Below are 72,089 nucleotides of genomic sequence, written 5' to 3' on the forward strand. Positions count from 1 at the left end.
CAGGGTCACAAAATGAACACCAGGTTTTGGTCAGGAAGTAGAAGCAGGTGCAAGGGGAGAGCTTGTTCAGGAAACTTTACTAGGGTCTCCTGGGAAAGACAAGGCAGGGCAGGGTGAACAGTTAAGGACTGACTACTGTGAATCATTTCAGAGGATTTGGGCTATAGGGGTGATCCCTAGTTGTCTGGTACTTGATTAAAGCAGAGAAAACATCATCTCATGGGGTTTAAGGCCAGATGGAGGAGGTATGCTCTGGACTGGTTAGTTTCCATATTCATATGCTCCTGGCTGGGCCCTTTGCCATCTCTAAGAAGTGGCTAGCCCTGGGAAGGGTCATCTTTCCCTAGTCAAAAAGGTGGTTTTGTTTTTTGTTTTGTTTTATTTTGTTTTTTAAGATACCAAAACATAATATACTTAAAATAAAATCATGATTGATACAATTTGCTGAATGAATGAATAAATTACCAAAGGAAACACTATATCTACCCAGTCCACATGTGTGTTTGAGGGATTGCTTATGCAAGTTGCAAACCCTGGAGCTTTCTACTGATAAGCAAAATACATTCAGACAGAGGAAGGGGGGAGGTGTGCAAATGTGGGGCTGTCCTTTGCCCTCCTTTTGTAGGTAGGGGGTGTCAATAGTTCTCTTCCGTTTGGCTTGCCTGGTCACTTGTGTGAAATGAGTTGGGGGAGAGAAATCAGGAGGCTGGGAGGACAGCTTACCATGAAGCATGGGGGGTCAGGCTTCCTCTACCCAACTTTTGGGATCAGCCCAATTACATGGTGAAGATATCTATCAAAATGCCCTAAAGATTTCCACATTTGTATATCAAACACAGCTATACTGTCAGTGCTAGTGCAATAGCTGATAAGACTTTAATACCTATAATTATTCATATCATTCTGAAAGTAGACACAAGATTTCTAAGACAGGAAAGATTAATTATTACTAAGATAAGAATCACATCATTTTTCCTTGCCCTAAATTGTCCAGGTCTGAGGTGATGTAATGAAAGGCCAGATGGACAACTTTGCACACAAGTGGGTCACACTACAGAAGGGGAACCCTGAAACTCTGAGTCTGAAAGTATATAAGGATCTAGCTGCCAACTCCACTTCCACTCCCGAGACAGAAGCCTTTGCCTGCTAATACGAACATATTCTCCTCTGAAAGAAAAAGGAACAGAATCCTGATACATTACCCTTTGGAATGCAAATAAATGTCCTCAAATGGAAGTTAAGAGGAGCATCTCAAGAGTTTACAATCCCTAGAACAACATGTCTATGCATCTGAATCTCACCCCTGAGTGAAATAAAAAGAAATACCTCCGGATAAAGACATTTCTTCAGATGATCTCTATCTTTTCACATGTTCAAGGATTGTGCTTGGGCCCAGGTTCCAGTAAAAGAGATAGAGAGCCCTAACTATGGAGAAACATACAAACATAATATTCACTACCTGGCCATAGTGTCTCTGTGTCAGGTATCCTGATTTTTTTCAGATATCATTTGGCAAAGGAAGAGGCAATGACCAATGTTCTCATGATGTTTCTCATGCCAGGAAATCTTCACACGTTCATAAAAGAAATAGTCATAATCTAGTTTCTGACTTAGTTTGGAGCCTTGATCCTCAGGCTTGCTATGATGCAATGTGATATAACGTTCCATCCATAAATTCAGCTGATATTTAGGGAGCATCACTCAGCATCAGATGCTATTTTAGGTGCTAGAGAGGCAGGAGTATCACTCAGCATCAGATGCTATTTTAGGTGCTAGAGAGGCAGGAGTCAACAAAACATACCCCTCTCCCCCCAAATTTTGCCTTCATGAAGCTTGCAATATGATATGATATAGCATATGCCAGTAATTTATTTCTAATAAGAAAGGAAAAGTAACATTTTTTGTGTGTATATATTTTTTGATATGGACTTGTGGCTATCCTTAAAAGGGGACTACTCTGACTTTATATTCTAACATATTTTTGGAATGGTAGATAGAAGGTAGTATTAAGCCCAGTTTGCCAGAAAATACATATAACCAGAGTGATTTGTGTGTAGGCTAGAAATATTTTGAGGGCTGCTGGCTTCATAAACTCAGACCTGGGAAGTGGGCACTCCTTTGCTCTTTTTCACGAACTATACTTTTTAAAGCAATGTGGACTAGATGATTTAACAGTTTTTGCTTAATAGCAACAGTTTAATTTATTAAATATCTTTATAATTTTTCTCATTTATAATGTTCCCTTTTGATTCCTACACTGTTTAAATTTTAAGTTATCATCTATTTATGATTAGTAATTATATTTCTATTTTTTCTCTAGTTAGAGAAATAGGAAAACAGAGGTTTAGAAGATTATTCTAACTCTGAGGTGAATATGTTTTTACTTTTTACAGGAATAGTTATTAAAATTATATATCTATATTATGCTCAAAATTGTTTGAATGTATAGACATTTTTGAAATAAGCAAAACCTCTTTGTTTCATTAAGTGGGAATCTAAGACAAGTTAAATGTTTTATACATTTTAAATTGTTTTCAATGAATGTAATTACCCAGATTTCTCCAAATATCTTGGACATAAAACATGCTTTTTTAAAGCAAGTCAATCAATAATTTCCATTTTATCACATTTAAGAACAGGTTTTAGGAGTTCCTGTTACAGTGCAGCGGAAACGAATCCTACTAGTATCCATGAGGATGTGGGTTCAATTACTGGCCTTACTCAGTGGGTCAGGGATCTGGCATTGCTATGAGTTGTGGTGTAGGTGGCACACATGGCTCAGATCCTGTGTTGCTGTGGCTGTGGCATAGGCCATCAGCTATAGCTCCAATTCAACCACTAGCCTGGTAACTTCCATATGTAACGGGTGTGGTGCTAGAAAGCTAAATACAATAAAGTAAAATTAAAACAGTTTTTATGGAAACAGTAGAATATTTTCAAACAAATTCAGTTAATTTTTGATGCCCCAAAGCAATCTAAAAAAAAAATACAGTGGTTTCGCAACAAGAGTTATCCATTTTGAACCACCTAAACATAGGCAGATAAATGTTAAGGCCTTCAAGAATAAAGTTCTTTTTCCTAGTTCTCTCACTGTCAAAACTATGTAGCATTCGGCATATAAAAATTAGAAGTAAGATATTGTTATGAAATCTTAAATTCAGTGAGGCTCATTAGTATTTTTTTTTTTTTTGGTCTTTTTGCCTTTTCTAGGGCCATACCCGCGGCATATGGAGGTTCCCAGGCTAGGGGTCTAATCGAAGCTGTAGCTGCCAGCAACAGCCACAGCCACAGCAACGCGGGATCCGAGCCGCGTCTGCAACCTAAACCACAGCTCATGGCAACGCCGGATCCTTAACCCACTGAGCAAGGCCAGGGCTCAAACCCAAAACCTCATGGTTCCTAGTGGGATTCACTAGCCACTGAGCCATGACAGGAACTCCCTCGTATTTTTAAATTATTTGTAATCATATTAATATTTTTAGTTGTATATCACTATTTACAGAATTTAATAGTAAGAACAAAAGTCATAATCTAAAGAAGAAATAACCTATCAACACTGATCTACACATAAACAGCCACTCCAGTGGAGCTAAAGGAAGCTGCTGTAAAGTGAAGGTCTCTAGTAGTAATTAATGACCTGGAGGTATTGCTGGGAAGTTTTCCTGTCAGGTTTATGTTCTGTGATCAAATTCATCTAAATGAGCACACGGGATGCAGAATGCTTTCTTTGTTTTGATACAACCTGAGTGATTATGAAGTTATTCTCAAAGGTTGTCAAAAGCAAATTTAGTAGGCCACCTTTCTTGGAAAAGGAATCAAAGCAGAATTAACAGCAAGAGGAAATCTGTCTTTTGAACAATATGAACCTGTGTGCAATTTACTTAGTAGTTCTGAATTCAGCTGAAACCCAGTAGAATATAAAGAAAATAATACCTAGTACTTGTGAAAAATGATAAACATTGGATTGGCCATTAAACTTTCTGATAAAAAATAAGAGAATGCAATATTGTAGAAGAAGTGGGGGCAAAGGAGGGAAAAGTTAAATACAATCTAAAATCATCACCAAAGTTTGTCTTAGTCACAAAGCCAAAGAACCTAAGCCAATGTTGTCACACAAGTGTCAGCACACAGGCACCGATCCAGGATAGCAGGTTTCCTCTCTTTTCTGGGGACTGGAATCTGACTGTGCTCATTAAGATGGAAAGAAACATAGTATTCTGGTTTGATCCTCTTTCACTGAATGAGTCACAGATGTGTACCAGAAACCTCTATACCCAAATGTGATACAGGTAATGCCTAACATTTCCATGTGCTTGCCACCTTTCTAAAAAAATAATTTGAATCATTTTGATAAGAATAAAACTAAAACTGTTCTAAGTATCTCATAATGGGTTTTTTGAAACAGCATATCTGAACTCACATTCAAGACATATTTTGAGATTCATAATTTTCCTATTTAGGCAGTAAAAATTGCAAGAATTTTATTTGAGTTGTAAGAATTTTATTTACAGCATGCAATGAGAAGCTAAAATATTTTATTTTTCTGTGCAATTTACTGTTGTATTCTACCTCTATAATGTTCCTGTGTGATGTGATGAGACTCACAGAAGTAGAAATACAAAGTACCCATTTTTATTTTTTTTAAATTGTAAAGAAAATATGTTTCTTTACAATTTATTTTCATTTTTCATCTAACATATACACCATGTGATACATATACTCATACATACATAATGAATTGCTCATTTATCTAGGTATATACCTAATATTTATAACTCTTCGTTAAGTGGTTTTAGTAACAAAGACCACCCCCCCCCCAGTTATAGCATTCTTTTTTCTTTAAAAAAATGAGGTATGATTATATAAATCCCAGGTCATCTAAGAGATTGCTAAAGATTACATACTTACACTTCTAATTCATGGCCTGCCCTGCCCTTACCAGATGATAAAGTTCCTGTGGGTGTGTGCACCATTTGAAAAGGATGACTTCTCCAGGATAATGGCCCTGACTTGATAACCCTCAATGAGGAAGAGGACTAGACAACTGCAGAGCTGTGAAAGGTACATCTATCGCTACCTCTGCATAAAGAAGGCACATGCCCTCCTGTTGAGGAGAAAGAAGTAGCATGCTGAAAGAGCCAATGCAAAAGTTAACAGTGCAACCTTCCAAGGTCATGAGCTTTTCTGTCACTGCTCTATCATGGCAGAGGCCTGGCTCCCTTGCATTTCAAACCTTCTTAACAACCACAATAGTAGCAGGAGAACTAGAAGAAGATAACATGGCATTTTCCCTTTTTCTTCTTAAGGAAATGCTCTTTTTTGGCCAAGGGAGTAACAAAGAGTTATAACAAAAATAAGAAAAGCTACAGTTGGCTAAGTCTAATACCATGCCTAAATGTAGCATTGAGCAAATATAAATTTATTTAGAGGCATACATAAATTACTCCGTAGGCTAATCACATGGAATAGTCTTCATTTTATTTCATTGATTCATAATGTGACTTTTTTTTTCTTTTTTGGTTGGGAGGGGGCTGATCTGACAACATCAGATCCTTAACACCAAGGCCACCAGGGAACTCCACAGCGTGACTTTTGACATTCTAATATCTCAGAATTGGGGATGTGTCTTTGTGTGTGTGTGTGTGTGTGTGTGTGTGTGTGTGTGTGTGTGTGTGTGTGTGTGTAGGACTGTGCCCATAGCATATGGAAGTTTCTCAGGCTAGGGGTTGAATCAAAGCTGCAGCTGCCAGCCTATGCCATAGTCACAGCAACTCCAGATGCAAGCCACATCTGCAACCTACACCACAGCTCACAGCAACACTGGATCCTTAACCCACTGAGCAAGGCCAGGGATCAAACTCACATCCTCATGGATATTAGTCAGGTTCGTTTCCACTGAGCCACAACGGGAATTCCAGGATGCACCTTAAATTGTATGGGATGACATAAGTTTAACCAATGTTTTTGTTTTTGTTTTTATTTTTCATTTGTTTTGTTTTTTAGCGGTAAAACAAATGCTGTAATTTTAGATTTAATAAAAGACAGTATTTTTCCACTTTAAAGACTAAGGAACCTGAGCCACAGAGGCTTACCCACTATCACACGGTCAGGATTCAAACTCAGGACTGAATGACTATAAATCTCATTTACTTGATACAATATACTACTTCCCATATTCCCAACTCTCTTGGAAGCAAGTTCACAGCACAGAATCTGATCCCATTAAACAAATTATGAGTCAGAATAAGAGAGGTTAAAAGAATGCGAGGGCTTCAACCTGAGGGGATTATCAATTGCTGGTTTTGAAGATGGAGAGGAATGTGGAACGCTTTTAGGAGCTGAAACAGTGAGGACTTTTGCCTTAAAGCTTCAAGTAGTTAAATGAACTAAATAATAAAATAATAAAGCTTGTTGGATGCTAACAATATGATTAAGCTGCTAGGAGATTCTTTCCCAGAGCTTCCAGATAAGAATGCTGTCTGGCTTAAGGACACAAGGAGTGGGAGACAGAGTATGAGACCCAGAAAACTCAGGTGATTCATGCCTGGACTTCTGATCTACAAGGACAAACAGAGAGATATTGCTAATTAAGCCACGAAGTTTGTGGCAATTTATTACACAGCAATAGAAAAATAATATAGATTTTGGTGAAAGAGAAAGATAAGGAGGGAGAAAGGAAAATACATAAGGGAAAATTATAGGAGATTTGTTAATTTTCATAGACAATCCATGATAAAACATTCTTTTGCTTATTACTATAACATTCTACATGATGCTGAAACATGGGATCTCCCGGTTTCTCAAATTATCACTTTTTTTTCTTTCTTCTTCTGGAAGAAATGATAAAAAGAGGACCTTAATGTATGATAACCAAAAATGGCAGTGTGTTTCTCATCATTATCTCAAAGTAAGATTAAAAGCTTCTCTGATGTGGCCCTACACTTCATTCATTCTTTGAACTATAAGAATGGGGCTCCTTTTGTGGATGACAGATTCAGTACTATAGCCTGGGGTAGGGAATGGGTTGTACAGGCCTTAAATCAACAAGAGTATCCATATGCTGAGCATATCATATACATCAGTTATCATGCCATGTTCTTTATAGAGATACACTCAGTAACTCCTCTAAACAGCTCTGTGGCACGTATTATTTTTTATTTTCAAAGCATGGTTAAAAAGTGTGAAGGATGTGCTGTTCAATATTTAAAGCCATGCTCCCTCTCTCTTTTATTTAAATATCTCTCAATCATGGTCTATTTCACGGTGGTCCTGATTATGTGTCTCTCAAGAAATAAACATATGGTAAACATCAACACAATCAAGTGCTGTGACTTGGATGTATCTACCCTTGATAGTACAAATATTGGACATTTGGGGAAATAAACAAGTGTTTTTAAAATGCTCAAACTGAGTTATGAATTTCTTTAAATACTCTCTAAAGTATTTGTAAAATAACACATAAAACACCTTTCAAAGACCCATTAAAATTAGGATTTATTCGTGAAAAAGATTCAGAATCTGTTGACTTGAACCACTGAAGGTCACTAGGAGATGTACTCTCTGCCAGCATCAAGATAATACAACTGAGTGGGTTGGATTAGTATTATTTTGTAAGTTATTTGTAAGGAATAAGCAACATATTTTCCTTTAGAATCAAATGTTAAAATCATGGTTAAGCAACTGTCAACTAACAGAAAAGTTTATAACAAATTAAGAAATATTGATTAGTATTATTATAAAAACTTGCAATTCAATAATACTTACTAGTTTACAAAACTTGTCAAATAGATTATATAACTGTTCTTTAAATGAATTATTATAGCCCTAGATCAATTTTATTTAAAAATAATTAAAATGTTATTTCCATACACAAGTATATGATAAATTTCCACTTGGAATACAGGAGGTCAACTCCTATTCTGTAAGAGATCACTGGGGAATGAAAATCTATTTTTATTACATTATTATTATTATTTTGTCTTTTTAGGGCCACACCCATGGCATATGGAGGTTTCCAGGCTAGCGGTCAAATGGGAGCTACAGCTGCCAGGCCTACTCCAGAGCACAGCAATGTGGATCCAAGCTGCGTCTGCGACCTACACCACAGCTCACAGCAGCGCCGGATCCTCAACCCACTCAGTGTGTCCAGAGATTGAACCCGCATACTCATGGATACTGGTTGGGTTCATTACCTCTGAGCCATGATGGGAACTCCTATTTTTATCTTATTATGTCTTCTTAATCCAACACCCAACTCACCAACACTACCATTCTCACCTAAGTTTTGGTTCACCTTTTCTTTCAACTGCTCTCAACTGAAAGCTCTTTTTTGAGGACTACCTTTGAGGCACCAGGATTACTTTAACACACTAAAGAGACAAAATTGTCTCGTAGTTTTTGTCTCCCCGGGCAGGCAATAGATTTTGGAGTAGAAAAGTCCAAAATCCTTGACACAGTATGGGGAAACTCTTGAGTTATACTTATATTCCAGAGTCAGGGAGCATTTCTTAATGTAGCATTTGCACATGGATATCTGTCTTAGGTCAGCTGCTAGAAAACTTAACATGGATAAATACCAGTCAAAGTCTAAGAAAGCAGACCCTAATGATGAGACCCTGAAGTGGGATCATTCACAGGCTAGATGGCAACAGGAATAATGTTGATTAGAATTTCACCTGTGGTAAATCTGGATGGGATGGAGGTAGGAATGGATGCACTGACTCATATAATATCTCTAGCATTTGAAATTATGTGGAGGTGAATGAGAGTTATTATAAAAACTAAAAAATTTATATTGTCTAAATTCTATTGCTGCATTAAAGAAAGAAAATGGCAACCTCAGGTTAGCAATTTAAAGCATGCTATGTTGCTAGCAGGTAACAGTACCTTCCTCAGGAAGTCTCAGCATGGCCTAGCTGAAGGGATGTTCTTCCAGTTAAAAATGAAAAGACATCTGGAGTTCCCGTCGTGGCGCAGTGGTTAATGAATTCGACTAGGAACCATGAGGTTGCGGATTTAATCCCTGGCCTTGCTCAGTGGTTTAAGGATCCGGCATTGCCGTGAGCTGTGGTGTACGTCATAGACACGGCTCGGATCCCATGTTGCTGTGGCTCTGGAGTAGGCCAGCAGCAACAGCTCCAATTGGACCCCTAGCCTGGGAACCTCCATATGCCGCAGGAAGCAGCCCTAGAAAAGGCAAAAAGACAAAAATAAAATAAAATAAAATAAAATAAAAAATGAAAAGACACCAATTGCCAAAGGGGTTGCAGGACTAGCTAATAAGTACCAGTAAGAACTGTGGAATCCTGCCTGGGATAGAAAGGGACCTAGCCCAATAGAAGCAAACTTTGAAGTTGAACAATGGAGAGGTTTTGATATGGGAACACTTTCCCATGATTTAGGATTTGGCACCTAGATCTGGTTCTAATATGCTCCGAGAATGATTCCATGAATCTCAGAAAAGAAATGATGTTTTATACTAAATAAAAATGAAGGTGTTAAATGTCAGATTTTCTTTTACAAAATGTTAAGAGGTTCCGAAGACATACCAAAGTAAGCTTGATAGAGTGAATCTATTGTGTATGACCCCAATCACCATTACTCCCTCTTCTGATGATCATGATCCTTGAGAGAGCCAGAGGGCACTATTTTCAATGATGATAAGGAATGCAATCTAGAAGCCTCATAGTAGCTATTATTTTTCAGTCTGGTTCTGTTATCCAGCTGTGCCCCTTAGTGTCAAAACACATCTTAGGATGCCAGACATGCAGACACCATGTAGCAGTGTCTAAAGTCAAAAGTAAGACAGATTTAATTACTAGAATCTGCAACAAATGCAAAGTGGCCAGTGGAAAAACCTTCCTACAAAGATCTTGGCAATGCTTAAGGGACCAGGGTATTCCTAAGGAAATTTAAGGATGGTTTTGCTCACACTGCATTGGTCACATCAACTGATTTATCAACAAGAGATCATGCAAATCTTTACTTGGATAAACAGGACCAATTTAATACAAAGGAAGAGCAACAATGGGCACATTATCATAGGATTCACTGGTTTTAGCATTAATAGCATCACAGAGGACATGCAACCTCTTAAGAGTGCTGAAATGGGCGGCTAATAGGGTAGTGAAGACACAGCCTTGAGACAATTTTGTGTGTGAACAAGATTCTATCATTCACAATGTGGCATGTACCCTGAACCAACAACTACAGGGCCTCTATTATCAACAGGTGGGCCATATACTCCTGGGAACCAAGGAGTGTAAGGAGTAGTCTTCTTCCTCATCACACACAGTGACCCATGTGGTGAATTTCTGCTTCTGATTTTCCCATCTATAGTTTAAAGATTTAGGTTTAAAGATTTTGATTCCCAGAGGGAAGATGTCTTCACCAGGAGATGCTATAAAGGTTACATTAAGCCAAAAGCTATAGCTACTACCTTCTCATACTTTGTCCCGAACTTGTAGAAATCAATAAGCTAGGAAAAGAGCTGCCATATTAACAGGAATAACTGACATTGATCCTTATGAGGAGACAGGTTTAATGCTACATAATGGGAGAAGGGTGAGGTATCTGCATTAAGTGAGAGACCTCTATCCATACTGGCATGCCCTATTTTAACTATGAATGAGCAATTGCAAGAACCAGAGCCTGACTAAAGAAATTAAGAGCTCAGATCCCTTAGAACTATAATGGTCTAGATCATTCCACTAAACAAGTTAGATATGTAGAAGGGCTAGCTGAGACAAAGGGTGGTAGACTAGGTTGTAGAGAAAACAGATGCTGAACATAAGCTATGCAAAGGACCATTTGTGGGACTTATCCCAATAATTCTTCCTTTCCATTCTTTCCCAGAAAACCATCATCTCAAAGACTCCATGTCAACTAATCCATGAACTAATCAAAATTATTGAAGCTGAGCAATAGGAGATACTGTATCAGACAATGCTGGTGCACATTAAGATCCTGCAGATACCTTTTTGCTTTCTGTGCCCCTGCCTATTTCGCTCCTCTGATAGCCCTCTCTAGAGGCATCTAATGCATGTTTCCACTTACAAGAGTCCCCATCTGGAGGACCACTTTGCAGTATTAGAAGACAGCTTTTAAGGACTTCAGAGATATCCCCCTAGGCCAATGCTTAACCAACAAAAAACTGAAAGCCCAGTTCCCTTGCATCAGGATGGGACAACTTCGATTTATAGCTTACATTTCAGTGTTCTCCTTTAGCTTTGCGTTCTTGGCTTGTGATTCTACCTGTGGTAGATTGCTAAAATAAAGTCCCACAGTGATTTGTTTGTCTCTGCATCCATGCCCTTGGATAATTCCTACATACACTGCTTATGTAACTTGTTTTTACCAGTGGGACATTAACAGATATGAAAGGACTTGTGTTTTGTGGCTGCACTCTTTTGTTCCTCATGAGGACCTTACAAACATTACCATGTGAATAAAGCTGAAGCCGTCTGCTGGAGACACATGCCCAAAGCACCCTACCCAAGAGTCAGGACCAACTGTCAGACATGTGAGTAAAGTCATCTTAGTCCAATGAGACCACAGCTAACCAGTCAGTTGATGGAACCCAACAAAACCACCACGTAGCTAGGCCAACCCAAACTGCCAACCCCCAAAATGATAGATCAATACATGAATTTTTTTTTTTTTGTCTTTTTTTGCTATTTCTTTGGGCCACTCTCACGGCATATGGAGGTTCCCAGGCTAGGGGTCGAATCAGAGCTGTAGCCACTGGCCTACGCCAGAGCCACAGCAATGCAGGATCCGAGCCGCATCTGCAACCTACACCACAGCTCACAGCAACGCCGGATCGTTAACCCACTGAGCCAGGGCAGGGACCGAACCCACAACCTCATGGTTCCTAGTCGGATTCGTTAACCACTGCGCCACAATGGGAACTCCCGATACATGAATTTTGAATGAAACTTGTACAGTTTGGTACGGTTTGTTTTATAGAAAGTGTTAACCAATATACTACTTTTGTTTCAATCAGCCTACCCTGTGTCTTGCATTCCTTTAAGGTTTTCCGGGAAGTACTTCCTACATAAATCACTTACACAGGAATCTTCATTTTATGGACAATAATAATTTGTTTACCTCCTATATCTTATGAGAGAAGTTAATATTAAACTTATGCTTTTACATTGCAAAATCATCACATATTCCATATATTCTGAATTTGAAATGGGAAGTTATTCAGAACAGAGTATAAGTAGGAATTAGGTTGATTTTCCAGACCTAGATTCTTCTTACTCTTTTGTTTACTGTGCCATCTAACTTCCTTTTACCAACTTTGTCTATGAGTAGAGTGTAAATCAGGGATTACATCCTGTATAGAGACTTTAAAATACACTAATAATTCTAGAAATTTAAAGTGCATTTTAATTACACAACAGTCTTTCTACCGCATTCCCAAGTGCTATATTTTACAACAGAAAAAGTAATCAGGAAAACAGACGATAAGATATTTGCTGTCACTTACATGACACACAACAGCCAAGTGTGTGTTCCTGCCATTTGTTGCTTGACAGAAGTATTCTCAGAAATCAAGAAGGGGTGAAAGGGCACACACTGAGGAGACATCAAGGCAGTCTGTGGGGGAGGTTTCAGTCACTTTAGTGAGTTAAACACCACTGGGAAATCTCTTGCATTATGACAGAAGTCCATCAACATTTTTGAAAAAAAAATATATCAGCATTTTTAATATAATCTTATTTGGGGGTGGCAGAAGACAGTGTTGCAAAGCTTTTTACAATGAAACATTATATCAAAAGATGATTGATATTTAAATTCTCATTCATCTGTTCTGTTCCTAGGTGCACTTTTTCTAGAAGAGAAAAAACTATTTTTTTTTCAAAATTTATGTTAAAGTTTGATTGTTCATCTAATAAAATATATAAAAATAACACTGGTTTTTATACATTATTGGTTTTTGTATGATTATTATAAATTGTAACCTTCATATGGTGAATCACTATTTAAACATATACATTCTAACCATTCTGTGGACTATTTCTGGGAGATGATATATGTTTAAGTGTACTGTTAATAATCAAGCTTTATGTAAAATTATAAAATGAAAAAACTACTTCTAATAGTTAATACTAATGGAGTGAAACACTGTGAAAAATGGAGTGTATTTGCTTTATTAAAAATAGCAGTACAAGAAAAAAGACTACAGGTATACATAAAATAGAGCATTTAATTTAAGCTTTATCAACCCTTTTGTTCAACAAATATTGTGATTTAGAATATAAAGTAAAAGTGGATTATGCACTAATAAAATGGCTCTCTCTCATATTTTGAATATCTAAATCATATGGAATAATTTCATGCTAGAAAAATATTGCGTCATTTCTGATAGGAAGTTTTCATGTTCAAACCTTTTGAGTGACTCTAAAAATTCTAGTATTTCCATCTAAAATATTATTTTTTAATTAAATTATAGTTGATTTATAATGTTGTGTCAATTTTTGCTGTACAGCAAAGTGGACCCAGTCATATATATATATATATATATACACATTCTTTTCATATATTATTGTTCATGATGTTCTATCCCAAGACTGGATATAGTTCCCTGTGCTATTCAATAGGAACTCATTGCATATCCATTCTAAATATAATATAGTTTGCATCTACTAACCCTAAACTCCTAGTCCATCCCAATCCCTGTTCCCCTCCCCCTTGGTAATCATAAATCTGTTCTCTATGTCTGTGAGTCTGTTTTGGTTCTATAGATAGGTTCATTTGTGCCATACTTTAGATTCTACATATAAGTGATGTCATACAGCATTTTTCTTTCTTTTCCTGGCTTACTTCATTTAATATGAGAATCTCTAGCTGCATCTATATCACTGCAAATGACATTAATTCATTCTTTTTTCTGGTTGAGTAGTATTCCATCATATATATGTACCACATCTTCTTAATCCATTCATCTGTCAATGGACATTGAAGTTGCTTCCATGTCTTGGCTATTGTGAATAGTGCTTCTATGAACATAGTGTGCTTGTGTCTTTGTGAATTAAAGTTTCGTCGGGATATATGCCCAGGAATGTGATTGCTGGATCATATGGTAGTTCTGTACTTAGTTTTCTGAGGAACCTCCATACTATTTTCCATAGTGGCTGTACCAATTTACATTGCCACCAACAGTGTGGGAGGGTTCTCTTTTCTCCACATCCTCTCCAGAATTTGTTATTTGTAGACTTATTAATGATGGGCATTCTAGCTGGTATGAGGTGGAGTTTTGAGTTACATGTGTTATTTCTTAATGAAAGAAAAATCACGTTTAAAAAAATCATGTAGGGAGTTCCCGTCATGGCTCACTGGTTAACGAATCCAACTAGGAACCATGAGGTTGCGGGTTCGATCCCTGGCCTTGCTCAGTGGGTTAAGGATCCGGCGTTGCTGTGAGCTGTGATGTAGGTCGCAGACGTGGCTCGGATCTGGCATTGCTGTGGCTCTGGTGTAGGCTGATGGCTACAGCTCTGATTGGACCCCTAGCCTGGGAACCTCCATATGCTGTGGGAGCAGCCCTAGAAATGGCAAAAAGACAAAATAATAATAATAATAATAAAATAAAATAAAATGAACATGTAAAGTTTTGTCCAAATAAACAGTATAGAGTTATTGTAGAGATAATTTATATTTCTCTGGATATTCTGATTTATACATGGAGGTTGAAGTTCTTGGCATCTGTTAGTTTTGAGAGTTCTGGGCATGGTAGGGAAATTTTTTTCAGGGGAAAAGAAACTTACTGTCTCAAATTATGGAGCTAATTCCACCTGTCATTAGCCCTGTTTGCTTCTAGCCCTATATGGTCAGACACTGACAATAAAACAGGTATGCTCCACCTGAGAGACTCCTGGAATCACTTCTAGACTTTGTAGCCAATCAGAGGACCCAAAATTATCCATGCCAATATTTAACTTGGAGTAGATTTCATTTCCAGAAAGGGCCAAACTGTAGCTGCACCTAAGATGGTTTTAAATAATGCAGGAGGGCCCTCAGAACTTCCATCAGCTGAGTTTTGAAATCTTTTCCCAAACTAGCAGTAACGCAAAGTTGTATTTCCTGTGATTAATTTTTTTATGTGTTATCATATTATAGTGGGGTTGTGGTGTATAAAATTAGTTTGCTGAAAATCTAGAGCAAACATTAAACTTAGACATGGATATTTGGAAGAATATTTGAACTACAAAAACAATTTGAGGGTGTTTAAAATAGATAAGGTGATCTGATGAGTTTTGCAAGCAATAATTGGGCATGTTTACTAATTTTCAGGATGACTGTGTGTTGTAAGAGAATTTTCTATGAATATTTCATGGTTGCATGGCCCAAGACTTCTAATCAAGGGAAATGTTTGAATAGCAAAGGCGTGGGAAGCTAGAGGTTTAAAGATGTCTACCCAGACACATTTGCTTCCATTCCAGTGGAATAAATAAGGACAAAAAATTCTCCCTCCCCTTCCTGGAGAAGATCTGTTTACATAATGAGGAATTAATTCTTTTTCTGAAGAGGTTTGGGGGGAGCAGATGTGCCAGTAAAACCTATATAAGCTTATAGACTTATAATTTTTGAGTTTCTCTTGTGTAATATAAACCAAATGCTATATGCCAATGAAACATGATCCTTGTTTATGTCACTTTATGGGGATTTGGAATATGGCTATTAACACAAACTCTACTCTACAAGTAACAAACTGTTTCTCCAATCCAGAACCTTCACACTATGTCCTCTCTCTCTAAAATACACACACACACACACACACACACACAGACACACACGCACACACAAATACATACACACATATAATATGTAATATACATATATAAATGATATTTTACAATAACTTATTGAAAAAACATGGTTAGGATGTTTGAGTATTTGTTATACTGACTCTCTGCAAAAGTGAATCAAGAACATTTTTAAACAAATATTTGCATATATTGAGTCTGAAAATTTAATGCCACAGATCATAAAGTTTTGAATGTGTTCCCTTTTCCATTAAATTGTTTTCATTTTCAAAATAAAGATAAAATTATATAAACTAATAATTTCAGTAAAGAATATGCTAAATGCCATTCATTAATAAGGCCACATGAGTGCCATGATATAGTGAAACATACTTCAAATCTGACTTCTTTTTCTGTTTCACCTCTCCTGCCTCCAACTAACAAACAATTTTTTCTTTTTTGCTTTCATCAGTTGATATCATTAGATTATGCCTACCAGGATGATTCAAGACAATTTCCATATTTTAAAGTCTGTAACCTTAATTACATCTGCAACTCCCTTTTACCAAGTAACATAGCATATTAAGGTTTCAAGGATTAGTGCATGGACCTCTTTGGAAGCCATGCTGCCCATCAGAGCCCACATGCTGTGGATAAGTTTTTAAGTAAATCTCATTTCTAAAATGGGCATACCAACGCCTAACTCAAAGGACCATTCTGGAAGTCAATCCGATAATTGCAAAGCCCAGACCACCTCTCCTTCCTACTTTTCTCTTCTCAGGAGTCACTCAGTTTTTAACCTGATTTGCAATATAGTAGAGTGGAGATGATGAAATAATTTCTCAAAGAACTGAAATGAAATGATTCCTTCACATTACTCACTGTTTGCAGTCAATATAGAGCCTAAAGAACTGTATACTTAACATGTATGGCAGAGCAACACATCAAGTAACTCTCTTAAGCCTTTGGCAAATGCTGATTCAAAGTCAATCCAACAGTGAATTCTATGACAGATGACTAAACTACTGACATTTTGTTTTGCTGACTAAAGAGTGATTCAAATGTTTTAGAGACAAACCTGTAGGATAGTTCTGTTAATAAAGTCACTGATAAAAGGACCTTTGTTTATCTGTTGCAGCACTGCCTTAAATGTAGATTAATCCTTGGAACACACTTAGTAAAGTCAAAAACTTTCTTTGCACTGTTAGGAAAACACGCTCTAGTAAGATACTGTAAATTTCTTACATATGCAAAATAAATATATAAATGGAAAAAACTTCCTAGTAGAACAAGAAATGGTACCAACTCCACTGAAAAGAGAAAACTACAACCAAAAATTTTAGCTTGAATATGCATATACCTTTAGATTTTGCAATATACTTCAACAATTATCTGTGAAGTATGAATTATTATCCCAAATTTACACATTCTCAGGAAACTGTATTTATGAATCTAGAATGTCCCAGGTATAGCATCTACAGTCATATTTTTTCCTTTGAAAAGAACTATTTTACTTACTTAACTAGTATGGCATATAGAAAGGGAAAAGTAGTTTTATTATGTAACAGTTTAAAGTTTTTTTGAGATTTTCATTACTTTCACACCATTTTATAATATTTAAAGGCAAGCAAAAAACTGCACAGCAGTGGAAGTGTTAGTAAATTTACAATATATACCAAACCTTCTTACTAAGTATATACAGCCTATCCTTAACTACAGAGCAAAGGATAGAGACCAGATAAAATAATTTAGAATGGGAAGACTAAAAACTCCCTGATAGGATAAATAACAGATCAGTAAGCTCCTGTCCCTTAATATTGAGAAAGCAAGATTTTTTTGTTTTGTTTTGGGTTTTGTTTCCATAATTTTGAAAAATCTACTAAAAAAACTGACTATAGAAAAAAGCATGAGTGCTAAAGATTCAAGGAAGGAATTCCAGTTGTGCTCAGTGGGTTAAGGACCTGATGTCTCTGTGAAGATGCGGTTCAGTCCCTGGTATTGCTCAGTGGGTTAAGGATCCCGAGTTGCTGCAAGGTGCAACTTACCTCACAGATGTGGCTGGGATCTGGTGTTATCTTGCCTGTGACCTGCAACTCCTATTCTCCCCCAGCCCAGGAACTGAACAGGTGCGGCCATAAAAAAGAAAAAAAAAAAATGTAAGAAAGTGGAAAAGTAAATATATTATGGAATGACAATTGCCAAGGGGAAGATATAGAATGACAGAGTCAAACTCTCTGCAGTTAATCCAGTTCTTTAAATTTTATTGAAAACTAGTATTTTATTTTCTGATACCATTACATAGAACATGAAAGTTAATGTTTCTAATGTTATTTAATATAGCTTTTTTTTAACAATATAAGTCAAAGTAGAGGATGTTTTCTCATATTGGGCAACCGGGCCACTTCCTTAGGCTTTAAATAATAACAGGATCATTACTGGAGAAAGAGTATTTAAATTGATATAAACCAATTCTAAATTCAATGCCCTCTTTGACCAGTATGTAGTAGTTATAAGCATAAATCACTACTGAATTGTAAGAAAATATTTTTTTTAAATATCTATTAAGGTAAACAGAGTTAACTGGATTCTCCAGGCAAAGTTCAAAAGGGACAACTAGGCAATGATAATGATGTAAAGTAATACCTGTCTCTCGCTGGGTGAAGGGAGAAGTACAGAACCTTAACAGCATCCTGACTGAACATGAAGGAATACTGTGCACATCCAAAAATGCATACTGTCAATATGAACTCTCATTATAGGGAAAACATAAAATGTTGTATTCAAAAATTATGAAAACCACAAGTCTATTCTCCAAGTCCATGGGTTTCTTTTCTGTGGAAAGGTTCATTTGTGCTGTATATTACATTCCAGATATAAGTGATATCATATGGTATTTGTCTTTCTCTTTCTGACTTATTTCACTCAGGATAAGAGTCTGTAGTTCCATCCATGTTGCTACAAATGACATTATTTTGTTCCTTTTTATGGTTGAGTAGTATTCCATTGTGTATATATACCACATCTTCCTAATCCAGTCATCCATCAATGGACATTTGCCTTGTTTCTATGTCTTGGCTATTGTGAAGAGTGCTGCAATGAACATGTGGATGCATGTGTCTTTTTCAAGGAAAGTGTGGTTGCCAAGGGGGAGGGGGAGGGAGTGGGATGGATTGGGAGTTTGGCGTTAATAGATGCAGACTATTGCCTTTGGAATGGATTACAATGAAATCCTGCTGTGTAGTACTGGGAATGATGTCTGGTCACTTATGATGACGCATGATAATGTGAGAAAAAAGAATGTATACATGTATGTGTAACTGGGTCACCATGCTGTACAGTAGAAAATTGATAGAACAATGTATACCAGCAATAATAGAAAAAAATAAAAATCATTATATAAAAAAAATTAGGTGAAATGAAAAATTATGAAACCCAAGTATAGCAGAAGGACTACAAATAAAAATAGATAATAATAATTTAACATTTAAAACAACACACATGTATATTTGTGGTCATTAGCAGCTCAAGTTAGGTGACAAATGGGGCTCAACAAGCAGATGCCTCAAAAAGCTTAAGGAAAATATGATTTTTTATATGAGTAAAATCATGGCATATCTGCAGCTACTGTCATTTAAAAAAAAAAAAAAGTACTACCAGAGCAACAAGAATTTAGAGAAACTTGATTAATGATTAATTAATCATTGTTTGCCTCAGACTGAAACAAAACATTTTTTCTCCAAAGTTTCAATTTTATTATAACCTGGATGTATTTTAAAATTAGAACATATATATCATGTTTCTCTTCCTTTTCTTTTTCCTTTTTAATTTATTTTACCGTTAAAAATATTACTAAGTTTTGTTATTTCTTATAATCCTAGTAGCTCAGAACTAAAAACAGACAAGGTCGGTAATATGGAGGCTCATTCAACAATAGCAGCCCATAAAAAGGACACCACAGCCATGTGTGCTGAATTCTCTCTAGGGTAGAAGATTCCACAAGGAACAGTCAAGTACCTGATCTATCCAATGTATTTATTTCCAATACAAAATAGTCATTTGAATTCTAGTTCATATATCCCTGTCTCTTGTCAGTTCAGTCACAGTAAATCTATCAACTGAATTCTAGTTGAATCTTAAATCTAAAAAAATTGAGCTTCTACCCAAACTGAAGTCTTAAGGCTGGACTATGGCTAAATTCTCCCACCAAACAAGCCTTTTTCACACATTCTGAACTTAATGATTTTCCTATATTTGAATAACTTTTTTTTTTTTTCTTTTTAGGGCTGCGCTTACAGCATATGGAAATTCCCAGGCTAGGGATTGATTGAATTGGAGTTGCAGTTGCCAACCTCCACCACAGCCACAGCAACACCAGATCCAGATCTGTGCTGTATCTGCAACTTACACCACAGCTTGTGGCAACATCAGATCCTTAACCCACTGAGTGAGGCCAGGGATAGAACCCACATCCTCATGGATGCTAGTCAGGTTCTTAACCCATTAGGCCACAATGAGAACTCTGCAAATCACTACCTTTTTCTAACTTAAAAAAAATGAGGAAAATCAGTTAATAAATATTTACTAAGAGTTCATATGCACAAGCCAGATATCTTCAGGGGGAATAAACTGAAATAAAAGCTATAGGCACTAACAAACAAACAAATAAAAACATACTTGAAATTTAGTAGAAAAAATAATGTATAAATATAAGGAGAACACTAAATCATGGAGTTAACCTATAAACATAAGAAATGCCACTGAACAGGCAAATAGGATATTAAATTATGTGATTGTTAAGCCATGGACATGGCTTAAACGGCTTCAGGGGAAAAAATGAGGTTAGAAAGAGGAAAACATAGAGTTCCCATTGTGGCTCAGTGGGTTAAGAATCCAACTAGTATCCATGAGGATGTAGGTTGGATCTCTGGCCTTGCTCAGTTGGTTAAGGATCTTGCATCGCCACAAGCTGTGGTGTAGGTCACAGATACAGCTCAGATCTGGATATGGAGTTGCTGTGGCTGTAGTGTAGGCCAGCAGTTTTGACTCCAATTCAACCCCTAGCCCAGGAACTTGCATATGCCACAGGAGTGGCCCTAAAAAAAGAGGGGGGAGAAAAGGAAAACAGGAATGGGAATGGGCATACTGAGTGAGGAAAACAGTATGCATAAAAGGGTAAAATTTCAGTTTCAGAATTAAATTGGTACATACCAGATGACAAAACATAATTTCAAATATATACATTTTAACCCCTTAAGAGAATATAATAGGAGTAGTAGACACAGTCAAACGAACTCTCCAAAGATATTGTCCACTGACATGAGGACTGTGGCCATGTTTATGGAATTTCCCCTGAAATAACCCTGTATTCTTGGTAAATGTGTTTCATCTACTGTATTTAATCCTATTAAGAAAAACGTCCATGAAAAATGAACCACTATTTGACTCACCTAGCCTAAAAATAAGAGGCAACATTCACTCCAGAATTGAGAATTAGAGTAAATGAACTCTAATCCACTTGTCCCCTGAGAAAACACAGTACCTAATTTTGAACATCACACTGCTCCAAATCCAAAAAGATTTTTACTTTTTAATCTCTTGTAAACAAGAGAAGATATGAAAGTATATTATAGAACCAGGTCTTATATTATCACTTATCTTTGTCTGACTCTTAAGCAATGTTTATTCATAAATCATTTCCTGAGAATGAATGTAGTTAGAGGTATAGGTCTCATTTTGAAATGCATCTAGAAAATGAGAACAACTTCCTGAACAGAATCATTCTCCCCCAAATTATATACATGTAAATGTTTGATACATACTGAATTTTGTGTTAAAATTCTCAAAGGAAGTAAACATTAGAAGTTGTTATTGAAGATAAGTCTTGAGTTCACCACACGACAGGGACATAATAGGAGAAATTTGGCTGAAGATAGCTATTAAAAGATTATTTCTTATCTAACTTAGCATTTCAGTAATGTTTGTTCATCTTCACTAAGTTATAATTGACAAAATTATAATGTTTAATGTGTACAAAATGATGATTTGATAAAAGTATACATTATAAAAGGATTTCTGTCACTGAGCTAACACATATATCACCTCATGTAATTATCCTTTTTTTCTTGATAAGAACACTTAAATTCTAATCTCTTAGAAAATTCAAATTATACAATAATATCAACTACATTCACCATGTTATATATTAAATTCTTAGAGTTTATTAATCTTATAGTTAAAAGTAAGTAACCTCTTTTTAAAGTCTCACTATTTCCAATACCCCTCAACCTCTGGTAACCACATTTTTTTTTCCTTGTTAGGGCCACACCAATAGCATATGGAAGTTCCCAATCTAAGCTACAGCTTCTAGCCTATGCCACAGCCACAGCAAAGCTGATCCAAGCTGCGTCTTCAACCTAAGCCACAGCTCATGGCAACACCGGATCTTTAACTCACTGAGCAAGGCCAGGGATCGAACCCACATCCTTATGGAACCCAGTTGGGTTCATTAATTGCTGAGCCACAAAGGGAACTCTAGGGTAACCACCATTCTATTCAATATTCTTTTTTAGATACTACATGTAAGTGATACCATGAAGTATTTGTCCTTCTCTGTCTGGCTTATTTCACTTAGCATAATGCCCTGCAACTTCATCTCTGTTTTCGCAAATTGATGGATTTCCTTCTCTTTTTTAAGGCTGAGTAGCATTTCATTATATATATATATATATATATATATATATATATATATTCACTATATATATATATTCACTATATATATATATTCACTATATATATATATTCACTATATATATATATTCACTATATATATATATATTCACTATATATATATTCACTATATATATATTCACTATATATATATTCATTATATATATATTCATTATACATATATTCATTATATATATATATATATATATATATATATATATATCATATGAAAATTCCCAGGCTAGAGGTAGAATTGGAGCTGCAGCTGCTGGCCTCACCATAGCCACAGCAACATCAGATCTGCACCGAATCTGCACCCTATGTCGCAGCTTGCAGCAATTCTAGATCTTAACTCACTGAGCAGGGCCAGGGATTGAACCTGTGTCCTCATGGATACTAGTTGGGTTCATTTCCACTGGGCCACAATGGGAATTCCTCTGAATAATTATAGAGAATATCTTCTTTTATTCTCAAAAAAGTCCTAGTTTGAATGATAAGTATTATGTTTATACATATATAACTTGGAGTAGGCAATGGAATTTTTAAGTCAAATGCATTTGGGCAGAATTGAAAGGTAGAGGACACAATAAGGAAATCATTATGATAAATGTCAGATCTATATCTGGCCACTAAACCAGAAGAGGCTATTACACACCCTCTCAGTTTAGTCCATGGATTCTCAATATCAATTATCATGGTTAATTCGATTATGCAACAAGCATCCCACATCATTAAAATTGTTCAGATGGCTGTGCTGAAATCTTGTAAAGATCTGATATAAGCTGTATTCTAAGTCAATTTGATATGTGAAGTAGAGAGCTGTGTCATTTCCCATAGGTTTAAGACCCTAAAAAGAGTCAGAATTATAAAGGAAATGAGGGGAACAATAAAGAAAGTAGTTACAGCACAGAAATCCTATTCTCTGGAATATAGAAACCAAACTTTACTAAGATATTACCCTCAGTGTGAACTTATGGCCAACATATAAAAAGCATGTCCACTTGCCTTAGCCTCACTGTCTTCAAGGTCCGTGGCCACATTCCATACCCTTTACTAAAGGCAGCACAATTGGTATGGGCTCTCTGTGCAAATACTACCACACAGCACTTTGCCTTATGTCTGTTCCTTCTAACTTTTATTACTAGCCCACAACTTACCCAAGGCAGTAAGACATGAGAGATCTGTGGGACCTGCCTTGTACCTATGTACACAGAACGCTGTACTCTGAAGAAACTAATGCCAGCTATGATAAGGCTCCAAAAGAGTGTTTGTAACTTGGAGAAGGAGGACAGAATGGTTTAGAGGGCTTTACCCACAGGGGCTAAAGCAAGACTTTAGAATAAAGGAAATGTGCTTGTGGATATATAGGCAATTTGGAGGCAATCTCAATTTTATCAAGACGAAGTGGTTAAAGTCATATTCAAGAGAGGATGGGAAGAAAATCTATGGAGAAAAGGACATATGACAGGGCTTGTGCTCTTATCTGGAGGCTCCATGGGAGAACTCACTTCCCAGACTCTTCAAGTTGTTGACAGAGTTCAATTCCATATACTTATAGTACCCAACTGTCTCTTTCCTTACTGAATTTAGGCCAGTGATTATCTTAGCTACTAGATGCCACCCTCAATTCTTGGCTCCTCTTTTCCATCTTCAAAGCCAACCATGGTTCATCAAGCCCTTCTCACACATCTAATCTCTCTGACCTCCTCCTCTCTCTCATCTCTCCTGCTTATCTTTTCTGTTGCATCTCTTCTGACTCCAACTGTAGACATTTGTCTGCTTTTAAGGGCTTAATCGATTATAATGGACCCACTCATATAATCCATAATGAACACTGATTTTAGGTCTGCGACATTAATTACATATGAAAAGTTCCTTTTGTTATATATTATATAACATATTCACAGGATCCTGTGATTAGGGTGTGAACATTTTATCATTTATTTATTACTTTTTAGGACCATGACGGTGGCATATGGAAGTTTCCAGGCTAGGGGTCCAATCAGAGCTACAGCTGCCAGCTTACACCACAGCCACAACAACACCAGATCCAAACCACATTTGCAACCTACACCAGAGCTCACGGCAAACGCCAGATCCTTAGCCCACTGATCGAGGCCAGGGATTCTCATGGATACTAGTCAGATTCACTTCCACTGCACCACAATGGGAATTCCAGGGTATAAACATTTTTGGAGAAGTTATTTTTTCTATTATAGTCTGAATATTTAATGTCTTATAATGCTTTTTCTATGCTAAATCTTATTCATAAATGTAATTCAATGTTCCTGCAAATTTAAGATTGTGGATAATAAGCAGAACTTGTTTTTGTAAAGACCGTAGAATGGGAAAGCTGATGACAAAGTATAATATCCCTAAAGTATGGCCTTTTCATATCAAAAATCAAGCTAACTCTCTGTTAAATAGACAATACATACCTATCTGAACTTCTGTGTTACCCAGGATCTTTTTCTAAATGTTTCTGAGTTACCTCCCTCTCACTCCTCACACTGGCTCTTCCAAACCTTTATCATTCTCCTAAGTCTTTTACTGTTTTTATTATTCTGGATCATCAGCAGAATGGCATTGCCCTCTACCTCACAAAAAAGTGAAAGGCCTGTACTGCCTAGAACAATTTAAATATGCATGTATTTAATATATTCATTGGTATTATATCTTTACAACTCTCTATGGTAGGCAATGGCCATACCCACTGAAGACTTGATGGCCCAATAAAAAAGACAAAGCAAGAACTGCTTTGTATCTTAGATCAATACTGACCAATAGGACTCCCTGTGACGATGGAAATGTCCTGTCTGTCCAAATGGCTCACTAACCATTCACAGGCAGCAAGTGCTTGGAATGTAGTTAGTGAAACAGAGGAACTGAATCTTAGTTTTATTTCATTTTAATATGCTTGAATTTAATTAGCCACGCCTGGTTTGCAGTTGAAGTCTACTCTGTCAGCCACTGTTGTTTGAGAATATGGAAGCTTCAGCCTCAGCTTCCTTTCTCCTCCTCCCTGGTGGGCCCTGAATTCCTCTAAACTGGAAAGTGTTTCACCCTTTTTACTTTGCAATGACCACCAACTGCAGTGTACTACCACAAAGAGATTTAGGGAAGCTATGTCAATCCATGTTTGGCTACATCCTTTACTCTGTTTCATGCTCTGCTAGTAAACTAACTAGAAAGTAATCACAAGAGTTGGAATCTTTAATATGCTCAGTTTTTGAATCAAAGGTGTTTTTGGTTGGCTTCACCTACTCTCTCATAAGCAAACAATTAAAATATAGATTCATTTCTATTTGGGTATCTGTATTTAAATCCAATTTATCTGAATGTATTTAAAATTTTATAGCTTCTAAAGTTTCCTAGATACAACTTTTCTGCTGAGTTTATTGGTTAGAGCTGACTTAGAAGTTCCAGAACAACAAAGTTGATAATGGAAACGTCAGCCAAGTTTTTAACTCTAGCCACCTAGCTATAAAGATCAGTATATATTACATTACACTCCTCTTCAAAAGGTTCTTTATTCTGTGTGGAGTAATTTCACCTCTCTAATAGATGGATGCATGATGCATCTCCGTGCATTACCTATTTCTAAGAATGAATCATGGTAATGTTACCCTTCACTTCTCCCCAGCACTGAGATGCTACTTTGGGTTATGATGCTATTCTATATGGGATTTGACAAACTTCAAATAATTTAATGAAGCAATAATCCCACTCTGGGAATGTAGGACTCATGAGGAAAAATCTGTCTTGCATTAATGTTATATACAATGTATATGAGCAAGCATTCCTAATATAAGTCATCTTAAATATGTCTGACTTTATTTTGGTACTGTTATTCATATTCTGAAACTTAATCTCCAGTCTGCATTTCTTCTCTCCTTTGAAAAAATTAAAATAACAGATCTTCCCTCTGAGAAAACAAGAAGGTGTGCAACAAATGTAGACATCTCTGACTCGGTGTATGCCTTTGAATTTCCTGAGGGTACCATTTTTTCTGATATGATGAAATGAAACTTTTGTACTTTATCTAATCTTTTGTAACTTTTTGATTTTTCTCTCTCAATTACTCTACACCTAGTGTGTTAATGTTTGTGATGGGCATTATGGAAGATCATCCTTAAAAATTTATGGTGAAAATATAAACCATAGAGGCTGCACAGCTACTATAACAGAAGAATAAAAAAATTTTCACCTAACTTGCCTAGCTTAAAGTCATCCTATTGAATTGCCTCTAATATAATTGGCATAAAGAAAGAGCAGACAAAAGGAGTGCAGGGAGAGGTATTGTTAAAGAAGAGCAATATAGGGAAATACATGACAATAGAAATATTCCTTTCATAATCTTACCTTTCACAATTTCTTTGTTGCTTTGGAGTTGAAAAAAAAAAAAGAAAATGTCTATAGAAAATCTAAATGAAAGTCATACATTTCTCTTTTTAAGATAATGGAACCAAATGCTTAGCTTTTTGAACCTGATGTCAAGAGAATTTCTGAAATTAAGGGCCTGGCAACATTATGTGAAACTGAAGGGTAAAGAAAAGTATCCAAAATTAAAAGACTGAAAAATAAAATTATCAAAGGGATTTTCATTTTATTAAGTATGTCATCAAATTCTCTTAGCTATGAGTCTGAAACCTTAGCAACTGCATTACAAATAGCACTGTACAGATTTAAGTTCTCAATTTACTTATAGAGAGATTAAAGAAGTAGTTAAATTCCCCTTTCTTTAGTTTTTATATTTTATATTGACTTCAACTGAATTGATAATAGCCTGAGAGAACATCAGAGATTCTGCTTGGCTACAACCCATTCAGAATTTCAATAGCAAAAAAAATATACATAAATTATTTTCAAATAAGAATTAATTGAAATCAAGAAAATGAGACTGCAGGAGTTCCTGTCGTGGCGCAGTGGTTAACTAATCCGACTAGGAACCATGAGGTTGCGCATTCGGTTCCTGCCCTTGCTCAGTGGGTTAACCATCCAGCGTTGCCGTGAGCTGCTGTGTAGGTTGCAGACGTGGCTGGGACCCCGTGTTGCTGTGGCTCTGGCGTAGGCCGGTGGCTACAGCTCTGATTCGACCCCTAGCCTGGGAACCTCCATATGCCGCGGGAGCCGCCCAAGAAATGGCACAAAAGACAAAAAAAAAAAAAAAAGAAAAGAAAAGAAAAAAGAAAATGAGTCTGCGATGCTGATTTTGTGGCTAAGTAACAGTCCACATTGAAATACTGCTTCTTGATTTTTGTGTCTCGGATTCACTCTCTTAAATGTCATCCCCTCAGAGAATTGCTCTGTTCACACCCTAGCTAAGGTAACAACCATTGTTTTCTATCTCAATTTCTTGTTTGTTTTCATTATAACTCTCAATATACACTCATAATTATCTTATTAATGGTCCAGTTGATAGTTTCTCTTGGTTTCCTCCTCTGTATTGCAGTCAAGGAATGCAAGAACCTGTCTTGTTAACCTTTGAAGCTTTAGATCTTAACCAAACCCCTGACATAGAGTAGGTACTAGATAAAAAGGGGATTAATTATTACATATATGTTAATTATTAATAATTTAATCACTACATATAATTTATTCTAGATATATTTAAAGGCTATTGGAAATTATGCCTAAGTTCCCTTTCAATTAAAAAATGTATTATTATAAAATAATAACTAAAAACTCTTAAGTATTTATCGAAATAGTATCCAATAAGTCAATTTTTGTGTACTTTTTCCTTAAAACCATCATCTATGTACACATGTATATTATATATATATTAAATACAAGTTATTTGATATTAAAATAGATAAAATGAAATTTAAATAAATCAATCTCACTTATCTCCAAGAAGCTCATGAAGCTATGCACAAAGGAGTCCTTTGCCTACTGATTAATTATCTGGGAAATATTTTGGAAAAAATAAGCTACTTGTTAATAGCCAACCTTATATGCAAGCTTATTAAGTAGAACTATACGAGACAAACATTTTTTTCACAAGCTTTTCTTAAGATAATATTTGGCTTGAAATAGTAATAGTATATTCACTTCATAAACTTAAAACTACTGAAAATACAATGAATAAAGGAAAATATTCTGATTCTACCTATGGAGAAAATCACTAAGAGCATTTCTGGTGCATTTCCTTGCAGTTTTTCTTATCTATATATTAAAGGGAACTATGAACAGCTGCCAATATATATACTTTTCAAGAATGGTAATTCTATGTTTCTACCAGGTATTTTACAATTATTTCCATATATAAAATTCTGTGATTTACATTTTAATATAAAAATTTAATATGTTATTAAAGTTATTTGTAATCATTTTGTGATTGACCACATAATTACACTACGGCACATTTAACGAACCCTTTATCATAATGCATTTGCCTTTGTTTTTTGTTATATATAATACACTGAAGAATCTTTTTTTGTACATAAGTCTTCAACTGAGTTATTGGTGACAACTTTAGTTCATTTTGGAAGTCTGTTACTGTTTCAAATAAAGTGGGATAAGTATTTTTAAGGCTCTTGACATATATATATCCTCAAAATGTTTTCCAGAAATACTAAAGTATTCACCTCTTTGAAGTACAAATTTGAGGTTGCCTACTGCCTATATTAAAAATAGAAAATGTGGGAGTTCCCGTCGTGGCGCACTGGTTAACGAATCCGACTAGGAACCATGAGGTTGCAGGTTCGGTCCCTGCACTTGCTCAGTGGGTTAACGATCCGGCGTTGCCGTGAGCTGTGGTGTAGGTTGCAGATGCGGCTCGGATCCCGCGTTGCTGTGGCTCTGGCGTAGGCCAGTGGCTACAGCTCTGATTCGACCCCTAGCCTGGGAACCTCCATATGCCGTGAGAGCGGCCCAAAGGAATAGCAAAAAAAAAAAAAGACAAAAAAAAAATAGAAAATGTGTATTAATTTTATAGATGAATAGTTAAATATAGTATCTTACTTTAGTGGTGCAATTAGTTTTATACATTAACTAGCACTTCCTCATAATATCTATTTTTAAATGTATTTCCTACTAAGTTTTAATTTCCTTTCTGTGTGGCGGTGCTTTTGTTTTGTATTTTATATGATCCTAATATAACTGTTATTCTTATGTCATATTGTTGAAAAACTTCAGTTTTTTTTAAATTGTGTAAAAAAAAAAGTAAACATTTAGAGATTTTAATCTGTGATGTATGCTTATACTCATCCAAAATCTCTTATTTGATATACTTGAAACCAAAATTCAGAATTTTATCCAAATTAGGAAGATATTTTTAGCCACACTATACGTAGCACCCTTCCTCCCCCAATACCATGTAATTGAACACAGCATTTCTGAAATAAAAGGTGTGAATACTCACACTATATCTTCATATCTATACACTCAGGTCCTCCAAATGAGTTTTGGTGTCACCTAAACAAAAAAAAAATAATAATAAGCAAAATGAATAAACTCTAAATTTTGAATTTTGCAACTGAGGACAAGCAATTATGAACCTATATCACCTCATAAATTTTCAAATCATACTTTGCATAGATAGCCCTGTGTTACTGATAAGTCTAAACATGTTATATATGTGTGTGTGTGTGTGTGTGTGTGTGTTTAATTAAGGTATTGCAACAATTATCTCTTACTTGGAATAGATAATATATATATATATATATATATATTAAAATTCTTAATTAAACTAGTTACGAATTAACTTAGTTTAGTAGTTGGGGAAGACAAACATCCTTTTCTGGTCTCTGATTATATTTTACAAACATTTCTAGGATTGATAAAATAGAAGATATTTGGTTAAGGTAAATATTTTGTGCAGTTGAGAAACAGTTTTTTGTTTAATCTACTCTTTATAACTTCTTGGTTTGCCTCATCACTTGACTTCTTATTTTCCTTAACATAAATGTAAGGTTTTGCCTGACGAAGATAGGAAACCCCAATCTTTCTTTCATTTATTCAACAGTGAGTCATCAAATATTTTTGTTTCTATGCCATTCATTACTCTAACTACTGATGATTGGAAATAAATACAACAGGGAAATTTTTGCTTTGTGAAACTTACATTTTAGAAAGGAAGGAGAAATAAATACATAAATATATAATATAATATCAAGTTGGTAAAACACACACTGAAGAGAAGGATGAGAAAATAGAAAAGGATGGAGTTGAGTGCTGTTCTAGAGTCCTCAGAGAAGGCCTCTCTGAGCAGATGAATTTGATGCTTGGAGAGATCCAGAAACAAGGACAGTTTGTCTCAAATAAGCAAGGGAGAAATAGTAGAAAATGATTCCTGAGAATCAACCAAAGTCATCAAGGTCAGATCCCATTAGGTATTATAACATGTCTGTATCCCTTTATTTCATTCTTTCACATTTCTCAGTTCAACTCTTTGAAGTTTCAACCAGCATAAATAAATAAATAAGCAAGCAAATGAATGAATACATAGGATGTATATACACCTATGGCAAGACACTGGTTGCTCAGTAAATAGCTCCTAAAGTATATGTATTTCAAATAATAGCGAGTGATATAAACAAAAGAAATATTTCTCTGCTACTAAAAAGTAAAAAAATTAAAGAAGCTTTCAAAGAGAAAATACAAGCAGCATGCCTGGAAGGTAAGACACACATGTTTGGATGGGGATGTTTAAGAGAGAAAATGTTCATGGATTACTTCTAAATGACAGATTGAACAATTCCTACACAATCTCAAAATAGAGACTAAAAGAAGGACATATCAAACTCATAAAATAAAAGGTAGATGAGAACAAGATAGACTCTAATAAGGAACGAGGTTATTTATTCAAATCAAGATTTGCCATTTAAACAAAACATCACAAATTGAGTGAGTTCTGAATTTAATGTAATCAAGGGTTGAAAATCTACTTCTTAGAGAATTAGAGTTTTAATTTTCAGAGTATCTATTTTAAAAAAATCAGAACTTAGTTTAAATGAACATAAATTAGGGATAATGAAGCTCTTTAATTCCAATGATAATTAATTAGCAGTTCCTAATGATTTTTATTTCAGAATTATCTTGGGAATGAGTGCTATCTGCTAAAAAGAATAACATAATATCAAGGTACACCAGTCAATAAATCAAATTTCCCTCATGAATGGAATAAGCATCAATGTACTATCGAGGATTGTAGGCAGGGAATGAATTTCTCTTTTAAGTTCTATTCTCTAGAGCAAATTATTCATATTGAGATTGTTTTTTGAATGGGGTTGTGTGACTTACTTTGAATTCAGTATCTGGGGCTCCCAGCAGAATTTCCTTAACAAACATCACAGCTGTTAGGAAGTCTGTCACATGGAAGCTTGATCTATGTGTTGTTTTATGAACTTCTATTACATTGATTTTTCTGCCTCCAGCTATTCCTGAAAATGAAACTACTTTGGTAGACACTAAAGAAACTGCTTCTTTGGTGGACACTAGAGAAACATGGTGATCTATCTAGGGTAGGTCACATAATCTCTTCCACTGGTCCTCAATTTTAAAATGTAAGAATTCAAGGACATGATTTAAACTACATTTCCAAATCAAAGATTCGATTGGTTTCTGAAATTAGAATGAGATGACACCATAAGACAAAATAGTTGAAATGAAAACTATTTTCATTTTTAATGTATTGAAAGCATCAATATTTTATTCCATACAAACAAAAAAATAAGAAAAGTATTTGTCCAAGTTATATATAAAGTGTTGCATGACATTTTAATAAACATTGTTGCACACATTTTCTAATTCATTTTGCCATGTATCCATACTTTGAAACCAAGAATTTCCTCTCTACTGTTGGCCTTCTCCAGAACAAAAAATTCTGATTAGTAGTCAAAGTCTTTAATTGACTCTACATTCAATCTTCTTGTCAACAAACCAAAAAAAAAGGGAGATATGGAAAGCATTTGGCTCATCTAAAATAGCATATTTCTATACTGTATATAAAAAAAATCCAACTAAAGTCAGAGTTCTTCAACCATCAAATTCAAGATTCTTCTGTAATTACTTAAAAAAAAAAAAACCACACAAATATTCTCCCCCACCTCTCTAAAACTCACCAAATTCAAAGATCTCTAAAGACTTATTACATCCCAAAGGCTGACAAAAACAGAAAGAAAAACCAATGGAGAAAAAAAAGTCAACGTTCTAACACCAAAAAGGTGACAGAGGGGAGAAGCTAACTATGCTACATACGCTATTTTCACTTTCCCAACTCCTCCCTTAAACAACATGAGATAATATTTTAGGAAACATAACATAAATGGGAAGTAGGAGAAGTTAGGATCAATTTTAAAGTGTTTTATTTGTTGTTGCTATTTACTACTTTCTTAAGAGTCAACAGTTCACATCAAGTTGTTTCTTATGTTTTCTCTATAAAAATGACTGATAAGAAAATATCTTTAAGTGTCTCCATTTTATCTCCATCCATTAGCACTTAGGTATGGCATATTATTTGAAAATCCAATTCACACATTTTCCTTATTATTTCCTGAGATTTCAAGTTTTATTATTCCATTTTATGACCTTCTAGTAGTTAAAACTAATACAAAATAGATGTTGCAAACAACCCCATAACTTCCACAGGTTACTCATCATATAAGATATGTCCCCTGAAAAACTAAGGCTAGGGAATAACTGCACAAACTCCATCATTTCCCAAGTTTTCTGACAGTGACTTATTTTAAAATTTGGAAATAATCCACATAATAGCAAAAGAAACATTTTATATCTAAGAGATTTGTTTTGTTGTTGTAGCTGGCCAATAATATTTGGGATATGAAAAATTAAATTTATGTAAACATTCATAAAAAAAAACCCTGTTAGGTGTACTACATGTTTTCTTGGTGTACTGAGGTTATCTACTTCATAGGTTAAATATTTCTAATCTCTTTTAGTGGTTGCCTAGAGAGTACAAGACTTAATCTCCATTTATAAGGTCTGAAAATACTCTAGTTATCTATTGCTACATAAAAAACGGTCCCAAATTCAGTGGTTTAAAACAGTAAGGATATTTCCCAAATTCTGTGGACTTAATGGTTGGTTCTGCTTGTCACTCTAGGGCTATTTTATTCCCTTATCTGGTACATGGGCAGAGGTAGAAGTTTCACAACATCCTCCCTCACATGCCTAAAGCCCTGGAGCTTGCTCTCCGCTGGGGTCCTTCAGTTCACCTTTATGTAGCCTCATCTCCCAAAAGGCTTGAGATGGTTTCACCACAGTCAGGTGATCTCAGAATTCCAGGAGGGTGAGAAAGGAATCTCGGGGACAATTAAAGGCTGGGATCTACACTCACACAAGGTCACCTGCACAGCATTCTACTGGTCAAAGCAAGACCTAATGCCAAGTAGATTACTCTTATAGCATTTAGCCTACCCTGACCAATACAGATGTTGTAATTTAGAGTTTAGTAGCACCAAACAAAAACATTTGGTGACAGATGGAAAGGAAAGGATCAAAAAAGAAAAAGCAACAACAACAAAAAAATTGGTGCATTCAAAGATTTGTTAGCCAAATGCTTAGAAAAATTAAAGTCCATGACAATTTGGAAGACAGACCATGTGTCTACTAGCTCAAGGGGAAATGTCTGGAAAGAACCATAATAATTATGGTCTGTGTTGGTTATGATTATGGTTACTGACCTAGTAATGTATCATCAGAAAAGAAACTCAGGGAAAGGATGGGCTGGTTTGCAAACAAAAATGAAATAAAGTAGAATTGAAACAGTGGGGGCCCCAAAGGATTTGAAAAGCTGACAGTTTCTATGCCCAAAAAGCACGAAATGATAGTTTAAAAAGCTTTTGAGCAACAGGGTCTATTAAAACTAAGTGTTGCAGAAAAGATCACATGAAGAGAGTGGCCTCCCCACCTAAGCCAGAACATCTCACAGTAGAGTTCTTTAAGTTAAAAGAGACTCCTAGTGGTAAGAAAGCAAAGACATAAATCAGGCTTGAGAATTAGGTGTAGAAGACACTTTGGGTATGGTTACTGGCACAGAGAACTAAATGAAAGTTAAAAAAAAGATTAGAACTGTACTATTTCTCAAAGGAATTTATTTCTAAAGATACTATATGCTTAGGACAAAGTTTTTGTCTATTGTCTATTCATGCCTGTTATGGGTTGGATTTTGTCCTCCCCACACTCACATGACCTAACTCTCAGTACCTTGAAATGTGAACTCTTAAGAAATAGGTTATTGCAAAGGTAAATAGTTGAGACGAGGTCATTCTGGATCCCCATTCCAACAAGACTAGTGACCTAGGGAGAATTTGGACATACAGACACATGCACAGTGAAGACGCCGTATGAAAATGGAGGTAGACTGCTACAGCCGAGTAATACCAGACAGCCAACAAACCACAAAAACCTAGAGGAGAGTCATGGAGCAAACTCCCCTTACTACTCTCAGAAATAAACAATTCTACCCTTTATCTCAGGGTCCTGGTCCCTGGAACTGTGAGACGATAAATTTCTATTATTAAAGCCACCTAATTTGTGTGGCATTTTGTCACAGCAGTCCTACAAAACTAATGCAATGCCTTAAAAAAAAAATACATGAGCGCACATACAAAACAAAGCAAACCACGATCAAAAACCTTAAGTCCACCATAAATACAAGTAACATCAAGGATCTCCACTTAGTTCCATGTGCAGAGAGTGTTTATGATTCCTACCCAAAGAAATTACCAAATTGCTACGGACAAATACTTGTTGCATGTTCCATTCTTTTTTATAAAGAAAGCAAATTTTTATCATTGTTACCTTGTTGTGTTTGCTTTTTTCTTTTTTATAGTGGAGAAGATAGTGTGCATTTTTAGTTCACAGGTTGCCAAGGGACCATATTGGGACCTGATATTCACCATCTAGACAACTTGGATTTTTGTTGGATACTGTGATTACCTGGGGCTTTAGATTCTCTCTTAAGGAGGTGTTCTATGTGTGGAAAAATATGAACTCATTTTGGTCGAACATAAAACTGAACTTTTCAGACAAGGCATCTGTTCTCCAATATTCTAACTTCTTTGTTCTTTCTAGGTACCACTAGAGTATATTTTTCAGATTTATTTGCAATAAAGTATACAATAAGTTAAAGGAAATGATATGTACCACTTCCAGACGTGGTCCATGAAAACCTTCTTCGCATGTTGAGTGAAGAGGATTCTGAGGGCTCGCATGAACTATCTCCCTGCTGTGCCTGGAAGCAATCCAGTATCAGCATTGAAACTATGTGACCCAGGAACACCCTTCAGTCCTGGGAAAATTGGGACATCTGGTCACCCTGCAGAGGATACTGAGGAGTGTGTAGCCAAAATGAAGAAATAGACCGAGATTCTGAATAATTGTAGAAAGCAGAGATTTTTTTATTAGTCCATGCTGCACTGTGATGTGATCAAAAAATAAAATTTTGTTAGGTAAATACCTGAAAGCTATGTGTTGTTTTCAACATGTTTTGCTATTTTAAAATGTCCAATATCTCCTTTTATCCATGGCATATATTTTTCTACCTTCTAATCTGCCAGCTCTACTGTCACTTTTCTTACATAACTAACATTCATATCCTGTTCTGCTACCTTAATTTTCTTTATTCTTTGTATATATTTAAGCTCATTGTGAAGGCTGAAAAGCTTGGGTTCATTAAAGAAAGCTAAAAAAGAGAAAGTCTAGCTATATCAAGCAGGAAGGAATTGTATAGAGGGAATTAAAAGAACTTATGCACCATTGGAAATATTGAAGGAAGACTGTAAGTGAACCACTTGGCATGACTCTTACAACAATTCAGAATTGGTCCATCAGAAGAGTACTGCCTAAGCCTGTCACTGGGTTCTCTAGTGAAGCTGTGCAAGTCTGTGTCAGGAGATACCACTCCACAATCTATACACCCAAAGCTTGGTCCAAATATTAGAGAATCAAATCAAGAAGCTATTGCTACTGACACTTTCTTGAAATACAGGGATCCAGCAAAAAAAAAAAAAAAAAAAAAAAAAAAATCTATTGCAGGTAAACCACTAGCTTACTGACCCTTAAGGTCATATTGCCTATAAATGATAAACATCTCTCTCTCAGAATACGGCACAGTTTCTTTCTTCTAAAGACTGGGCATCTCTTCTCCAACCTGTCAAACAAAAACCAAGTCTCCTTCCATCTCCCCCACTTTAAATGTGTTTTCTAGGAAGGGTGACAACAAACCTTATGCCAATTTTGTTCCTGTTCTTTTTGTAGGTGTCATGTTATTTCTCTGTGGGAACAGTTGTGATCTTTTCTTAAAGATTGGGGGTTATAATTTGCTAAATTTATGTTTTAAGTCTAGACCATTTTTTTTTTTTTTGGTCTTTTTTAGGGCCATACCCACAGCATATGGAAGTTCCCAGGCTAGGGATTGAATCAGAGCTGCAGCTACTGGCCTATGCCACAGCAACAGCAAAGCAGTATCTGAGCTGAGACTGTGACCTACACCACATCTCATAGCAATGCCACTGAGGAGGCCAGGGATTGAACCTACGTCCCCATGGATATTAGTAGGGTTTGTTTCCGCTGAGCCAAGACAGGAATTCCTAGGGCTTTTAATTATTTTCATTTAGAAATTTATTTGACTCAGTTTGAAGACAAACATCCTTATTGAGCCTTGAAACTTATCATATATTTTATCCATTTTGTGCATAAGCACAGCAGAAGGGATAGATGAAACCACAGATGGATGACCAAAGGTTAGTAAAAGTCAAGGCAACCATTTAGGGAGAACACACCGCCTGCTTCAAAGGAAAAGCAGCTGAGAGCTCCAAAGATAAGACCAGGTCAGCAAAGATCTTTCAAACGCAAAACAGGAAAGAAAGGCAGCTTTAATCATATGTCAGGCTCAGAGAATTTATCACTACCCTAGACTGGATGAGTGGAGAAAGAACCTTCAACCTCCTTTGTCCTCTCCTTCCTATTCCCTGGCCCTTCCCACAAAAGATCAGAAATCTTGGTAAATGAGCTAGGGTAGGAAAAGAAAAAGCACCAAAATGAAAAATAAAAGGAATCTAAGCAAGGTTTTCCCTCATCAGCAGTTCCAAGCAAATAATGGCCTGTCCATTACTAAAGAGGACAGGAATGACTAGGAATTGTCCTAAGTTTTCTCTAGAGAAGTACAAGTCCACTAAATAGGTTTGAAGCACTGGGCAGGAAAAATTAAATCACTCTATAATAGCATTCCACAAGGTATTTTTTTTATCACCTAAGAAATTGTTTCGAAAAATACATCAATATATTATTATAGTAACTACATAATCATTATTCTTAGGCCACATTATCAAATTAATATTTAACTAACTAGTATAAATAGTTATAATAAGAAACAAGCTGAAATTAAAAAAAAAAATTCCCAGTTTTATTAAAAAAATAGCCCATGACAAAATACATAAACTATATATAAAAATGAAAAATGTGATTGAATTGAATTATAGTGTGAACACAATTTATAGCCAGTTTTATAGCCATACCTAAAGAATGTCAAGCAATGAATAAGTAGGAACTTGAAGAGAAAACATCAGCAGAATAACATAGAAAATTTTTGTAAATGTACTTTTAAATATTTCTTTACTTTGCTTGAATAAACATACATGGCAGAACCATCAAATTGGAACAATGGAGCAATTCTGAATTGTATAGCTAGTATGTTAGATCTATGCAGGCTCCAAATAGGGCAGCAGTAGCCTTCAAGAATATAAGAATTACTTGGAAGAAGAGTAAAGTTATACATTTGGGTTTAAACATTTTACTTCAGGAGAGTGACAGAATATTCTTTTTTTTTTTTTTTTTTTTTTTTTGACATTTCTTGTCTGGCATCTTTCACTGAGCATATTTTTTTTTTTTTCCCCCACTGTACAACAAGGGGGTCAGGTTATCCTTACATGTATACATTGCAGTTACAGTTTTTTCCCCCACCCTTTCTTCTGTTGCAACATGAGTATCTAGACATAGTTCTCAATGCTATTCAGCAGGATCTCCTTGTAAATCTATTCTAGGTTGTGTCTGATAAGCCCAAGCTCCCGATCCCTCCCACTCCCTCCCCCTCCCATCAGGCAACCACAAGTCTCTTCTCCAAGTCCATGATTTTCTTTTCTGAGGAGATGTTCATTTGTGCTGGATATTAGATTCCAGTTATAAGTGATATCATATGGTATTTGTCTTTGTCTTTCTGGCTCATTTCACTCAGTAGGAGATTCTCTAGTTCCATCCATGTTGCTGCAAATGGCATTATGTCATCCTTTTTTATGGCTGAGTAGTATTCCATTGGTATATATACCACCTCTTCTGAATCCAATCATCTGTCGATGGACTTTTGGGTTGTTTCCATGTCCTGGCTACTGTGAATAGTGCTGCAATGAACATGCGGGTGCATGTGTCTCTTTTAAGAAGAGCTTTGTCCGGATAGATGCCCAAGAGTGGGATTGTGGGGTCATATGGAAGTTCTATGTATAGATTTCTAAGGTATCTCCAAACTGTCCTCCATAGTGGCTGTACCAGTTTACATTCCCACCAGCAGTGTAGGAGGGTTCCCTTTTCTCCACAGCCCCTCCAGCACTTGCCATTTGTGGATTTCTTAATGATGGCCATTCTGACTGGTGTGAGGTGATATCTCATGGTAGTTTTGATTTCCATTTCTCTTATGATCAGCGATGTTGAGCATTTTTTCATATGTTTGCTGGCCATCTGTATATCTTCTTTGGAGAAATGTCTATTCAGGTCTTTTGCCCATTTTTCCATTGATTGATTGGTTTTTCTGCTGTTGGGTTGTATAAGTTGTTCATATATTCTAGAGATGAAGCCCTTGTCAGTTGCATCATTTGAAACTGTTTTCTCCCATTCTGTAAGTTGTCTTTTTGTTTTCTTTTGGGTTTCCTTTGCTGTGCAAAAGCTTTTCAGTTTGATGAGGTCCCATGGGTTTATGTTTGCTCTAATTTCTATTGCTTTGGGAGACTGACCTGAGAAAATATTCATGATGTTGATGTCAGAGAGTGTTTTGCCTATGTTTTCTTCTAGGAGTTTGATGGTGTCCTGTCGTATATTTAAGTCTTTCAGCCATTTGGAGTTTATTTTTGTGCATGGTGTGAGGGTGTGTTCTAGTTTCATTGCTTTGCATGCAGCTATCCAGGTTTCCCAGCAATGTTTGCTGAATAGACTTTCCTTTTCCCATTTTATGTTCTTGCCTCCCTTGTCAAAGATTAATTGACCATAGGTGTCAGGGTTTATTTCCGGATCCTCTATTCTGTTCCATTGGTCTGTCTGTCTGTTTTGATGCCAGTACCACACTGTTTTGATGACTGTGGCTTTGTAGTATTTCTTGAAGTCTGGGAGAGTTATGCCTCCTGCTTGGTTTTTGTTTCTCAGGATTGCTTTGGCGATTCTGGGTCTTTTGTGGTTCCATATAAATGTTTGGATTGTTTGTTCTAGTTCTGTGAAAAATGTCATGGGTAATTTGATAGGGATTGCATTGAATCTGTAGATTGCTTTGGGTAGGATGGCCATTTTCACAATATTGATTTTTCCAATCCAGGAACATGGAATATCTTTCCATTTCTTTACATCTTCTTTGATTTCTTTGATTAAAGTTTTATAGTTCTCGGCATATAGGTCCTTTACCTCCTTGGTCAGGTGTATTCCGAGGTATTTGATTTTGTGAGGTACAATTTTAAAAGGTATCATATTTTTGTATTCCTTTTCTAATGTTTCATTGCTGGTATACAGAAATGCAACTGACTTCTGAATGTTAATCTTATATCCTGCCACTTTGCTGAATTTATTAATCAGTTCAAGGAGTTTTGGGGTTGAGTCCTTAGGGTTTTCTAGGTATAGTATCATATCATCTGCATACAGTGACAGTTTGATCTCTTCTCTTCCTATATGGATGCCTTTGATTTCTTTTGTTTGTCTAATTGCTGTGGCTAAGACTTCCAAAAATATGTTGAAGAGCAGTGGTGAGAGTGGGCATCCCTGTCTTGTTCCAGATTTGAGTGAGAAGGCTTTCAGTTTTTCCCCATTGAGGATTATATTTGCTGTGGGTTTATCATAAATGGCTTTGATTATGTTCAGGAATGTTCCCTCTATACCCACTTTGGCGAGGGTCTTGATCATGAATGGATGTTGGACTTTGTCAAATGCTTTTTCTGCGTCTATTGAGATGATCATATGATTTTTGACCTTTTTTTTGTTGATGTGGTGTATGATGCTGATTGATTTGCGTATGTTGAACCATCCTTGTGAACCTGGGATGAACCCAACCTGGTCATGGTGTATAATTTTTTTGATATGTTGTTGGATTCGGTTGGCTAAGATTTTGTTGAGAATTTTTGCATCTATATTCATCAATGATATTGGCCGAAAGTTTTCTTTTTTGGTGGTATCTCTGTCTGGTTTTGGAATGAGGGTGATGGTGGCCTCATAGAATGTCTTTGGGAGTATTCCTTCTTCTTCAACCTTTTGAAAGAGTTTCAGGAGGATGGGCACCAATTCCTCTTTATATGTTTGATAGAATTCACCTGTGAAGCCATCTGGTCCTGGACTTTTATTTGTAGGGAGTGATTTTATGACCTCTTCAATTTCATTTCTAGTGATCGGTCTGTTCAGTTGGTCTGTTTCTTCTTGATTTAGTTTTGGCAGGCTGTAAGATTCTAGAAAATTGTCCATTTCTTCCAGATTGTCAAACTTGTTGCCATACAGTTGTTCATAGTATTCTCTTATGGTTTTTTGTATTTCTGCTGTATCCATTGTGATTTCTCCTTTTTCATTTATAATTTTGGTGATTTGGGTTCTTTCTCTCCTCTTTTTAGTGCGTCTGGCCAGGGGTTTGTCAATTTTGTTCACCTTTTCAAAGAACCAGCTCTTGGTTTTATTAATTTTCTCTATTGTTTTTTGAGTCTCTATTTTATTGATTTCTTCTTTGATCTTTATAATTTCCTTCCTTCTGCTGACTTTAGGACTTTTTTGTTCTTCTTTTTCTAATTCATTTAGGTGGAGGGTTAAGTTGTCCATTTGGGATCTTTCTTCTTTTTTGAGAAAGGCCTGTATTGCTATAAATTTCCCTCTGAGCACTGCTTTCGCAGCATCCCATAGATTTGGAGAGGTTGTGTCTTCATTATCATTTGTTTCAAGGTAGTTTTTAATTTCCTTCTTGATTTCCTCATTGACCCATTGGTTTTTTAGTAGCATGTTGTTGAGTCTCCATGGAGTAGGTTTTTTCTCTTTCCTTTTCCCATGGTTGATTTCTAATTTCATGGCATTGTGGTCAGAGAAGATACTTGAGATAATTTCTATGCTCCTAAATTTATTGATATTCGCTTTGTTTCCCAATATGTGGTCGATTCTTGAGAATGTTCCATGAGCATTTGAGAAGAATGTGTATTCTGCTTTTTTTGGATGTAGTGTCCTGAAGATATCAATGAAGTCTAACTTTTCTATTGTTTCCTTTAGGATCTCTGTTGCTTTATTGGTTTTCTGTCTAGAGGATCTGTCCATTGATGTGAGGGGGGTATTTAGGTCTCCTACTATGATTGTATTCTCATCAATATCTCCCTTTATGTCTGTTAATATTTGTTGTGTGTATCTGGGTGCTCCTGTATTTGGGGCATATATGTTGATGATAGTAACATCCTCTCCTTGGATGGATCCCTTAATCATTAAATAGTGTCCTTCTTTGTCTTTCTTTATGTCTTTTGTTTTAAAGTCTATTTTGTCTGATATGAGCGTTGCGACTCCTGCTTTTCTGTCATGTCTATTGGCGTGAAATATTTTTCCCCACCTTTTCACTTTCAATCTATATGTATCTTTTGTCCTAAGGTGAGTTTCTTGTAGGCAGCATATTGAAGGTTTTTGCCTTTTTATCCACTCAGCCACCCTGTGTCTTTCGATTGGGGCATTCAGCCCATTGACATTTAAGGTGATAATTGATAGATGATTATTTATTGCCATTTGAACCTCGTGTTCCAGTTGATTCTATGGTTCTCCATTCTTCCTTTCTTTTCTTTTTTTTTTTTTTTTTTGGCTGGATGGTCTCCTGTTATTATCTGCTTGAGTGTATTTTTTTTTTCATTTTTTGCAAATGCAATATTTGCTTTTGGCTTGTGGTTGCCCTGTTTTCTAAGTATGCTAACCCCTTCCCATAATTGTGTGTTTTAGCCTGATAGTCCTGTAAGTTCAAACACTTCATTACTATATTAAAATTAAGAAGAGAGACATACATATAAACAAAAAGGGTTATTTACCTCCTGACATCCCTTGCCCACATTTTATGGTTTTGATGACTCTTTTTTATTTTTTTCTTTTTAATTTTATTTTGTTTGAAGCATGTTCATGATTAAATCTGTATGCTGGCTTATTTGAATGACTGCTCTCTGATTGCCATTTCCTCAGTCCTACTTCTTCCTCTTCTTCTTTTTTTTTTTCTTTTCTTTTTTCTTCCCTTTCCTTCCTTTCTTTTTGGTTTAGAGAAGCCCTTTCAACATTTCCTTTAACCTGGGTTTTGTGTTGCTGTATTAAGTTTTTGTTTGTTGGGAAAAATTTTTTTTTCCCCTTCTATTTTAAATGATATTCTTGCTGGATAGAGTATTCTAGGTTGCATATTTTTTCCTTTGAGCACTTTAAATATCTCTTGCCATTCCCTCCTGGCCTGTAGTGTTTCTGTAGAGAAATCAGCTGATATTCTGATGGGGGTTCCCTTGTAGGTAACATTCTGGTTTTCTCTTGCTGCCTTTAGGATCCTGTCTTTATCACTAACTTTTGCCATTTTTATTATGATGTGTCTTGGTGTGGGTCTGTTTGGGTTCAGTTTGTTTGGGGCCCTCTGTGCTTCTTGTATCTTGAATCCAGTATCCTTTAGATTTGGGAAGTTTCCAGCAATAATTTCTTCAAATATATTTTCCATCCCCTTATCTTTTTCTACTCCTTCTGGAATTCCTATTATGCGTAGATTGGCCCGCTTTATATTATCCCATAGGTCTCTTATATTGCTTTCCAGTTTTTTGATTCGGTTTTCTGTCTGTTGACCAGATTGAGTGATTTCCATTATTCTATCTTCCATATCACTGATTCGTTCTTCTGCATTATTCATTCTGGTTTTTACTGCCCCTAGTTCAGTTTGCATCTCTGCAAATGAATGTTCTAGTTTTTCTTGGCTCCTCCTTATATTTTCTAGTTCTTTTCTGAGGGTATCTGCATTACTGTTCATATCTTCTCTTAATTCCTTCAGTATTTTCACTATTTCTCTTTTGAACTCCAGGTCTGTCTGACTGCAGAGATCTGTTTCATTGCTGACTGTTTTAGGTGAGTTCTCCTGTTGGTTTGACTGGGGGTGGTTTCTCAGCTTCTTCATCTTGCTTGTTGTTTTCTTTCTCCTGAGGGAGTTGTACTCTCCGTGATCGGGCAGTGTTTGCCTTGTCACTGCCGTGGAATATTTCCTGAGGGCTGGCGTTGTTGGTCAATCTTTTTTGAGGCAGTGTGGCTTTTCTGGAGTGTTGATGGGGCTAACAGTGTTTCTTTGAAGCAAAGGAGGACTTCCTGAGGGCAGACAGGACTGGGAGGTCCACACCACGATGGTAGCAGATTTCACTTGGTCATGCAGAGCTTGCTCGGGTATTTTTAGGCTGTGGGGTTCTTGCAGGGGGTTGGTGGTGTTGGGCAGCTGCTCCTCAGGAGTGCAGCACCCCCTGGCGGCTGGAGCAGCTATCTGGGTCACTGAGAACCTAAGAGGCTCTTCCCTAGGGCAGCCCAACTCAGAAGGACAGCCTGAGAATGTAGGCGGATCTTTTCACAGTCTGGCCGAGCTTGTTGCAGCTTTTCTGGGCTGCAAGGGCTCTTCCAGGGGGCTGGTGGTGCTGAGCAGTTATTTCACGGGAGTGGGGCACCCCCTGGGGGCTTGGGTGGGTAGCAGGTCTGTTGGAAACTGAAGAGGCTCCTCCCCGGGGCAACCCGACTCAGAAAAACCGTCCGAGAATTAGGCCGATCTATTCACAGCCTGGCTAAGCTTGTTCTAGCTTTTCTGGGCTACAGGCCTTTTCTCGGGGGCTGGTGGTGTTTGGTGCTGCTCTGCGGAAGTGTAGCCCCACCAAAGGGCAAGCAGGCCTGTGCAGGGACAGCCCCTTCGGTGGTAGGCTTCAGGCAATTGTTGAGGCCAGCCCTCCTGGATGGCAGGCAGCCCCAGGTCCGTGAGAGAGCATAGGGTGTGGCGGGGGTGGGGGGAAGGGATGCACTGGGAAGCACAGTTTTCAGCTAGCTAGCGGGCCTGTAAGCTTGCTGTGGCGTGGGGGGTATTCTATGGGGACCCACCCCTTCTTCTCTCCCCTCCCCAGCACGGGCACAGACCAGGCTCTTCTCCCAGGTTCCCTCTGATGTGGCTTTCCACTTCCCCGCCCCTGGAGTATTCCTCCCTTCCTCTGCGACAGCTTTGTTTTCTAGTCTCCCAGGCAGACTCTGCCCCGTCAAATGGTTTCTAGACCTCCCAAGCAGTTCCCGCTCTGCCCCGCCCCCCTAGCCCGCGGACTAATCTCTGGAGCCGAGGTCTCGGTGCCCAGCCCCCACCCAGGCGGCGCCCCCCGGCCCTTTCTTGGGGACTAACCTTCTGCGGCGAGACAGAATATTCTTAGTAAAATTATTTTGTGCTTATTATATGGACAGTTCTTTGTTAAACATTCTAATATAGTATCATATTTAGTCTTCACAACAATGCTATCCAATTGCTATTATGTTTACCCTTTTACTATCATTTTTTTAATGTTAAGAAACTGGTTTTGACATGGGGAAAAAAAAGCTCCACATTAAAGCCATTTATAGGAAAAAGATATTCAGGTGCTTTAGTGGCCCAAGGGTTCAATTCACCAGCTTTGCCTGTTTCTCCAACACCACTTTAGGACAAATGGTAGGCTGCTTCCTGCAAGAGAAGTACTAGGCTCATACAATTGCAAGTGTCCTTCTTCTCACCAACCAACCATAGCCTTTCTTCAGTGGTTACTAAGCCAGAGAAACAAGCTCTATCTGCTTCCATAAGCATATTGAGTCCAACATTAGAAACTGTGGTTTTTACCTTCAGCTTCAGGACTCAGAACGTGTCTATAAAATTACACATAGTTCCTATCTAAAGGGATGATGGTCACATGGTTTTAAGCTGAATATGGAAAGAGAGCATGAAGAAAGAATAAGAAGTGAAAATTGGATGGTGGCATTTGTGTGTGTGTGTGTGTGTGTGTGTGTGTGTGTGTGTGTGTGTGTGTGTGTTTGGTTATTTCAATTCTCATCTTTCCTTTCTGAAATTACAAAGGGCATTCCAAGATTTGTCTCTTTTGGAGTTCCTGTCGTGGCTCAGTGGATAGTGAACTCAGCTAACATCCATGAAGACATGAGTTTGATCCCTGGCCTTGCTGAGTGAATTAAGGATCCGGCATTGCTGTGGCTGTGGCGTAGGCCAGCAGCTGTTGCTCTGATTGGACCCCTAGCCTAGCAACCTCCATATGCCGCAGGTGTGGCCCTAAAAGGCAAAAAAGACAAAAAAAAAAAAAAAGACAAAAAAAAAAAGATTTGTCTCTTTTAGCTTGTTCTTTCATTTTACATTGAGCAGTACACAGTTTATGATTAGAGACTATGGGGGGATAAACATTTCAATTGGTTTTATTATATCATTTTAAGCCTTAGGAATGTATAATGTAGTTGTTATTATGAGCAAAGAAAAAAATATAAAAGTAAGTTTTCATCTCTCCTCCATCTTTCTTGAAATACACCCTCTCATTTTTCAGAGGCTAGTTTTTTATCCCAAAGCTGCTTCTAAAGATAGCATAATAGAAACAATATTAGGGGAGTGTTGAAGATTATAAAATCCACTTGTGCACCTGACACAGTTTTCCAGCTCAGGAAAGCCAGCAAGGACCATGGGTTTGCCACAAGAAAAGTGAACTGATTATTTTTCTTTGAAAGCTCTACTTGCTACACAATACTTTATCATATAAGACCAAGGTCAGCCTCATTCTCTGTCCACTAAGAAGTCCTTAGCTCTGATCTGTAGTGCTGTGCTAAGCCTAATCTCCTGTACACATTCAAGTACTTGAAGGCAACTATGTAGTTCGCACTTTATTTTCTTCAACAAAATCATTCTTTTGATGCCATTTTCTTCACTATGCTAGTCCTCCTTCAGACACATTTCCTTTATTGATGCCTTTCATAAAATGTGGAATGCATAATTCAGTCTAATAGAGACCTCCTTACAAAGTCTGACCAGAGAAGATTATAATGTGACTAGTGCATCTTAGATTTAGCCTTTCAACATTACAAGTTCAGTTTACGATCTGATACCAAGCATTCCTAAAACTTGCATACCTACAATTAACTACTTGACATGAAACATCTAACTCTAAATAAATTTTCTTAAATATATTCATTCAGCTTTATCCAACAATTTAAAATCCTACAGATTATTGACAGATTGCTATTACTATTTCCAGATCTCTGTCATTATTGCTACATAATTTAATACAATGACATCAAAAAGATGTGTTCATCTCACACCAGATCAAAGTCAGAGATTATTTTCTGGTAAATAATATAATATAAGCAATTTCTTACTGAGAAAATTATACCATGGAAAACACGTTAGGAATTTTTAAAAATACTATAAAATCTAACGCAAAGAATGAAATGCACTACTTACACTGTACTCTAGAAATAATTGTGAAAAGTACAGTATGTTAATTATCATAAAACATAAAGGCCAGAAAAAACCTGAAAAGGGAGTTCCTATTGTGGCTCAGCGGTAACAAACCTGACTAGTATCCATGAAGATGTGGGTTCAATCCCTGGCCTTGCTCAGTGGGTTAAGTATCTGGCGTTGCAGTAATATAGTGTAGGTCACAGAGGAGGCTCAGATCTGGCATCGCTGTGGCTGTAGTGTAGGCTGCAGCTGCAGCTTCGATTCAACCCTAGCCTAGGAACTTCCATGTACTATGGGTGCAGCCCTAAAAAGATAAAAAATAAAAGTAGGAGTTCCTGTTGTGGCTCAGAGGAAACAAATCTGACTAGCATCCATGAGAATGCAGTTTGATCCCTGGCCTCATTTAATGGGTTAAAGATCTGGCATTGCCATGAGCTGTGGTATAGGTCACAGACACAGCTCGAATCTGGCATTGCTGTGGTATGGTGTAGGCCAGCATCTACAGTTCCAATTTGACCCTTAGCCTGTGCACCTGCATATGCCGTGGGTACAGCCCTAAAAAGACAAACACACACACACACACACACACACACACACACACCCCAAAGATTAAAAAAAAGAAACCTGCAAAAGTATGTTGTTGCAAGACATTATATTTCAAGTCTTAATAGAGAAATAAATGGGATTTCTCTCTTAAGGAAGTCATTTTTCCAACTACAGTTTTTTTTTCATTGTGAAAAATTTAAGCTAAATAGAAAATGTAGTAGATAAGGCATCATACCAGAGCAGAGAGTTTGGTTATCACTGGTTCCACTGTTGTGACATTAGGTGCAGCATTTAAGCTTTGTTTTTTTTTTTGTTTTTGTTTTGTTTTTTTGTCTTTTTTTTTTGCCTTTTCTAGGGCTGCTCCCACGGCATATGGAGGTTCCCAGGCTAGGGCTCCAATCCAAGCTGTACCTGCCAGCCTACGCCAGAGCCACAGCAACGTGGGATCCGAGCCACATCTGCAAACTACACCACAGCTCACGGCAACGCCGGATCGTTAACCCACTGAGCAAGGCCAGGGATTGAACCTGCAACCTCATGGTTCCTAGTCGGATTCATTAACCACTGAGCCACGATGGGAACGTCTCAAGTGTATTTTAATTTTTTTTTTGTCTTTTTTTTTTTTTTTTCTTTTTTTGCCATTTCTAGGGCATATGGAGGTTCCCAGGCTAGGGGTCGAATTGGAGCTGTAGCCTCCGGCCTACGCCAGAGTCACAGCAATGCGGGATCCGAGCCGCGTCTGCAACCTACACCACAGCTCACGGCAATGCCGGATCGTTAACCCACTGAGCAAGGCCAGAGATTGAACCCTCAACCTCATGGTTCCTAGTCAGATTCCATGATGGAAACTCCTATTTAATGTTATTCTAAATTGCTGGCTATATTCCCTGTGCTGTAAAGTGTATCTGTATCTTACTCATTTTATACATAATAGTTTATGCCTCTTAATCCCTTGCCCTATTTGCCCCTCTCCTCTTCACTCTCCCCACAGGTAATCAATAATTTGATCTTTATGTCTGTGATCCTGTTTCTGTTTTTTTATATTCATTTGCTTTATTTTTTAGATGCCACATATAAGTGATATCACACAGTATTCATCTTTCTCTGACTTATTTCACTAAGCATTTTATCCTCCAGGTCCATCCATGTTGTTGCAAATAGCAAAATTTTATTTTTTTATGTCTGATTAATATTTTATATATACCTCACATCCTTTATTCATTCATCTATTGATAGACACTTGGGTTGCTTCCACATCTTGGCAAGTGTAACTAAGGCTGAATGAACATTTGTATACATATATCTTTTTGAATTAGTGTTTTTATTTTCTTCAGATATATACCCAGGAGTGGAAATGTTGGATCATATGGTAGTTCTATTTTAGTTTTTTTGAGGAAACTCCATACTGTTTTCCACAGCAATTGCACCCAATTTACATTCCCGCCAACAGTATACAGGGGTTCCTTTTTTTACACATTCTCATAAAAATTTGTTATTTATAGACTTCTTGATGAAAGCAATTCTGACAGCTGTGAGGCAGTATCTCATTGTGGTCTGGATTTGCATTTCCCTGACCATTAGCAATGTTGAGCATGTTTCAAGAAACAACTGCAGCAAAAAGAATAAAATACCTAGGAATATATTTAACCTAGGAGACGAAAGACCTATACTTTGAAAACTGTAAGACACTGGTAAAGAAAACTGAAGAGATAAATAAACTGAAAAATATCCCATGTTCATGGATTAGAAGAACTGACATTGTTAGATTGTCCAACCTACTCAAAGCAATCTACAGTTTTAATGGAATCCCTATCAAAATACTCGTCATTTTTCATAGAACTACTACAAATAATCTGAAATTTTTTTTGGAACAATAAAATAAACCAAAGTTAAAGCAAGCTTGAGAAAAAGGAACAAAGCTGGAGGTATCACACTCTCTGACTTCAGACTATACCACAAAACTACAGGAATCAAAACAGTACTGATACAAAAACAGACATACAGATCAATGTAATAGAATAGAGAACCCAGAAATAAACCCATGCACAATCCCTACCTCTTCTTGAAATTAGTAATGATTAAGGCATTAAAATAAATTACATTTTAAAGATCATCTTTTAGGCATGACACAATCTCCTATCTCATATCCCCTATTTAACTCAAGGCCTGATTCCTTATAGGTTATTCATTTCAGCAACCACTTGTCTTGTAATAAACATACAGTGGATGGGGGTAGGGGTTTCCTTATAAATAGGTCTTCTTTTTCCAGTCCCTTTGGGTTGAAAATCAAGTACATGGTCCCTGCATGGGCCCTTGGCATTATTTAAATGGAATGTGTGAGTTGTGATAATAACACAAACCATGAAGTGGTATCCACAAATTTGGTGAACTAATGGACATTTATCTACAGTTATTAATAAGATAATCCTTTCAACCACTGAAAATCCTCTCTATTCTCCACTGGTTAGAATCAGTAGGAAGGAAGACAATTATACTACCCTTAAAACATATAATGTTCTTTTGTGTGTGTGTGTGTGTGTGTGCGCTCTTTAATGCTGCACTTGGAGCATATGGAACTTCCAGGCTAGGGGTTGAATAAGAGCCATAGCTGCTGGCCTATGCCACAGTCACAGCAGCTCCAGATGTGAGCTGCACCTGAGACCTAAGCAACAGCTTGTGGCAACGCCAGATTCTTAACCTACTGAGAGAGGCCAGGGATCAAACTGACATCCTCACAAATACTAGTCAAGTCCTTTTTTGTTTGTTTGGTTTTGGTTTTTGTTTTTTTTAGGGCTCTACCTGTGGCATATGGAGGGTACCAGGCTAGGGGGTCAAATCATAGCTGTAGCCACTAGCCTACACCACAGCCACAGCAATGCCAGATCCAAGCTTCGTCTGTGACCTACACCACAGCTCACAGAAACATCAGATCCTTAACCCACTGAGTGAGGCTGAGAATCAAATCTGCATCCTTAGAGATGCTAGTCAGATTTGTTTCCACTGAGCCACAATGGGAACTCCCTAGTCAGGTTCTTGGCCCACTGAACCACAGTGGGAACTCTCTATAATGGTCTATTTTTAATTCTGGGATATTTTAGGCTTCTGCAGTTCTTTTGACACTTCAAAAGAAGTACGTTTTCTCTCTCATTTTTCACATTTTGCAACAAACCTTCTGTTTAATGTCTTCATATTGGCTATATCTCCACTATGAGAAGTGTCACTGCGGAGATATATGATAGTTACACACTAACAGATATTTTAAATATCATTCAATATTTTAATAACTGGTAAATAAAAAATATACTTCTGTTTAATTTTTTAGGTAAAATGACTTTTAAATACCAGAAGAGGTGACTGTTTAAGAAAAGCATAATAAATTCTCCACTAGTGAAATGAGAAGCCTATCACTCAGTACAAGAACCATTACCATGAAGGGACTGAATTATGTGTGTGAACAAGGCCCAGCGAGTGAACCAGGCTATCAAAGAGTAACTTTATTCCAAAAATTTGTTTCTAAAAAAATAAACATTATTTTTCCAAAATTGTAAAAGAGCACCGAAAATGTTTTAAAAGATTTCCCAGAGGAGTTCCCGTCGTGGCAAAGTGGTTAATGAATCTGACTAGGAACCATGAGGTTGCGGGTTCGGTCCCTGCCCTTGCTCAGTGGGTTAACGATCCGGCGTTGCCGTGAGCTGTGGTGTAGGTTGCAGACGTGGCTCGGATCCTGCGTTGCTGTGGCTCTGGCGTAGGCTGGTGGCTACAGCTCCAATTGGACCGCTAGCCTGGGAACCTCCATATGCCGCGGGAGCGGCCCAAGAAATAGCAACAACAACAAAAAAGAAGACAAAAAAGACCAAAAAAAAAAAAAAAAAAAAAAAAAAAAGATTTCCCAGAAAAGATATTAAAGTCCATCAAAATGGAAAGAAAAGTTTCAATGGTCACTTTTTATTATTATTTTTATTATTATTATTATTTTGCTTTTTAATTCACTCCTGTGGCATATGGAAGTTCCCAGGCTAGGGGTCGAATGGGAGCTACAACTGCTGGCCTATACTACAGCCACAGCAACACCAGATCCTTTACCCACTGAGCAAGGCCAGCGACTGAACCTGCATCCTCATTGATACTAGTTGGGTTCATTTCCACTGAACAACAATGGGAACTCTTCGATGGTCACTTTTTAAAATGAAAAGTAGCTTTCCTTTTTATGTGTGAAACATTTAAAGTTATTTCTAGCCTTCAATCATATTCCATATTTTCAAAGTATTCTGTGATAAACTCGATGATGTTAACTTCACAATATCAATTAAATAGTGGGAATAAGACATTATTCTAAACTATGAAAAGCAAGATGCAAATAAAGATTTATATCAGTGATATATAATGAACAAATAATGGTTTCTAAGTTACTTACATATTTTGGTTAGTAAGAAAAATTTGCAAGATTCTTAGTTTGGTAGAAATTTTATTTCCTTCCTATGAGGGTCCTCAATCTTTCTATTTTGCTAAAAGAATTCTTTTTTTTTTTCAGGAACTTATTCATTTGATACATGACTTAGGGGTTGGTGACTTCAAATTCCAACTCTCAGGATACCCTGATGAAACTAAGCCATCACAATGATTGCATTCCTTTTTGTTGTGATTGGTTTAGAGACAGACATGTGACCCAGTTCCTGGCCAATAAGAAGCAAAGGGAAATTGGTTTTAGGCTTAGATAAGATTTTCTTGTGAAGATTTCTCTAAGTTGACATTGGGAAGTGCTACAGCCATTCTGCATCCATGAATAGAGCCACCCTAGGGGCAAAGACAAAATGATGCCTAATCAGAGAAACGAAAATAACCTGGACACTATACACAATATAAACAATCTTGCAGCCTCTCATAGCTTAAGACTTTCAGTTACACAAAAATATATATATTAAATAACTGGTGTCTTTGACTTGTGGTTGAATAAATAATGCCTGACAAATTAAGAATATAGCCGGTTTTAATGAAGCAAGGAAGCAGTTGTAGATGAAGCAGCACTGTGTAAGTGATGAATCATGTAAAAGTTAATAAGAAATAAGTCAAAGAAATTCTTAAAAATTTGTTTATCAAGTAATATTAATAAAGCAATATCACCTTGATATCTTCATTATAAGATTTTTTAAGACAATGGTCAGATTATCTCACCTTCAATTTCACAAAAAAATGTAAATAAAGACTGTTGTATCTTGAAACCCTGTCTAGTGTAGGTAAGTAAAATCTGCTACTCCAAAATGGGTCTCTACAGCATGAGGCTTAATTTAGAGTGATTATTTTTAAAAAACAGAAGATTCAAGAAGTCTTTTATTTTACTTCCCCCTTAGCTGCCTAATATAGATGGAGGGCCTGTAAGTGGAATAGAGCTATTACCAGAAATACCTGCAAAGAATGTGAGCTGGGGGTGGTATGAGAAACCAGGCTGGGCCTAGAGATGAGAGTCCTCTCTGTATCCCATCCTCTTTGAGTGGCCCAGCAAACATTTATTTACCAAATGTTTGTTTTTCCATCTCCTTGTGAATTGACTTCTTCCTTTTTGAAGTCTCAAACCACTATCTCTAATACCCTCTTTGTCTTTAGCTAAATATATTATTTATGGTGAGGTGTCCCACCACTTTGGTGAGTTACTCAGTTTTCCTGGATCTCTTCCATGTATATATTATTAAACTTTTGTTTGAGTTTCTTTAATCCATCTCATGTGAATTTCATTCTTAGACAAGCCAGAGAACTTAGATGAGTAGAGGAAAATTTCTTCCTCCCTGACATTTGGCAGTGTCTCAGCTAAATAAAGATTTAGTTGAGAATGAATTACCTAATCCATTAGAGATGACTAGATAAATGATAGTTATGATTCAGGGATTTAAAATCTAGACACGATTCTTAAAAATGTTCAGGAATGTTTAATGAATGTTTTATTCATTCATTCATTTATCTATTCTTTGTCGATTTCTCATTCATGCACTCATTTCTTAAATATTCACTGAGGGTCTACATATGTGAGATTCAGACTATCAGGTACATTGCCTACACTGGGAAACTTGAAATAGAATTTGCGTTTTTGAAGATCATAATCTAGAGGGGAAAAAGTGTCACATGATTAATCAAATATGTAATTAATTATTTTAATTGTGGGAAGCACTAAGATTAAAGAAAAAGGTTAGGGTTGTAAGGAAATGGATAATCAGGATAGCTGATCTAATCTGGGTGATTGGGAAATTTTCCAGGAGCAATGGCCTACCAAGAGAGATGGCTAACAGCAGGAACAGTCAGTCCTCAGGGAAGAAATATTTTATCAGAACATTATTCAGAATTGTCAGTGCATGGTAATAATAAAAAACAGCCCAGATTTTTAGTTGGCTTTATTATTGTTTTAAAACTTCCACATTTACCTCAAATAATAAGCGCCTCTTACAGCCTGCAGCATGGATAGGCCTATCACTGTCTTGCCTTTGATAAAAACTGTCCATGAAGTAGTGATTTATATATAAAATGAGATTTTTACAGAACTCTTAAACATATGACGACAGTGAAAAACCAGAATCCATGTCACTCATCTATCACACCAAAGAGACCCAGGTGAAGAGTTATAAATTTCAAAGGTAGATATTGTGACTATTTAATTCTCACACCCTGTTTTTCCCTAAGAGTCCTGCCTCTCCTTCTCCATCTCTCCCTTTCTCAGGTTGACATAGGTCACTCTACACTATGACAATGATGGACATTAAAAGGACACACATGCACACAACCCCCGTTCCACTTTGAGGGCAAAAGAGATACACAACACAAACACACACTTACAGATTCTTTTAAAAATATGTTCTAAGATACTGGATTAGAGAGGTTTCAATTCATCCTGGTCTGGAAGCTTCTTACAATAGATAAGAAATTTTTATTGGATTGGTCCAGTGATTGAAAAACATTATAACGATAGAGATGAATGGACAACTCTTTAGTAAAAAGTTTAAAACTAGGATTATCTTTGCAGTAGAGTTCTTATTTTTTAGACATCTTGCCTTGTCATTTTTGACTTTGACTAAATTTTCTGTAAAATATATTGTTCTTAAGCTAGTGTTAATTTTCTCAAATTTGAATATAAAATTTTAGTTCAAAATATTTCCCGTTTTTTGGTTAACACAACTTTTAGATGTGCCTCACTTCTACATGTTTAAACTGTGCTCAGTTATAGTTTTTAAACATTAATGAGTTGACAATTAAAAAGTATGTAATGGTCAATTGTGCTTTTAGTCAGGAACGTGAATAGTGATGACAAAAATGGGACTAATACTTTACATATGTAAAATGAAAGATTGTCTTCTTAAGGGTTTAATCCTAATCCATATTAATAGACAATTTTAAAAGTTTAAGCGTACATGTGCAATCAAAGGGAAAAGCAATCATTTTTAAACTGAACAAGAAAATCAGTTTTGTTAGTTAAAAAATCTTTAACCATGCAAAATGAATTTATAGTCCTATTTTTAGCTTTTAATAATTAGGAGACAATTTAATCAGCACAAATAAGTCATACTATTAGTGTCAATCTCATTATATATTTGGAAAAATGGAATTAATTATGGAGATGTGCTAAATGGAAGAGAAATATATAAGAGTTTTGATAATGTTAAAATTTCTTTAAATGCCAGGCAACTATTTTAAAAGCCATTATTTTAAAGATAGAAAAGGGGGAAAGGAGTTTTGAACTCCAAACCACCTTTAGATGAATTTTATATCTGAAGTAGACTTTTAAATCTTTTCATTTTAAATATTTGCTAATAATTATATTTATTCTACAGTAACTGAACTCCTTCCTCTAAATCAAAATGTCTCAACATCAGACTACTGACATTTGAATTGGATAATTCTTTGTTGTGGGAGGCTGTCCTGTGCACTGGAGGATGTTCAGCAGCATCCTTGGTTCTCTATCCCCAGCTGCCAGCAGCACTGCCCCTTTTCAGATGTGACAACACAAATACCTCCCCTCCAGAGACTGCCAAATATCCCCTGGGGAGCAAACTCTCACTTGGTTGAGAACCATTACTCTAAGTGCTTTGGGGAAAGATAAGAAAAGGGTGGGAACACAAAGTGCATGCTATAAGAAGAGACTGACTCTTTGTCTTATTAATAAACAATAGTCAGCAACGAATATTTTAGATTCTTTCTTTTTGCCTTTTAGGCAGTGGACAAGTCTCCACCAGGTAGAACATTAAAAAATGCCAGGGTGAAAAGACTCCTAAGGAATGTTCTAACTTCTCACCTGAGGGCAGAATAGTAAGACAGGACTTTAGCAGGAGGTTAAAAGTTCAGCCAAATTCAGTTAATTTGAGGGGTAGAGGTATTATCTTGCAAGTGGCATTCATTGTCTGGACAATCTGGATTTGATCCAGAGGAGTGGCAAGAGATAGTCAGGGACCAAAGGTCAAGAACACATATGGATAGAAAGGGACAACTGCAAAGGATAAAGAAATGAGAGAGCCATAGTGCAAAGTTCTCAGCCCTTGTATCCACCTGCCTTCAATGTCTCCTCAAAATGTACTTAATACTGTGCAACAATACAGTCTCTAGACAGCTGCAGTGAATTTCACTCACAGTAAGTTATAGCTTTGGATTCTCCTTTCTGTAATACTGATAGTTTCTCTCTGAGCACTGCAATCCCTGCAACTGAGAGATGAGCTATATACAGAGTAGGAGGTTGTTTAGAAAGAACAGTGCTTTCAATCTGTATGAAATTGGTAACATGCTAGTAGGATTTCCTGAACACCCAGGTGTAATTAATTCTTATAAAATCAAAATTGTGTACTATCCATGATCAGAGGAACCATGTTTTTATGGTTCACAATATTTTATATCATTTGCCTGTTTCATAAATAAATGAGTGAATGAATGGAAACATCAGATGATAGGCCTATTTTTCAGGTATTCCTACTTTGAGCCACAGAATTTTGGCTTTTATTTCTAGGTAGCATAAAGTATCCAAGAGGTATTAGTATATAGAAGATAGATAGACTACCTGAGTGTATTTTAAACTTAGAATTTTATCAACATGACAAAAAATTCAGAACAACTGTATCCTTATTTTCCTATCAGAACTATATATTATTTACTATGCAAGTCACATACAGTAAGTTGAGAGAGATTTAATTTGATTCTACTATACTTTTAGGCAGTATGATCTATTGACTTTGATGATAAACTCATGACTCAGCCACTTATTAGGGCAATTTTTGTTTTCCTAGGTATGTTTCTAATTTTTTTTTTTTTTACTAGAGATTCTATATTCTATTATAGGACTTTTTTGAGAATAAAAGACTACAATACAAGTAAAATACTTCTCTGCTTACCAATTTGCCAATATTCATTCAAAACATTAACAAATGTTTAATAAGAGTTTAATCTGTTAGTACTTTGCTGTTCATCCTGAAGAACTGAAAACACCATTAATCAATGTTGCCAACATCTGATCACAATCAACACTGCACTTTTTTTTTAACTCAATGAATTTTACTACATTTATAGTTGTATGATAATCATCATAACCCAAAGTTGGATAATGCAGAGCTTTCCATGAATATCAAAACATAGTTTTAGTTGACAAAAGGACCATTTTTCTAGCACTTGTGGCTCCAGAGAGGAACGATAATTCTAAGAACCTCAAGATGGAGACAGTAGAAATCAAACAGTCCAGACAGTAGGGAACAAGAGCACTGTGGTCCTGCAGAAGAGGTGTCACAGAATTGTAAAGCAAAAAAAACCAAAAAATTGGACTGTTTGGTTTCTACTGTCTCTATCTTAAGGTTCTTAAAATTTTTGTTCCTCTCCAGAGCCATAAGTGCTTCTTTTTCTAAAATTGTCCCTTTATCAACTAAAACTGTGTTTTGATACTCATGGAAATCTCTGAATTATCCAATTTGTGTTATAAAAACCCTCTTGCCTTCCTGAATAAATATCTGTGAACACTTGTACAACGCCGCACTTCTCACCCTCTTTACCTGCTCTCACACACACCTGGCCCCTCCTGCATGAGAGCAATACCCACTCTGGCAGCAGGTCAAGAGGCTAATGTGCAGACATCTCACTGTCTCTCCACATGGCTGCAGGGGAATCTCTAAGGCCTTTAATGGCAGACCAACTGTGGAAGCACCCTCCTTTTCCTATGTTATTACCTGTATTATTATTTTATCCATGTCTATACGAATAAAGGCAAGAAAAATGCAAAGCAATTCCATAACTTCAAACAGGTCACTATAATTTTTGTACACATATAGATTCATTTATAAGCAGAGTAGGACTCCTATAATCATGAAGAGTAGTACTGACTAGGTTCATGAAGACAAAGCAGTTTTCGGGGATCTAGAGAGTTCAATATGCCATGTTTTCTGGGTAAGGAAAAGGAACTATATTGTCATAGATTTCAAAGAAGAGTGGCAGAATCACAGAAACTGTCACATAAACACTCCACAACCAAGCATCAAACTGATTTTAAAATGCCTCTTTGTGTGTTCTATTGATTTTTCATTATTATGACCTATTCTTACACCTACTTGGTTGTGATCCTAATTTTCTACTCAATCTTTGAGTAGAAAGATACTGGGGTAGTGATATAGTGTGATTATCTAGAAAGACAGAATAAAGAGATTAAGACTCCCTGCTAATGAGAACAAGGGAAGCAAAAAGAAATGTGTCAATCTAAGTGTTCTACCTGTAAATTGAGCTGCCAGACAAATGGAAATAAATAATGCTTCATCACTAATCTCTTTTTCGTGGGAAAAAAGTCTAAAAATAAATATAAAGCAAAACAAACAGAATAAATCTACTGCAGGGAAGCAGTATAAATTTGTAATACTACATCTTAATAATATTATAAATGTTAAATTATTGACAGAACAATGTAAACCAATTATAATGGAAAAAACAAAAATCATTAAAAAAATAAATAGATGTTAAATTATATTCAGACTATTTTTATAGGGTTAAAACAGTTTTATTTTCTGAAAAACACAACTATTTTTTAAAAAATATAAACATGACATATATCAGATATACATGTATTAGCTTCATTTTGATTATGACATTTAATTTATTATACTGTGTATAACTGTGAATGGAAAGTTAATTGTAATACAGTATTTATACTTATACATAAATAGTAAAATAGATTTTATGAATACTAACTTAAAGTATGAGGCTTTTAATAGGTAATAAAAATAAACAATGCTATTAGAATATTATTGCTTCTGAAATACATATATGCATATATATTTCTAGATGATCCACCTGACAGTGTTTATATTTATTTTTGTTTAAACCTTTAATCTTCATTTATTTTCTTTGATCCACCCTAAAATATCTCTAATAAGACAATGTAAATAGTGGCATTTTAAAAATGGATTTTACCCTAAGCAATATAGATATTTTTAAATCTTGCAATTATTAATATAAATAAAAAGTATATATTTAAATGTTAATTATATTAAATTATATTCCATTTGGTTCCTCTTTTAAAATGTGAATTAAATTCAACTGTTCAGATGTATTTCTCAGTTTTCATTTCCTCTCAAAATTAAGTTTTCATTGGTATTTATCTGATATTTAAGAAAAATTTAAATTGCTTTAGCTACTTTCTTTGAATGGGTTACTAAGTTAATAGCTATGAACAAGATTCAAGTTGCAGTGGACACAAAGGGTCAAGAAATACTCTGATGATATATTAATTGCACATATCTCATGGGCCCAAAAAATTTCAGGAGGCTTCTGCTTGTGCTGCAGTATGGTATGGGTTGCTAAGAATCCTGACTCTTCAATCAGATGGAATGACATTTAAAACCACTCTGGTATGAGCTATGCAAACTTGGTCAAGTTAATCTTTCTAAACCCTGGATTTTTTATCTGTATTGCTAACAATATCTACTTACACAGAAGTTTAGGCTGGCAGGAGAAAATACACCTTACTTAATTGTGTCATAAGCATTTATTATGATGATATTAGTGTTATTATGTTTTGGTAACCTATTTATCTTCTTTTTTTTGTTTGTTTTTTTTAGAGAAAGAGGTCAGTAAAAGGATATAAACTCTCAGTTATAAGATGATTAAGATCTGAGGATCTCATGTGATTAAGTTGATAACACTGTACTGTTACCTGAAACTCCCTAATAAGAACTAAATATTCTCACCAAAAAAAAAAAAAGGAAAAGAAAAAGAAAATATGTGAGATAATGGATATGATAATTAACTCAACAGTGGGAATCCTTTCCCAATGTGTACATGTATTAAAACATAACTGTACACTTTAAATATCTCACAATTTTATTTATCAATGATATTTCAATAAAAGGAAAGAGGAGGAAGAGAAGCAAGAAAGGGGACCGGGGAGAGGTGGAGGAGAATGAGGAAAGCAAAGTCTATCTGGTTAGGGTTGGTACTGATAAGAGTGAAATCATTTCAGGACAAAAGAGAAGTAAAATGGAGAAATTTCAGTTTCTCCAAATTGGAACTTATCAATGAAAATGGCACTCTATTGTCAATATGACTTGGACACTATTCTGGAATGCCTGTACGTGAGAGGAATGAAAGATTATAGGCGTTTAGAACTAGTAAGTACTTTGGATATAACTCCTGAATTATGGGGTATCTATAAATATACATATAAAATAGTAAATATATATTAATTTTGAAAGAGAATAAAAGTAGATAAAATAAATCAAAATCAGATTTTAGTATTAGGCATGCCCATAACCCTTTAAAACATATTTATTAAGTCATCAAATCAACCCTTTCAGTTAATTTGGGAAAGGTGAAAGAATTTTCATTCATGATATACAACAAACAGTGAAACTGCATGTTTATAATTTTACACACACGCGCGCACACACACACACACACACCTATTTTAACATGTTAATATTTTACTCATACTTGCTATATTTAATTTCTTGTAAATAAATAAAATTATACAGATACATTTAAAGTTATCTTATCCCCTTCATCCTTCCCAGAGGTAATCATTAACCTGAAGCTGAAGTCCATTATTTATTCATTTTTTTCTAATTGCACAATTATTTAAGGTATTTTAATATTATGAACCTCATATCCTGCTACTTACTTCATCATCTTCTTTCCTTCCTTCAGGTATTTTAATATTAAATACAGGTTACCTTAATATATGTATCTTTCTGTAATAATATTATTTTACTGAACATTATTCTTTCTAGATCTATCCATGTTGACACATATAGATACAGTCCAACCATTTAACTATCATAAATTATTCCATTGTATGATTCAATTACAATTTTGTAACTATTCCCACAGCGATGGACATTTAGGTTGTTTCTAATTTTTATATATTGTCAACAATATTGAAATGAATACCTTCATGGTTAAATTGTTCTATATAAACATATACACACATAATACATATAATACATATGTATGCACATAAACACAAATGCATAATGTGTTATAATATATAGAACATGCTGAATTGCTTGTTAAGCATAGGCATATTTTCAACATAACAGTTATTTCTAATTTCTCTTCAAAGTGACTGCACAAATTCACATGCCCACATGTATAAAAGTTTCATTATTTCCATATTCTCACGAATGCTTCCTCCATGCTGCTTTTGACTATGTTGTGGCTTCAGAACTTCAGACAGGTCCCTAAGACTGATGTTCAATTTCTCACCTATAAAACGGGGATATTCCTAGCTGTAGAAATTTCTATAACTAAAATCATAAATTAAATTCAACTATATTTAACTCTCATTTAATATCAAGTGAAAAAGTGAAAAGCAATTTAAAACTAATATCAAAATTGTATTCTGAATTATCTAAGTCTCTATATATCTATCAGACACTTGTAACATATATTGGCTTATTGCATATTTAAGCATACTGTTATAAATGATGAGCTCTTAATTTTCATTCTCAAATTCTGGTAATGTGTATGGGAAAAGAAAAGTTCATGATCCTTATTCTTCATGTGGTATAACTAACTAGTCTGGGATCTTAAATAGCGAACTGTAAACTAAGTAACTATACATGGAAGAAATGGAAAGCCAATAGTTACTCTTCTAATATCTTAGAATCTGACATACTTAGATAAAAATTAATTTTAAAAAATCTTACGATACAATTAAATTGAAATTAAATCTTACATTTTAATATCCTAATTCCACCACACCCTACCTATGGAAGATTGGTTCCTTAACCTCTCTGTGCTTAACCTCCTAGTCTGTAAAATTGTGGTGCTTCACATAACTACTGTAAAAACTGAATGAGTTTTACATGGAAAGTATTGACACTGTGATCACACACAAAATAAATGCTATAACATGTTTGCTGTTACTACAGAATTTTTAGTAAAATAATAATGATCTCAGGATATTACTCTAACCATTTCAAAGTTTAATAGCTCTTTCTTCTTCTGTAACTTCACTACTACTCATTGCTTAGTAGATCTTTTGAAAATATAACTCCAGTAACAACCAACCACTACCTCCATCCTGCCCACCTGTAGCAGAACTGGTTAAGACTTAATTTTGCCTATTACACTTTGAATAAAAATTCAAATTCCCAAGTGTGATGTACAGAATCCTGTGTGATCAGGGCTGTGGCTACCTTCTCAAACTCATTTATCTTTTTGGTCTTTAGCTCACAGGCTCAGTAGGTCTCCTGCATTCCCTAACTGCTTGAATAACTCTCAAGCTTCTGAGCCATGCACTGGCTGTTCCTGCTGCTATTCCCTGGGTTTATACTTGGTCTGATTTCTCACAGTCTTAGGGACTCATCTCAAATGTTACCTCTTCAAAAACCTTTCCACTGTTCAGCAGATATTTAAGGTTCCCCGCATCTTTCCACCCCGTCTTCACAGGTACCCTCAATGTACAGTTTGTTAATATAAGTATGCTTTAGTAAACACTATATTTGCCAATTCTATATTATTGATACATTTATATATTAACTTATAGATAAATATTTAGTCTCAGGAGACACTAGTGGAAAACTGCACTCAATATTTTAGTATCCAAGTTAAAAAGATCAGTTATTATGCCTCAATGCTACTTCATCTGGCCCAGCAGTGAATAAAGTCTGCATAATTTTTTTAGAAATGGAAATAATAGTACCTGAAGCATATTATCTCTTTCACTGCATAACTGCTTTAGCAAAATTTAATATTACCTTCAACACACTCATAGGGAGTTGACTAATTTAAAAGAAGAAAAATAATGAAACAAAACCTTTCCATCTTTATAACCTCCTTAGATACTTTATAAAATTATCTTGAAGATATTGCCTATGCATTACTTAAGACCTTTCATTTAAGGACTTACCAGATTTACTCTTGATTTAAACATAAGAAAAACTATTTTTTTTTTTTGCAGATAATGTGAATGGTTATTACTACTTATAAAAATAAAGAAGGGAAGTTATTTTTTTCATGGTAACATTGTTAGAAAAAATATAGTCATATAAGTTCAGGAGACTCAGTATGGGTATCATCTCATATAAGAACTAATATTTATCCCATTTACTTAAATTGATTGAATTTGTTTAAATTTTACATTTAATAAATTAGACTGTAAATTATGAAGAAACTGAAGGACACTGACTACAACTTTTAGCAGAAAAAAGTATAAGATTTCTAAGAAGAGGCTAACAGGATGCACTGATAGTGTCCTGGAAAACTTTTTCTGAGGAGATAATATGAAACGATCAAGGAAAGAATGTGCAGCATCATAATAGGTGATGGGAAGTAAGAACTTCCTTTACTTTCAGGGATTTCCTGCAGTAGAGATAATCAAGATATATTTGTGGAATGGTAAATAGAACTATATTTATTACAGAAAATGTTGAGTTAAAGTTGATAGGCCGCATGCAGTTCTATTTCTTACTAAATCTGAAGTTATGATAGTCAAGCTAACATTCACAATAATGATTTAGGCATTCTGAAATTCTCAGCCATCAAAGAGAGACTGAATTAAATTTAATGAATTATACTTATGAAGTATGCCATTATAATTTTTTGTTTGTTTTTGTGTTTTTGGGTTTTTTTAGGGCCACACCCAGGCCAAATGGAGGTTCCCAGGCTAGGGGTTGAATTGGAGCTACAGCTACTGGCCTACACCACAGCCACAGAGGATCCAAGCCGTGCCTACGAGTATCTGGGCTGTAGTGTAGACCTACAGCCCACAGAAACATCGGATCCTTAACCAATTGAGCAAGGCCAGGGATTGAACCTACGTCCTCATGGACATAGGTTCAGATTCGTTTCCACTGAACCACGATGGGAACTCCCCATTATGTTTTGAATAAGTTTTCCATTATTAAAGTTTTTGCAAGGGCTTTTAATTTTTTAATTAAAAATAATTTTTAAATAAAATATGCTTTAATTTATCTGAGGAGACTATTCAATTAATTCAATTTGTTTAACAGCATTTGTATGCAATTGTCATGTCAATGGTAAAAGAACTTAAGACCTAAAATTTTTAAGTACATATGTCTCAGGGTCCACTCAAGCTACCACAAACTTGCACCTGTATTTTAAAAATGAAACTAAATTTTCACATTCATAATTTTTTTGGATCCTAAGTAAAGGCATTTATTTCCCTGGAGCTTATATATCCCCTTAACAGAGACTAAGGAACACATGAAAACAGATCTGTCACTGTTATTTAAATATTAATTCTTTAAATGCCATCGTCATGTTAGAGACAATCCAAAATTTTAAAAATATATATTTTTTGCAATCAATACCCTCAATAAGGAAAAGTGGAAATGTTTGAAAAAGTAGAAGGATGGACATAACCTAAAAGTCCAATGCTCAGAAATAGCCACTTTTAGTTTTACAGTGTTTTTCCTTCTTAACTTTTGGTTCTGTGTATTTTCTATAATAATTATGAGCATGCTATTTATATATAATGTATAAAATGAGATTTTTTTCAAAAATAATTTCCAGTTTTTGTCTTTACTAAGGTAATACACAATACTAAAAAATATTAAAAATAAAAATATGAAAATGTCATGGATATTTTCACTTTTTAAATATACATTATTATGTTGGTGTATATTACTGACATTTTTATAGCCCTGCCTTTTCTACAACTGAAAATACACAGGCAATAATTATTCCTTTTTAGCATTATAATTACAGGAAAATATAAAAGACAATAGGTGATTATAAAATACTCTTGGAATGAGTAATTCATTCAACATTTCTAATTTAAAATTGGTAAATAGTCAAAATGCATTTTGGGATGTAGAAACATGTTCTTAATCTCAGAGGCTATGACTTTAGCCTATATTCTTTACCATTATTCTGACTTTGGTGAGAATTTAATTAGTAAATTATCACATGTATACTTGGAAGGATTTAAATTTTTTTTCCCATTTTATAGCCACAGCTGTGGCATATGAAGTTCCCAGGCCAGGGGTCAAACCAAAGCTGCAGCTGCAGCCTATGCCACTGCCATGGCAACACCAGATCCGAACCACATCTGAGACCTACACCACAACTTACGGCAACACTAGATCCTTAACCGTTTGAACAAGGCCAGGGATCAAACCCACATCCTCATAGAAACAATGTTTGGTCTTTAACCCATTGAGCCACAAGGGGAACTTTGAAAGGCCTTTAATTTTTAAATAGACTTACCAGAGTTCCCCTTGTGGCGCAGCAGAAAGTAATTCAACTAGTATCCTTGAGGATGCAAGGTTGGATCCTGGGCCTAGCTTAGTGGGTCAGGACTCCGGCCATGAGCTGTGGTGTAGGTTGTTGATGTGGCTCAGATCCTGCATTGCTGTGGCTGTGGCCTAGGCTGGCAACTGCAGCTCCTTTTAGACCCCTCGCCTGGAAACTTCCATATGCTTCAGGGGCGCCCCTAAAAAAGCAAATAAATAAATAGACTTACCTATACAAGTGGTTGAAATACTAAAATAAGTGAAAAAGAGACATGTTCACCCTATTTGTTCCTGGCATAGAAATAGTCATAAAACAATTGCATCAAGATTTAAGTTTTTAAAAATGTAGATAATGGTGCCTATTCATCACTGGGACTACCTCTGGATCTCTATATATATTCACACACTTTGAAATCTAGAATACACACAGTTGGAAAACTCCTCTAAAGACCTGGAAAACTTCTATGTGAACCTTTACTATACAAAGACAGGCTGCTTGTCAAACTGTTGTCAAAAACTAGGTCAGACTTGCAAGTTTTTCATATGATTTTATTCTACATTTCACAGATTCCAATAGCACAAAAAAAATCAATAACATGATCATAAGCTCATTTTTCAGTTTGATTCAGAGTATTTGATTTTTCTCTAATTTTATAAAATTCTAGACAAATTATATTTATTTTATTCAAATATTATTTTATTCCTATATACATAAGAAATTTAGCATATTTATATAAAATTATAATGTGGTATGATGTCATATTTCATTTAAAATAAACTAAATGTAGATTTTAATGCTAAATTTTATATTGTGCTTAGAATAAAGTTTTTATAACAAACATCTAAATAAGTCATAGCCTTTATCAAAGAAATAAGGCTCAGATTATACATTGCATGTACCCTGATGAATGTACAAACCCCTTGGAGGCCCATCATTTTACTTATAATTGATTATGGAATACAATATGGAATTATCTCAGAATTTCAAATGAGATGCTAGGGAAATTGGCAACCACTTAGCTCAGATTCCATAGTTTGAGAGCTATAAGGACTATTAATACCCTAGTTACTTGGGTTTATGGGATATTAAGTTTTATTTTTACTTAAAAGTGCAACAACAAGAAAGCAAAACATTTATTTTAATTACAAAAGAGCTAAACTGTATTTGTATTCATTTTCTATTATTTTAAAGTCAAAAGAATCTTTCATGGGGAAAATATTCAAATTACCATAAGCTTACATATTTTGTTTATAGCTATAAATTAAATATCAACTTCAAGCAAACTGCATTTTAAACATTAATTAAAAATTGCAAACTTATAGTGGATGGCAGAAAGGGCTTCAAGTTAATTCAGCTATTTTAATTCAATCTGACTGACTTAATTATACTGCCAAACTCGGTTGAAATAGAAATACTTTTTTCTTTCATTTGATGAATTTAAAATATATGAAACTTCACTACTCTTTACTAAAATAATACCATAATTCACTGCAGATTTTAAACATTATTGACATCATATGTAAAGATTGCAGAATGATGATCTAATTATTTGCTAAATTCCAACATGTATTCATTTCACTTATACTTATCAGCAATTTTCTCCAGGCTATGAATAAAGGACTATTTGTGGCTCAGAGGTCTGTGCTAAGGCATAATGAATTAAAAATGGCAATGTTTATATTCATATACTTTTTTTCATTTCCCCAATACATTACTTTTTTTTCTACTGTACATCACGGAGACCCAGTTACACATACATGTACACATTCTTTTTTCTCACACATTACGCTCCTTCATAAGTGACTAGACATAGTTCCCAGTGCAACACAGCAGGATCTCTTTGCTAATCCATTCCAAAGGCAATAGCCTGCAACTATTAACCCCAAGCTCCCAATCCATCCCACTCCCTCCCCCTTCCCCTTGGCAACCACAAGTCTATTCTCCAAGTCCATGATTTTCTTTTCTGTGGAAAGGCTCATTTGTGACATATATTAGATTCCAGATATAAGTGATATCATATCATATTTATCTTTCTCTTTCTGACTTACTTCACTCAGTATGAGAGTCTCTAGTTCCATCCATGTTGCTGCAAATGACATTCTTTTGTTCTTTTTTAGGGCTAATATTCCACTGTGTGTGTGTGTGTGTGTGTGTGTGTGTGTGTGTGTGTGTATCATCTTCCTAATCCAATCATCTGTCGATGGACATTTGGGTTGTTTTCATGTCTTGGCTATTGTCAATAGTGCTGCAATGAACATGCAGGTGCAAGTGTCTTTTTTAAGGAAAATTTTGCCTGGATATATGCGCAATAGTGGGGTTGTTGGGTCAAATGGTAGTTCTATATTTAGTTTTCTGAGGTACCTCCGTACTTGGGAGATATGTTTCTACAATCTTTTCTTAGCCTCTCTGTTTCTATTTTCTATGCTAAAAACTCCATCTTGTCCTGCTTTACTTTACCCCATATTTCTGCTTGAAAAACAGTTGCAGTGCTGGTAAATAACTTAAGCTTAAGAACAAAGACCTAAAGGCATAAGTTATTCATGTGGTTAGCTGAATGAGGACATTAATGCATTAGTCTAGGCACGCCATTTGCACAGCATGATATGTTCTGTTAAAATAAGAGAAAGAGGAGCCTCATGGCCCCAGAGGGTTTATGAGGGGTCCTTAGTGGGAGAACCATCAGCAAGGAGAACCAAGTGCAAACCTAGGCATGCCGGGTTGCCCCAGATAGGCACACTGTCTGCCAAAGCACAATGGTGATTCTCTAGATGCTGTGCATAGACAGCTAATGCCAGGCTTCCTCAATGCTAATGATTGTTAAATGCCTAAAGGTCAGAGTAAAAACTTAACCAGCTACCAGCTATGTGATTTTTAAAATAACAAAAGAGCAATATCCTGTACCTACAACCCCCTCCTCACTTGACTTAATCCTAAAAAGCACAATAAAAACAGTGTGGATTCTTGAGGCAGGGCTCTTGGTCCCTGAGACCTTGAGTCTCCCAGTTCCCAACTTTAATTAAGATAAATGTCTCTGTGTCTTTTTTTATGTTAACGTTTTCTTAAGTTTCACAGCACCCATTCTTCGGCCCTCACCTTCTGAGCTGGTCTTGGCACATACTGTTTTCCATAGTGGTTATACCAGCTTACATTTCCACCAACAGTGTATGAGGGTTCCCTTTTCTCCACACCCTTCCAGCATTTCTTATTTGTAGACTTATTGATGATGGCCATTCTGACTGGTGTGAGGTGGTATCTGGTATTAGTTTTGCTTTGCATTTCTCTAATAATCAGGGATGTTGAGCATTATTTCATGTGCTTGTTGGCTATCTGTAAATCTTCCTTGGAGAAATGTCTATTTAGGTCTTTTGCCCATGTTTCCATTGAGTTGTTGGCTTTTTTGCTGTTGAGTTGTATAAGTTGCTGGTATATTTTGGAAATGAAGCCCTTGTCAACTGCATCATTTGAAACTATTTTCTCCCATTCTGTAAGTTGTCCTTTTGTTTTCTTTTTGCTTTCCTTGCTGTGCAAAAGCATGTCAGTTTGATTAGGTCCCACTGGTTTATTTTTGCTCTTATTTCTGTTGCTTTGGGAGACTGACCTGAGAAAACATTTCTAAGATTGATATCAGGGAATGTTTTGCCTATGTTATCTTCAGGAGTTTGATGGTGTCTTGTCTTATATTTAAGGCTTTCAGCCATTTTGAGTTTATTTTCATGCATGATGTGAGTTCATTGACTTGAATGCACTTGTCCAGGTTTCCCAGAAATACTTGCTGAAAAGACTTTCTTTTCCCCATTTTATGTTCTTGCCTCCTTTGTCAAAGATTAATTGACCATAGGTGTCTGGGTTTATTTCTGGGTTCTCTATTCTGTTCCATTGGTCTGTATGTCTGTTTTGGTACCAGTTCCACACTGTTTTGATGACTGTGGCTTTGTAATATTGCCTTAAGCCTGGGAAGTTGAACAGACCAATCACTAGGAATGAAAGTGAATATGTCATAAAAACATTCCCTACAAATGAAAGTCCAGGATCAGATGGCTTCACAGGTGAATTCTACCAAACATACAAAGAGGAACTTGTATCCATCCTCCTTAAACTTTTTCAAAAGTCTGAAGAAGAAGGAATACTTGCCAAGACATTCTATGATGCCACCATCACCCTAATTCAAAAACCGAACAAAGACACCACCAATAAAGAAAACTACAGGCCACTATCTTTGATGAATAAAGATGCAAAAATTCTCAACAAAATATTAGCCAATTGAATCCAACAACATATAAAAAAGACAAGGTGGGATTCATCCCAGGTGCACAAGGATGGTGCAACATATGCAAATCAATCAATAGATGCAGAAAAATTATTTGACGAAGTACAACATCCATTCTTGATCTAAACTCTCACCAAAGTGGGTATAGAAGGAACACACTTAACATAATCAAAGTCATTTATGACAAACCCACAGCAAATATATTACTCAATGGAGAAAAGCTGAAAGCCTTCCCACTAAAATCTGGAATAAGACAAGGATGCCCACTCTCACCACTGTTATTCAACATAGTTTTGGAAGTTCTAGCCACAGCAATCAGACAAAAGAAATAAAAGGCATCCAAATAGGAAGAGAAGAGGTAAAACTGTCACTGTATGCAGCTGACATGACACCATGTATAGAAAACCCTAAGGACTCAACCCAAAAACTACTTGAACTGATCAACAAATTCAGCAAAGTAGCAGGACATAATTAACATTCAGAAATCAGTCGCATTTCTGTATACTAACAATGAAATCTTAGAAAAGGAATACAAAAACAAAATACCTTTTAAAATTGCACCCCCAAATATCAAATACCTGGAAATACACCTAACCAAGGAGGTAAAAGGCTTATATGCTGCAAACTATAAAATATTAATCAAGGAAATTAAAGAAGATGTAAAGAAATGGAAAGCTATTCCATGCTCCTGGGTTGGAAAAATTAATATTACAAAAATGACAATACTACCCAAAGCAATCTACAGATTCAACGCAATCCCTATCAAATTACCCACAACATTTTTCAGAGAACTAGAACACACAATCCAAAAATTTATATGGAACCACAAAAGACCCAGAATTTCCAAAGCAATCCTGAGGAACGAAAACCAAGCAGGAGGCATAACTCTCCCAGACTTCAGGCAGTATTTATATACTTTTTAAAACATTTGTATAGTTCTTGCTCATGTTCATTTCTGTTCTATTTCTTGGCCAGACTGAGGGGCTCTATGCAAAATTCTATTTTATCTTAGGCTGGACTCTCTCCATAGTATGACCAAACATTTTAGATTGCTTATTCCCATCTTTTCTTACCTTTCCATAAATTGTTTCATTCCATTGCCCACCAATTATATTTTTTAATAATTTGTCTCAGAGACAAAGTACCCAAGAAATCCTATGCTTGTATGCTAATTATGTGTTCAGGAAGGAGTTAGTGTATTATGCTCATTATTATTGATAACTTTTCTGGTTCAGAGGAGCAGTCACTGAGAAAATACCTGAAATTTGGTAGTGTTAAGCTTCACTCCAAATTCCACCATAGACAGCTGTTTAAGCTTTCCAACTTAGAATCAGGTTGATTCTACCTTTTCATGAGCATCACATCTTCATAAGAGTGGACAGCAAAATCAAAACCTACAATTATGACTTGTATGTAGTGAACTTTGGTCACCTGGATCACCATCCATTAGACTAGAATCACAGAGTCTTAAAGATGGAAGAAAATTTAAAGATTTCTTCTCATAAGGGAAACCATGAAGACTCACACATTTCACCACAGTGAATGTCCCTAAGTCATGTGGCTTATTAGAGGCAGACAGGACTAAAAACTTTGCTTAGCTGACACTGAGGCCAAGGAACAAGGGACAACGTTGGCAATTTAAAAAATGACACGGGTTTCCCTTGTGGCTCAGCGGGTCATGAGCCTGACTAGCATCCATGAGGATACAGGTTCAATCCCTGGCCTCACTCAGTGGGTTAAGGATCTTGCATTGCCAGGAGCTGTGGTGTAGGTCCCGGGCATGGCTCCGATCTGGTGTTGCTGTGGCTGTGGTGTAGGCCGGCAACTACAGCTATGATTTGATCCCTGGCCTGGGAACTTCCATATGTCACAGGTATGGCCCTAAAATGAAAAAAAATTCATATATAAGGATTTATATAACAGTTAATCACAGAGGTTGATCTCATATTTCTACCATGTCTCTAATCAGATGATTCTAATCACTTTCTCGTTCCCTAGTTTTGACATATCCATAAGTTATTTACTCATCAGATAAGCCCTGACATGAATCCAATCAGAAGTGCCATAAAAGTACCATTAATTCGTACTACAAATCTCTCTCTCTTTCATATCCATTGTCATTATCCTCCTACAACATTTAGACTAATTCTAATTGATGGATTCCATCAGCAAATTAAAAAATGATACTCTGTAGACTTGAGTGATGAAAAACATACAGAGTAAAACAATATGTTCTTTGGAAATGCAGCACTTTGTTATCTTTATGGTGCAGAGTGAAAGACAAATTAAGGGAAGAATGCTGTGCAAGCCTTTTTTATTGCTTTTATGATAATAAGAAGATAGTCTTTATTCGTTGTGATTGGGTGGTGCAAATACATTGTCCTGCTACAATTTATTGATTTGGTTAAAGTCGGTGGATGCCGGATTGAAAACT

This window comes from Sus scrofa, chromosome 8, assembly GCF_000003025.6.
Source record: "Sus scrofa isolate TJ Tabasco breed Duroc chromosome 8, Sscrofa11.1, whole genome shotgun sequence".
Classification (NCBI taxonomy): domain Eukaryota; kingdom Metazoa; phylum Chordata; class Mammalia; order Artiodactyla; family Suidae; genus Sus; species Sus scrofa.